The following is a 72,089-nucleotide window of genomic DNA, read 5'->3' as shown; positions in this document are numbered from 1 at the left end:
TTATCAGGACAAAGACATGAATTCAACCACCATGCTATAAATATAGTCACGAACTAGTTTCAACTCCGTCCCCAGTGGTGTCAAAACACCCAGGTGCATGAACAGTGATGTTCATCATTCTGCATCGGTCAAGTGTACAGTAGGACAAACAAAAGGCGTAACATTTACCATTCCAGTCTAGCGATACTGAAGCCGTTAAATCACAACAGCCTGGACTCACACACATACGAACAACTGTCTCACGTAACTAAAGTTTGTTTTTGTAGGAAGAATTAGAATCATAAAGATTCAGCACTTTCCTTTCCCCTGACCTTCCTGTAAAAACAAATGTTCGTTCCGACAAGGTTTTGACCCGAGAAGTTATTTGGCCTTGCAGGAAGATCAAGAGACATGTGAATATTTTGAGCTCTCTTTTCCTTGTATTTCCTGCATGAACAATCCTTGTTACGACAGAAAATTGATCTTAAATTTATTAGTAAATCCGGGCACAGGCAGACAAATTCACGGATGTTGTAAATTAATCTAATTTCATTTGGGTTGCAATTCTGATTTATTTGCAATCTATCTGTTATCTGTAACAGGAGATATGTGATCCGTCTATATTTTTTCGTCTTCATTCTTCTGTTCTTTTATAAAAGAACCAAATCTATTTCAGTTCTACATGATACCCAATACTCTTTTAGAGGGAAACTGCGAGAAGAACCACTGTCTGGCTTTTTTGTATTTAAGAAGCAAATTTTTGAGTCTTCTAATCATCTTTACCTTCTTATTATTCCTTACTTACTTTCAACTACTCTGTCATGATCAGGTGCTTTATTTTAATCTAGAATTTTGCGGAATTCCATATTTTTTATCTATAAGTTACTGTAGAATAGTAATGACACACTTTATTGTAAAATTCTTTACAAAAGATAGTGACACTTTATATGTGATTTTGTTTTGTAAATTCCATTAATCTATCTCATTAATTCCCATGCACGATTTCCTGCTGTCAGTTCGGATAGCATCAGTTGTCTGACATACTATACCCTGTTTGATTGGCCTGTGCAGCTGAGATGTATGGGGCGAGTAGGGTGTGTTTGTTTTGCGGCTGCTTTGCCGGTTGATGATGTAAATCTACAACTTTTCTTATTTTAACGCATATATATTAGTATTTTTAGACAGCCTGCAATATAAGCAGCCAGTTTAAATACGGAATAATTTCCAAAACTAAAGAGGTCAAAATTAGCTGAAAAAGTTTACTATTCTCAAAGAAAGTTAAAGTTTATTATAGCTTTTATAAAACGATGAATGACGTTTGGAGTAAATTAATTATCCACCCACTGTGTACACCCACGTCCGTATGTTGCACTGCATCCACACACGGTGTACACCTTCGTCCACATGTTGCACTGTGATATCTACCCACGGTGTACACCTACGTCCGCATGTTGTGCTACAATACGAGTACATGCCGTACATGCCTGCATTTACTTCAACGACATCATTGGCCGCCAATCAGCAGCCGCGAATCAAACACACCCTACTTACCCCATACATCTCAGCTGCTCAGGTCAATCAAATAGACTATAGTATGCGACAAATTATATAATTTTAGGTAAAATCCACCGACAGGCATATTGTACACAGAAAGTGGTAAGGAGCACTGTCTCATGCTACTGCCCTTTGACAAATCTGAACAGACAATGAAACTAAAGGAGGAATCAAGGATCTGCTTCTGTGGGATTCTAATGCACTGCACAACGCTGTCAAACTGCTTGAGGAACATCACCCAGAGTTACCAAACTACGGTTAAAAAATAATATAAAATAATGTGTGTCTGTGAACCCGGAAATTTGGTATTTTAGCAAAAGTTTCTAGCAACCATTTCAAAACGATGCCAGGCAAACATATCTATTTAACTTAGACCTCTTCTAATGCAAGGGTTATCAGCGGTCTTCTTCACTGTGTGGGACACATGGTGTCCAGGGTGCTGGGTCAGGCCATGAATGTCAAGATGGTTTCAATTACCTTGGAGAAAATTCACAACTAATTTTCCAAGCTATAAGTTTCCATCAAAATTCCCAGTCTGAACTTCCTCAGTTCCCTACTTAAAATTCCCAGGTCACTAATTCTCATATAAACTCCAGGTTGTGTCGGGTCTGCTGGGACAGGCCATGAATGACAGTAGGGTGCGGGAGTTTTGGTGGGCGCGTGTGTGGCTGATTTTCTGGTGGGTGGCTGTGGACATCCTAGCAGCGGCCTACATGAGCAACCTTGTGTCAGTGCTTACCGTGCCTGTCTACCCACACCGTATACAGACGCTGGAGGAACTGGCTGAATCTGACATTATGTAAGAGTAGCATAATTTCTTGTTTTATCCGTTCACTTTTATTTATAATATCTTATTATCATCTTGTACTTTTTGCTAAATTTGTGTCAGTGCTCACCGTGGCCTTCTACCAGCACCATGTACAGACGCGGGAAGAGCTTGCCAGTTCGCATTTTTTATGAGGGTTTATTCTTTCATTTCTTCATCATCTCTCTTTTGATACCTTGCTGCTGGGGAGGGACGCTTTGATGTAAGGGAACCTAAATGGCACCTAAATATGCAGATGGATCCATTGGTTATATAAACGTCCCTCAGCTACTTCCCTGTTTCCCCCAAAGAGGATGCATTGCAGAAGCGCAACTTGAGTCTACAGTCCACTGGGTTTACATATCAGATGAGCCTGGGGTTGCAGCTACTGCTACTACTACTACTACTACCCTTCTTGCATTCGGACGCTGAAGCAACTAAAAAACTCAGATATGATGTGTGAGTAGCGCATCTTATATTCGTTTACCTCTTAATCGTCACATCTTTTAATCAGTTTCTTCTTTGGTTAATCTTATGTCTGTGCTCACCGTCAGACAAAATGTGTGAGCGTAAAGAAAGTTTGTCTTACAGTTTTTCCTGCATTATCATCAGCCAACTTTAAAGACCTACAGCCTGAGATCACGAGAGGGGAGACAAAATGCGAACGAATGATTTTCCTTGATAACCCTTGTGTTTAACTAGGAATAAAGCAAAGTATTTGTCTTCACACTGGCCTGTGTCACCCAGATTCTGTGTGTTTCTCGAGCTAGACTATGGAGGTTTGTTTCCTGGGCCTCATCTACATCCCTTTGAGGTGCAGAAGCTAATTGAGAAGCCTAATATTCTAACCTTCTCCTTCTTCACTCTGGTCTTCCCATATTCAGATGAAATAATTACGATAGAAAAAGGTGGTTTTGTGCTTAACCCGTTCCCGCCCAGTGTCCTCAATATAGGACAAAACGGGGCATTTTCAAAAGTTAATAGAGAAAGAAACCCTTGGGTAGGGACGTATGAGTTTCGCGACTATGAGCCGACAGGCGGAGGACAGTATGCTTAGTAACCATCCAGCATAATCCCTCGCACAGGAACTCTGGGAGCGAATGGTCCCTAAACTTTTATCGATGAGAAAGGACATGTTCACACGGGAGCTTAGAATCTATTCTGATGCAATCTGTCTGTACATCTAGGTTGGAATAAAACTTGTAAGTAGAAAACTCTGCTTCACTGGACTAAATTCTGGACGCTCTTTTTCTTACTGTCAGACAATGAGAAACAGAGTGTGAGATGGAATGTCCTTAATGCGAAGCCAATGAATCAGAGTGTTCTTTGTTTAGTTTTTATCCTCACTGACTCAGCTGAACAATTTGTGCAAAATGTCGTCGATTCTGGCTTCCCTAACACATAACACAGGATCTTACTGTATATCTCTGTCTCCCTAACACATAACACAGGATCTTACTGTATATCTCTGTCTCCCTAACCCAGACCCTGTAAGAAAGACTACAGAGGCTTCATTGACCAAACCCTCAAAGAATCCAGCGACTGTTTATCTCTCCCTGGGATGTATTACTGAAGACTCTTGATATCGATCCACTGTCTTACGATAAATAGCAAGACGGTGAACAATGACTTTTGAATCCTGGTTATGTTGTCTTCGAAACCCAGCCAACCTTCCAGGATTCTGGGAAGTTTCGTAATTCTTCGACCAGAAAATGGAGCAATATTCCTTGGGGCAACTATTTAAAAAATAAAATGTTGGTGTACATTTGCCGCGAAACTCTCTGACATTATGAACGATGACAGTTGATGATGATGGCAGCTAAAACTAAGTAATAAAATGTATGTTGATCTGACTCATGATTTGTAAATCTGCTTTGATTATGACGCCATACAAGGCTTAGTTGAGGCATTACCTAGTGACGATGATTTTCATATGTTGATTCAGATGATTAGATAATTATTTTTGGAACCCCGCGAGCAATATTGTTCACTGCGGATATGACTGGATCCTCCTGGGTGATTCTTCTTATTTTTTATTTTCTTCTCTTGTAATCATCTGTATATGACAGAGGACTTTATTTTCTGGTATCTCCTTACTATTATATTCAATGCGTGGGAGATTTTTCCAACAATAGCTGTCAAATATATTTTTGAATGTAAGTTTCGTCCTCCCTGAAGGCTGAAACGTGGATTTCAGCACTACTTTCAGAGTACTTTGCCGTGAAAGAGTTCGGTAAGTTCTTGATAAATTTCACTGCACATATATATATATAGATTAAGTGTTTGACTTAGCTAGACTTAGCCCAAATTGGTTCGAATCGTATCGTCTTGGCATTTAATAACAGCATGCAAAATTTCAGAATGTTAAATCAATTTGAGGTATGTATATGGACAAAATTTTTGAAATTTTATTTCTTACTCCAAATGGAAAATTTGACTAGATTATGATGGGACTGGGTGCAATGGGAGCCCCCACAAACTGGAAAAAGATACCACCTCTCGCCAGAGAACTTAATGTAAAGTGCAAAAGTGGGGTCAACTTGAATTACTCTGTTATACAATTTTTGTTACTTTACTGGAAATAGGATATTTACTGATTTATCTACATATAATACTTGAGAAAAAATGGCTTCTTTATCAAAATATAAAAGAAACGGAAGGTTGTGTCCATCTCAGTTTAGGGACAACCTACATACGAGCATTATGTTGCCTGAGTATTGATCACTGTCGTGTTTTTAAGTGACGAATGTACATTTGTAAGGAAAAAATGGTAAATGGTTATAATGAAATTGTATCTTACATAGCAAATGAAGGAAATATGGTACTTAAACAATAGAAGATCGTATGAACTCACTGCGCTCATATGGAGGCGCTTTCTCATGGGCAGAGTGGCGTAGTTTGTGTGCCTGCCGCCAGGGGCCCAGGGTGGCGCTGATGATGTGTATACACCACACCTGGGCTGCGTTTCAACAGGCCTTAGCGCCCCAGAGCGGCCCGGGGGTAGTGGGGGTAGCAGTGAAACCACCAAATACTTGGAGCGCGAATTCGCTTTTACACTAGATATCCTTCTTTCAGAATACTTAGCAGTTATGTATTTTTGATCATTACTAACAACTGTATTAATGTTACATGAATATTTGTCAGCAAAATATAATTGTAAATGCATATTGCCGAAATACTTTGGAAATATTTAAGCCGTAATGAAGAACCATTACAAATCCTGCGTTCGCCACAGCTGCTTCCTCTTGTAATTGCCTCCGATTTTGAAGACGAAATGAACCCAGCAGTGCAAGACTATAGTGGAACAAGATGACTTTGGAAGATATGATCATTGTGCAGAGGTGAGGAGGTACTTCATGGAAGTATGATTTTTGCGGGAACGAATGAAAACAAACCCTCAGTCCGTACGCTTTAGATCCGCATGGCCTTTACTTTCATTAAGCCGAAAATCAATACTTAATTGAAATGAAGAGGGCATTGTAACAATTCTTTTCATTTATGACATGTTAGTACTCAAACTCCCTTCACTCTCCCAAATTACACAGAATAATACCCTGGCATTGAGAGTTCTGTTATCCTTTACACGACTGTGATCTAAACCATTTACAGCTGTCAGATGTCGCCAGAGAGACCCACCTCATTAAATAGTTCCAACCGCGACGGAGGCTGCGACAACCCCCCCCCCCTTCACCCCCCACACTTTCGCTCTCGAAAGCTCCGTCACGTTCCGTGGCGCTCCAGCTGTTGAAACGCAGCCCTGATGCTCACGCCTATTGAAATCAGCCGATAAATCCAGAAAATATAGTGTCGTGGTCGACTGTGCAGCTAAAATATATGTGGAAAAATAGATTGTAGCAGAAACAAGACGTTTTCTCAAAGCAAGAGGAATACCACGCCTTTAAAAATTCGGGTCGTTGATCTCGGCCACATAAGATTTCGGCAGTACAATTCTTACTATTACTAAGTGTATAATGGATAGAATCATGTCAGGATTTGCCAAATGAAAGATTACAATCTTTGGAAACTGTATGATAAATTTTTCCAACAACTGAGATTCATAACACTTGATAAAAATGTGCTGAATGCAAAAACACACAGTAAGCTTTAATGGCTTTTAGTAAACTCTATGGAGAACTTTTCAGCGTAAATCTCGTTTAGAGCATCAGTAAGACAACTAATATGATAATAATACTGATATAATGCTTTATGCGCGAGTAATAATCCCGATAGGAATTTTTTTAAAGGAAAGTACACCAAATCTGAGCAGGAAGTGACCCCACGCTATTTAGTGATCCGGCGAACACTGGCAACTTTCAGGAGTTTGTGGGGGCTCCTATTAATTCCGTTTACCTGAAGAGTAGTTCCAAAGTTTCTAGAAAGTGTAACGCCATAATAATTATAAACCTCCTTCTCTTAGCTCTTCTGTGGCAGACAAAAGAGGATTCGATTCTCAAAACCTAAAAAAATCGAAGAGCTCCTACCCCACCCTGAGGCGTTGGATGTGCTCTCTTTTGAGCACCACCTCTCCTCCTCTAAACCTCACCTTCACTTTCTAACTGAGACTCAGCTGTCTAAGGCAACTGACAGCAAACCCTTTTGTGTATCCTCCTACTTTCTCTATTCTCATTTCAAAGCCAAAGGTGGCTGTTTTTTTTTATATATATGCAATGACTTACCTTTTTCTCGTGTATCTGAACTTGATTCTTCTGAATTCTCTACTCTTTGACTTCGGCTTTCCTGTCATTCTCTGACTAAATATATCTGCACTGTTTACTTAACCCCTAATTCTACTGACAATGAAAAATTCTTTGACTATCTTACATCTACGATGGAACACATTCTATCCATTTCTCCTTTCTCTAAAATCTCCCCATTTCTTCTTTCTCTGAAATCTCCACTGTAGATTTCAATGTTCAACACCACCTTTGGCTCTCCTCTCCTTTCACTGATCCACCTGGTGAACAACCCTACATTTTTCTATCCTTAATGACCTGGGGCAGCCTCTACAGCACCCTACCCTTATCTCTGACCGCTTTGGAGAGCACTTCAACATACTTGACCTCCTCCTTACAACTAATCCTTCTGCTTACACTGTTAATCTTTCCTCTCAGTTGGGCTCCTCCGATCACAACCTTATAACCTTAACCTCTCCTATCGCTCCTGTACGGCCTGTAGACCCTCCAAAGAAACGTCGACTGTGGCACTTTGGAGCTGCAGATTAGGAGCCCTCAGGCAGCACTTCTTTTATTTTCCCTGGAATGATTATTGCTTCCATGGCCGTCAGGCATCCGAGTGTGCCTTGCGCATTGCAGAGGTTATTCTGTCGGGCATGGAAGCATACATTCCTTTCTCATATCCTTTGACTAATGCAAGAAAGCCATGGTTTAATCGCGCTTGTTCAAATGCTGTCCGCAACAAGGAGAGGGCTTATAAAAGGTACCAGAACCAAGATCACATCATTTTTATGTTTCTTCCCGGAATCGTGCTAAGTCTGTTCTACGTTCTGCTAAGAATAATTTCATACGTACGAAATGCTTTCAACTCTCCAACTCTAATTTCTTCTGGCACCTTGCCAAAAACCTTTCTAACAACTTTACCTCATCATCCCTCCCTCCTCTTCCCTACTCTGATGGTTCTGTAGCTATTTCTTCTACTGATAAAGCAGATCTCTTTACTCAGACTTTCTCCTCCTATTCCACCTTAGGCGATTCCGGTGCTGTTCCTCCATCACTTCCTCCCGCTGACTTCCTCATGGCTGACATTAAAATTTCTTCATCTGATGTATATTCTGACATCACTGGCCTCAATACTAACAAGGCATATGGGCCTGATGGAGTCCCTCTTGTTGTCCTCAAGAAATGTGCTTCTGTGCTGACACCCTGCCTAGGTAAACTCTTTCGCCTTTGTCTATCAACTTGTACCTTTCCTTCTTGCTGGAAGTTTGCTCTCATTCAGCCAGTCCCAAAGAAGGGTGACCATTCCCAACCCTCTAACTATCGTCCAGTTGCTTTAACATCCTGTATTTCAAAAGTTTTCGAGTCAATTCTTAATAGAAATTTTTTAAAACATCTTTCCTATCACAACCTTCTTTCTGATCGTCAGTATGGGTTCCGTCAGGGACGCTCCACTGGCGATCTTCTCACCTACCTTTCAGACTCTGGACATCCTCCTTTCGGGACTTTGGCGGAAGCTTTGCCATTACATTTGACATCTCAAAGGCTTTCGATCGAGTCTGGCATAAATCTTTAATTTCCACATTGCTCTCTTACGGTTTCTATCCTTCTATCTGTGCCTTCATCTCTAGTTTCCTTTCTGGTCGTTCTATAGCCACTGTTGTAGACGGCAATCGTTCTTCTCCTAGATCTATCAACAGTGGTGTTCCTCAGGGCTCTGTCCTATCACCAACTCTCTTCCTCTATTTCATCAATGACCTTCTAAGCTGTGCATCTAATCTTATCCACTCGTACGCTGATGACTCCACTCTTCACCTTTCCATTCGGTTCCCGCAACGTCCATCTCAGCAGTTACTTCAACAAACAAGGGATGAGGCTATGTTACACCCAATGTCTGACTTGGCTCGTATCTCTGTCTGGGGTAAAAATAAACTAGTTGTTTTTAATGGATCAGAGACTCAGTTCTTACACCTATCAACCCGACAAAATCTTCCACGGAAGTACCCACTACTGTGTAATAATATTCAGCTTAATCCTGCATCATCCATGAACTTGCTTGGGGTTTCATTCACTCGGGACTTCCTTGGAAAGATCATATTACATCTCTTGTGAAATCTGCATCCAAGCATTAGGTATGCTAGGCCGACTCCATTCTTTCTTTACCCTCGCACAGTTGTTGACTTTATACACGAGTTTTATCCGCCCCTGTGTAGAGTACAACTCTCATGTGCGAGAAGGCTTCCCACATACAGCTCTTCTCAACAGGGTGGAGTCAAAGGCTTTTTCTTTTCATTAACTCTCCTCATCTCACTGGCTCCCTTCTACCACTGTCTTTTCGCCCCACTGTTGCATCTTTATCTGTTTTCTATCCCTACTTCAATGGTCACTGCTCCTCTGAACTGTCTGCATCCCTCCACCTCTATGACGGGCAAGTAACACCCGTGTAACAGCAAACTCTCATCCCTTTTCTGTCCAACTCTCTAATGCAAGACTTAATCGTTACTCCCAGTCCTTCATTTATGCACCAGGTCAACTCTGGAACTGTCTCCCTCTCTCTGTATTTCCTGTTAGCTATGATCTCCAGTCTTTCAAACGCAGTGTGTATAGGCATCTCAAAATGATCGGATCTTGAATTTGGCTCTCTCTTGTATTTTGTTTTTTTCTTGGAAAGAACAGTATTGCGCGCTCGTGGCCTTTGGTTCCTTCTTCGCATTAAAAAAACAAAATCGCGTCAACAATCATCTGCCAGCATTGTGTCCTGCTTTCCACAATTTTCATTGCTTCAGACGACAGAGTATTCTACCTTCTCATACTCTTCTGTTGATTGCATTATATCACAGCCGGAAGAGATCAGTGTCATCAAACTTTTCCTCAATTTGTACCTGTCGAATTAGAAATCTCTAATAATCCGATAAAACTACTAGGCCCCTAAATGAACATCACTGAATTTCAAAAAGTCAGTGGTCAGTGTTTCAATAATGTAAAGTGATGGAACACTCTTACTGATCGGAACTGTACTCGGAAGTCAAAAAGCATTAATCTTTCTTCTTTTATTTTCTTCATCTCCTCCTTTTCCTCCTCCTTCTCCTCGTCCTCCTCCTTCTCCTCGTCCTCCTCGTCCTCCTCCTCCTTCTCCTCCTTGTTATTCTTCTCTTTCCAACTCCAGCATGATTGACTTAGGATGGTTCGTTCCCCAGTCCCTCATATAACACGCTACATAATAGCTATTGACATATATACTGTTAATAATTTAATATGTATTATACAGGTTTGAAGAAAGTCGTGGCTAACCTCGAGAGATCTGGAGGAAACAGCAGTGCACATTCTAGCCAGGGAATTTCGCACACAGCATAGTATGACACTGGAGGGGAAGCTCCACAATGGTGGAAAGTCCTTCACACATTCCCTCAGGCGTTATGCAACCAATCATATACAGGGGAAATTGGAGTGACAGTGCAGAAAGGCATCCTTGCCTTATTATATGTTGAGGGTCTAAGCAAGCTGATCCTCTTGCTATATATATGAGAATCCATGGCATAAGTCCCCTCATCGTTACCTACCGAAAAAAAAAAAATCTATTAATTAGCTAATCCAGTGACACTGAGGTCGATTATAGTGTTGATGCACATTATAAACTGGCTTATGGCGAACAATAACTTTGCTCGTTGTTTCACTTATAGAAGGAGTTTAAATCGATACCTAGAGCATGTAAATGCTGTATTGTGGCATTTATAGCAACTGTTGCACCTATTTTTGTTTGTCTGTTATGCATTTTCATTTATTTCTGTATGTATTGATTTTTTCCAATATATTTTCGTTGTGTGTGTTCAGTTTTTCGGTTGTGTCCGAGGTTACATAATTTCTTGCTAAATTCTTTGAGACCATTTTTGAGTGATCAATATGAATTTGCTTTTCTTCACCATTCGATAGTGACTTAATTACTACCTTATTGGTTGTTTTCTTAATTACTCTGTAAGAGCCTTAAAATTTCGGTGATAGTTTATTGTCTCTAGTGTGAATGATACCACAAACGATGTCTCCTATGCTGATAGGTGATTCTCTTGCCTTTTATTAAATGACTTCGTCATTTCTTCCTTGGACATTGATAATTATTTCCTCACCATTTTGTGTACCTCCTGGAAATCACGCAAACGAAGTTTAGGATAATCGTTGTACTAGTATACAGGCAAAGTTTCACCTTCCAGAATCTCATACGGTAATTTTTTGTCTGTCCTGTAGATAATGAAATGAGGTGTGTCTCCTATAGACTTTTTTATTACACAATTAATTGATCCTTCTACTCTGGGAATCCAATCATCCCAGCTTGTATAATTTTCATTGAGAACGTGTCGTAGCACATCCAACACTGTCTTGTTTTGTTTCTTTACCAACCCAGTGGATGCTGGGTGATGGGCTAAGACATTGACCTTTTCTTTATTATATTGTTTACATATTTTTTGTAAGATTTCAGAATTAAATTCACCTCCATCATCACTCATTAATACCTTTGGTGTGGTGAATCTACGTATATTATGGTCTATGATTACCCATGCCACTGTTTCTGTTGTCTTATCGTTAATTGGGACCAAAATCACATATCTTGAGAAATGATCCGATAGAATGAAGAGATTTTGATTATTATTGTAAGATAAGGATAATTAAGTAAGTCACCAGCTACAATGTCCCATGGTTGGTTAGGTACAGGATATTTCCCTATAGGTGCAGGTGTTGACGTGTAGCCTTGTGTCTCGCACATGACTCATACTGTATAAGTCTATGTGACTGTGTATGTCTTTGCGTCATAATGGCCGGTAGTATAGCATCCCGGCTTGTCTGACAGTCCTGTCTTTGCCTGGATGTCCTGCATGTGGACTATCGTCTATTGTCCTTAAAACGTGTGGTTATCCTGGGTTGTCCTGGGTTGAACCTGTATAAGGCATTGTCGGCTATTGTGAATTGTTAGAACGGTATATGTAGCTTGAGTACAGTAATTGTATGTCCTCGCCACTCTCCAACTTGTTCAGTATATAACTTTGGACCATGTTGGATCAAGTCTCTGTGCTTTTGAGATTTCATCATGGATAGGGATGTTTTTCTTTAGACCTAATGTTCCAACACGAATTGTCATCGGGTTCCTAGATAAAGCGTCCCTGGCTAATTTTATTTTGCCTTGGATGTAATGAATTTGTACATTATAGTTTTCAACCGTACATTTCCATCTTGCTCTCTTCCCAGAGAGTTTTTCTTGGATCATGCCCATGAGCGGTTTATGGTCGGTGAAGAAGTGAATTTCGTAACCATATATCACATCTCGAAAGTTCTGTAATGCAGAGACCACTGCAAGTGCATTTTGGTCTGTATTGCAATAATTTTTCTCTGCATCTTTTATTTGCCTGCTAGTGAACGCAATTAGCTGAATTTTTCCACGCGTATCTTCTTGCATCATTGCGGCCCCTAATCCTTTAAGAGATGCATCTGTGCAAATTATAAATGGTTTTGTGAAATTAGGATAGGCCAAGCAAGGTGCACATGTAAGTTTATCTTTTAATTCATGAAATGCTGGTTTTTGTTCCTCTCCCCACTGAAAGACAGTTTGTTTTCTCAGTAGGTGGAATAATGGTTCTGCTATGTGAGAGAATTGTTGTATGGATGATCTGTAATATCCTGCTAGTCCTAAAAATTGTCTTACTTCATCCACATTGGTGGGTTCAGAGAAATCCCTTACGGCTTGTAATTTCTCAGCTGTAGCGTGGATTATCTTCTGTATTGAATTATATTTGCCTAAAGCCAAATTTGCTTTTAGATTACTTTTCAAACCAGCATTGGCTAAGTTGTGTAGGAGCTGGTCTAATTTCTGTAGATGTTCATCTGTTGTGTGTGTTGCAATTATGATGTCGTTCAAGTACACAAAGACAATCATTTCCTAACATCCCTGATAGTACAAAATTCATTAATCGTTGGAATGTCCCTGGAGCTGTCTTTAGTCCCATCGGCATTCTTTTATAGCCTACTGAAAATGCCCTGCATTTGTAGATACAGCAGAGTTTTTGCACAAGACGTCGTCAAGCATGATCTGATAATATCCATTATGCAAATCACTTGTGGAAAATACATTATTTTCTGGTCCAATACTTTGCAAGACGTCACTTAACAACAGCATAGAAAACCGGTCTGGGATGCTGTGTCGGTTTAATTACGGTAATCTACTACCGGACGCATTTTAGCATTTCCTTTGGGCATGAAAAATAATGGGGCATTCCACGGGGAGACTGATGGCTCACTAAGACCCATTTTTAACATTTCATCAACATACTGATTTGCAAGGGTACGTTGTGAGTGTGCTACCCTATATGCTGGTACATATATTGGTTGTGTGTCCTGGTGTAGGTTAATCTTGTGTTTAATCAGGTTAGTACACCCTAATTTTTCTCCATGTAATGCGACTGTCTGTCGGTGTTTTTGTAATAAATCCAGTAGATCATTAAATGTGTTATTTGAGAGGAGCATGTGGAGGCACATGGAGAGACAGACTGACAAATGAGGAAGTGAAGGAGCGTTGTGGTGTGGATGTGGATGCGATAGGAAACGTTAGGAGAAACACACTGAGGTAGTTTGGACATGTAGAGAGGAAGAAGAGTGAGAGACTGACGAAGAGAGTGTATGTTAGTGAGGTGGAGGGGGGAAGAGGGAGTGGGAGGCCAAGGATGAGATGCAGGGATGGAGTGGAGAGGTATGAGAGAGGGGTGTGTGAGCTGGGAGCAGGGCAATGAGATGGCAGGGGATAGGGCGGCATGGAGGTGATTTGTTTGTGGCCACCCCTTACGGGATTAAGGCGTCTGGCAATAGATAGATAGATAGATCATTTTCCACATCAAAATTTCCTGAGTGGATCAAATTCTCCTTTATGCACTCTCTTTCCGTCGATATTTTATCATACTTGACGTTCCACCTATTGTTACTTCATGTATATGGGCAGGACAAGTCTCTGAAGTGTGTTCCCCTTTTGATCTGCACTTCTCCATTCATTTGAGTAATTAGGAACACATGAGTTTCACCATCGTTATTTACCTTACATTAGGCGTTTTCCACCAAAAGTCCTTTCATTTTACATGATTCTTCAAAGACAATGACAGCACCATTCTTCAATTTACTCTTTATGGTGACTTTCATATATGATTTAGGTGGAATAACTACATCATTAGTGAGATGTGCGGGAATTAAAGTTGGAAGTTTACTGTCACCTCGGTCCCTGGGTAAAGGGGATGGTAGGGATGGGAGGGTAGGTATGTACATGTGTACTCTCGTCAGACTTAATCGTTCTGCTAAGGTGTTGAACGTTCCAACTCCCTTCGGTATTCTACAATTGTCGAATGATATCTCTAGTGAAATTTCTGCTATGAATTCGTTGCCATTTTCGTTCCCGTCCATGTGTGGGAGTAATACGATAGTCTTTTTCCCCAAGGTTCTCAAACCCAATAACATGTTAGCTCTTATTGCTAAGTTTTCTACTGTATACAAATTAATGGTGATTGTTCTCTCAGTCTCTGTAAAATTGATATCTAACTGTATCGTGCCCTTTACAGTTATTAGTTTGCCATCTACACCATACACGTCTAAATTAGATTCCTCCAAGAAGGTTACTTTCTTGTTATTTCTAAAAATCCTCTCTAATTCCTCTTGTGCTATTAAATTCACTTGTGAGCCTGAATCCAAGAATATTGAAATCTTTGATCTTCACAGGAAGCAGACACCAAGATATATTCATTTGTGTGCATGGTTCTTATATGCACTCTAGGATTGTTTTTCTTTATGTATGGTCATTTTTTTTTAGTGGCATACCCTTCCAAAACAGATACAAACTTTTCAGCTGTTTTGCAGTGTGATGTCCAGTGCCCTGAGATTTTATGCTTTCCGCAATATGGCTGCATCCATTTCTCTTTATCTCTGTCTTCCTTGTGTTTAATATAGGATTCAGATTTCATGTGACCAGGATTCACACAGAATGTTGTTGTTTGGATATTCGTCTCAGCAGTGCTGAGACACGGGCAAACAGTGAGCCCGTCAGTGGTGCACATGTAGCGTACAAGCTGTATTTAACGAGGAGGGGGGTAGTCCCTAACTGTTTGTAGTAAAATTTTAAAAGGTGTTCTGGCCACAATGCCAGCAGCGTCAGTATAATCGTTGCCCGATTGGGCAAAGCCAGGTGCGGGACGAGATCTGAGATGAGCTGTGGCAGGGCAGTGAAGTATGTAATGGATGAGAGGCGTATCCGACCTCTCTAAGCAATGAGCACACGGATCTGTTGCCGCATTTTTAATCTGCTTATAGCATGGGAATCCCATTCGTAATCTTCTAAGTCGCACTAAAAGATAGTTTGGCAGGCCTGGGGGAGGCACCAAAGGAGAGTATGATGTGGCTGTGGCATACCAAGTCGCAGATGTGGAACCTTCAGCGATGCAAAGCTGGTGCTCCTCCCGAGACAGTCTACCTATTTTTGCAGACAAAGTGCGACGGACATGTGATGGGCCGGGGAGAAGTGGGAATGTGATCTCTGGCAGAGAGCAGGCGAAGCGTGCAGCGACATCAGCTGTTTCGTTCCCAGTGATCCCCACATGTCCTGGGAGCCAATGAAGAGTGATAGTGGCTCCTCTCTGGACAAGGAGGGTTGCAATTGTATGGATGGCCGTTACTCGAGAAATATATTGTCTTGCAGTGAGAATGAGCGCAACCTCTGCAGAGAAGAAAGGGAGTCTGTATGAACAACGATGCGTTGGTAATGATGATGGTGAGCATGTCACAACGCACCCAGAATTGCTGCGAGCTCTGCCTGAAATGCAGATACACCAGGGGAGAGGCGCCATGATTCAACTGTCCTTCCAAGGATGAAAGCGGACCCAGCAGAGCCATCAGGGTGGACCGACCCATCTGTAAAGTAAGTGGCCGAGCCCGGGGAGTGCAGAGCAGCCACCTGACTGAGACCCTCTTGTCGCAGGATGGCAGGGATAGAGGAGCGAGGTTTTGCCTCCGTTGGAGTGAGAATGTGGAATGGAGGTGGCCTCCATGGCGGTGGGTGTTGAAACCCAGGAAATGGGGAATCAGGGCCTTGGCAGAGACAAGGCGCGACTTCCAGGTTGTGGATAAGAGCCGCTGTGGTTCGGGCCCAGTCGCGATGTGGGAGCGGCTCAGGTGGTCGTTGTAGTAGTTGTAGGAGCAGGGCAGAGACTGGCAGTTCTGGTCGGCGCTGCACTAACTGGTGAGTGATAAGCGTCACTCGTAGTGCTATTCGGTGCGCCAGCGACGGCAAACCACTTTCCATCCGTAAGTTAGTGATCTGGGTCCAACATGGAGCACCCAGCATGATTCGTAGAGCATCATTCTGGATGACTTCCAGCGATCTGGAGATTGGCGGTGTGAGGCCAGACAAGCAGATTGCTCCATAGTCCACAAGAGAGCGGATCGCGTGGATGTAAAAAGTGCGGAGGACTGCATATGATGCCTCCAGACTCTGTTTTGAAAGGTGTCGGAGGGCAGCCATGCGAGTTAAGGCACGCTCCCTCAGATATCGGACGTGGCTGCCAAAGGTGAGGCCCCTGTCAAACCAGACCCCCAGATACTGGTGCGAAGTGACCACGGTGAGCTGGTGGCCTCCGAGCAGCACCGGGAAGTCAGGGGGATGGCGGCCAAAGGGCAGACATTTGGTCTTTGTAAGATTTATTTTGAGCCCTAGCTCATTGCATTTTTCATGCAGGCGGGAGAGGGCAGAATATGCCTGCGAAAAACAGTCCCTGTGGGTAAAAATGAGGGCTAGGTCGTCTGCATGGCACAGTAGTGTTATGCCAGGCCCATAGTCAATGGTTAAAAGCCCCTCCATCAAGATGTTAAACAAGAGCGGGCTTAAGACACTTCCCTGAGGGATGCCATTGTCATGGTGAGAAAAAGGGGAGAGATGCCCCTGAAATCGGACCCCCGCTGATCGAGCAGTGAAAAAATCCTTGATCCAGGATAGTAACCTGCCTCCCACACCCCTGGTTGCAAGAGCCGCCAAGATAGCTGTTGGGTTCGCAAGTTCAAACGCCCTCTCAAGGTCGAGGAAGACGGCCATTCCCTTTCCTCCCCTCAGCTCCCCAAGGAATGATGCGAGGCAGTGGGTGGTACTCCTGCCAGGGTGAAAAGCATAAATCCTTGGGTGCAGTGGTCCCAGCCGCCAAGCAAGGCGAGCCCGCACAACCCTCTCAGCCGTCTTGGCAACACAGCTGAGGAGGGAGATGGGGCGCATGGCGGCGGGATTATGAGGTTTCGGAATCGGGTGGATAACAGCCATCTTCCACGACCTCGGAAGACACCCCTCAGACCACGATAGGTTGAGCAGGTCAAGTAGACGTGCTCTACCATAATCTCCGGCATTTGATAGGACAGAGTATGTGAGGCCGTCAAGCCCCGGCGCAGTGTCCTCTCTGCGCTGCAGCGCTTTATGGAGCTCCCCACTGGTGATCAGACAGTCAGCAGGGTCAGGCCTATCACATGCTGCCTGAATTGCTGCAGTGCGAGAGGCGGACAGCTGTTCCTGTAGGGCTCTGACAGACTGCGGGAGATTAGACGAGGCAGAACGGTCAGCGAAGTGCTGAGCAAGACGGCTGGCCTCAGCGGCAGGGTCAGGATGAGATGGAGGACGGGGAGGACGTGGATCGGAGATGGACTTGATTCTTCTCCACATCTCACGGAGAGTGGAGTGAGAATCCAACGTCCGACACCATCCGATCCACGTCTCCTCCTTAAGGCGGCGTTTCTCCGAAGCCACATCACTGCAACCAAGTACTGACGGTGCAGAGATGTACGGCGCCGTCGGTACTGCCTGCGAGCCGCATTGAGTCTCCTGTTCAATTCCTTGACCCTGTCGCAGTAGATCCAGCTGTCTCGGTAGCACCTCGCCGAGCGTCGCTGCATGGGGATGGCAAGAGAGGCAGCTTGCGCAAAAATGCGTGCTACCTGATCTGCCTGGCTATCGAGATCCGAGGCAGGAGGGGATGTCTCGAAGGCCGTTGTGAGAGCAGGAGCGAAGGCAGTCCAGTTCGCCCTGCGTAGGTCCCACCGTGGTGGTGGAGGTGGGGGTGGTGGGAGGGGAGCGAGAGGCAGGTTAACTCCGAGAGCGAAGTGATCACTCGCAAGGTGGGGGTGGAGTGACCACGACGCCAGACCCGCAAGTGGTGTTGAGACAAGGGAGAGATCGAGGCGACCTCCCCCAATATGGGTGGGTTCTGTCACATCACTGAGTAGGGAGACACCACCCATCTCCTCCAGAACCAAAGAGATGTGCCGTCCTGCTTCATTGGACTGAAGAGGTGAAGATAGAAGGGCGTGGTGGGCATTGAAGTCGACCCCTATATACACGGCTCCCCTAGCAGCTTGGGAGAACAAATCTCCCAACTCTAGATTGCCCCTCTGGCTCCGGTATATGTTATATACCGTTAGAGGCGACTCAGCCAGGTGGAGAACCACGCCCTGGACCTCCACATCAGGTCCACAGAAAGGAGGGGACTCACAATCTGTGCACGCAATGTGGTCCTGAACCAGAACGGCACATCCCCGTGTGACACCACGAACGTACGGGAGGAGATGGGTGGTGTAACCCGTGAGACGAAATGTGGAACTGTCTGGGAGCAGGGTCTCCTGCAGTAATATGATATGGGGGCGGTCCCTCTCAGCCGCCTCCTGCAAGAGCGGGAGCTTGCTCCGTGCTCCTAGGCAGTTCCACTGGAGGATTCTGAGGGAGGTGTCGTCCTGCCGTCCGGAGAGAGACATAGACGAACCTCCTCCATCGTCTGGGTTGGGGTTGAGAGTTGTGTCTGGCATTGGGGAGGATCTGTCTGGAGGCCAAGAGCCCTTCGCTCTTCCTCTATGGCTGCTGTGGCTGGTGTGAGCCCCGGAGTCATGTTGTTTGACATGCAAGGGTGAGGCAGATGAAGCTGGGTGGGTAGCGGTTCCTCCATGGTTGTCTGTGTGGGAGATGATGCTGGAGGTGCCAGGGCAGAAGGGCAAGGGTGTTCTTTTGCCTCTACCACTCGGTCTACTATGACGTTGACGGCCTGTACAAGTGGCGCCGTTTCCAGAGGCCTGCCGAGGATCGTCCCCAGCATCTGAGCCAGGCTTCTGGCAATTTCTGTGCCCAGCATTCGCAGTTCCTCTCTGGTGAACACTATGAGAGGAGAGTCCGTGTTGTGAGGCATTGGTGGAGTAGACTCCTCGACTATCTTCTGGACTTTGGGTGGAGGAGGGTGATGGACCTCCGCGGTCGTCATGTGACGAGTGAGAGCAGGTTGGAGTGGCGGAAACGCTCTCTCGTCTAGTACTGGGGGTGCAGTCGCTGCTGGACGACGTTGCTGCGCCCAAATGAAAGTACCCGGAGGTGCCCGATTGTTGTTGCTCTCCTGCTTCTCCCTCACCCAGGCAGCTTGGAATTCTCGGCCATGATCGACCAGAGCAATTCTGGTTGGACAGCTGGGGTGCCACACATGGTGTTTCCCCGAGCAGTTGGGGCAGCGGGTGGAGACAGGCTCCTTGGCCTTGAATTTTACTAGGCATCTCTCCGTTTCGTGTGGGCCACTGCACATCCCACAGATCACAGGCCGGTTGCAATTGGCTCTGTGGTGCCCGTATCGCTGGCACCTGTAGCAGCGGAGTGGCTCGGGGGTGAAGGGGCGGAGGTGGTACTCTCCCCAGTTCCCCAGGTCGATAACAGGGATCAGAGGACCCCGCAGGGTGACAACAACCTGCCGAGTCTCCTCCCTGGTCCGCGCTTTCTGGCAGCGGGTTGCCTCTTTGACCTGAAGGTGCTGGAGGAGTATCTCCACCGGCATCCGCAAAGGACAGCCCATCACGACTGCTTTGGAATTCTGCTGCCCAGGTGTCAGCTCTATTATTTTGACAGGAGAGGCCTCGTCCTGTGCTGTCGCCCTTAACAGATCGTATGCTCCCTCGTCTTTTGGGACCAAGACTGAGCTGCCGTCTTTCCCAATGACATTGGAGCATCGCAGCCCTGGCAGGTGGCGTTCCAGTGTGGCTACAGCATCGTAGCTTGTCGCGTACCCCTCTTGCACAAGCACGCGAAACGCTGGATAGGAAGAGCGAGGTGGAGGGCGCATGGCTACCGACACGGAGGGATGCCTCCGTGGCACCGAAGTCCTGGATGCAGGAGGAGGGGCGTTTCCCTGCGGCACTCGTCGTGGTTTACGCACCACAGGGATGAAACCGTCATCATCAAGAGAGTTGACGGGTGTAGCAGAAGTGGCAGCTCCATCAGGGGGAGTAGCAGTAGTGGGTGCTGCTGCAGTACTCTCTCTCTTGTTTGCAGCCATGGCAGCAGGTGGTGGCACCTTGGCAGTGGTAGGCGCCTGAGGGCACGGGCGCACAGATGTAGTAGCGATTGCATGGGCGCTGTCAAGAGGCTGAGTTTTAGCTCTGGGGACAGGAGGAGCCGAGGAGTCGTCCTCCATTCCTTCATGCACACGTGCAACCTTGGTTGCACGTGCACGTGCCGCAGTGGAAGTGGGGCCTGAAGCAGCTGGCCGTGCACAGGGAGCAGTCCCCTTAAGCATCGGAGAGGGAGGGGAAGCAGAGGCGTCACCAGACGTCGACGAGTGGGAGCTGGCGTCTGAGAGGCGCCGCTCCCGCTTCGCGCCTGGCCTGGAAGCAGGCTGAGTAAGCCCCTTCTTTTCAACCTCAGGGGAAGCTGCTTTTGCAGAGGTCTCGCCAGACGTCGACGAGCGAGAGCTGCCGTCAGAAGGACGGGGCCCTCGCTTCGCGCCTGGCACAGTAGCAGGGCGGGAAGGCCTCTGCTTGGGAGGCAAGCGTACCGGCCCTGTAGGCCTAGGGGACCGGATCCCCTTCATAGTCCCTGGGACTGACAGACACTCACTGACACCACTCACACAGTCACACAAGCAATTACACCAACACTCACTCTTAATACAAAAACAATAAATACAAAAAGTGGCCTAGTTCCCTACAGTGACAGGCAACCTATGCTCCCCGCCCTCTAAAGGGCGACGTGGGAGGCCCTGCCACTGCCCCTTTCGGGACTTCCCTAATCTACCAGAGCCGCCCTCACTGCCTCCTTTAACCAGGCCCTAATGGCCCCCCCTCATGGAAGTGCCCTAACGGCACCCCTTCAGGGTTCGGCGTCGTACTACAGTGAGGGACACTAACGGCAGGCCAAAAAAAAAAAAAAACACACACACACACAGTCACAAACACACACGCACTCCCACTCACACCCAGGCAATCTGAGACGAAGTCGCAGAAAAACCTGGAAAACAGCAAAAAATGTTTCTCAGTGCCAGAGACTAAGTCTCAACACTGCCAAAACTGAGAAAAATGCTCTGAAATCGCCACGAGTAAATGAAACAGAGTTCAGATCTCGGGACAAATCGGCCTGACCTCCTCACTAGACAACGTCTGAGCTCGGAGTCCTCACACAGTAATAACATAGAGTAGACCGATCTCCCGAATGTGACGCACGAGATGACTTTCCATATATATATTTTTTTTTTCTGTGGCACCGTTTCTGCTTGGACTACGTGCAAATTTTGGGGGCTGCCTGTGGCCTGGTGTTTGCGACTGCTGCCTTGATGTCAGATATAGTTCTGTTTGTCTTCTCAGGTCGCGATCGTTTTTGTTCTGTACTTTGTGCTAGATTTATTCGTGACTGTTACTGTCTGTAATTCTCATCCTGCTTGTATTGGATTGTGATACTTCACTCACCCCTGCCTTGCTGCAGTTCATATCTATATCGTTCATAAATTATAATAAACACATTCCTGGGGTATAAGCAACTATTTTTGCTCTATTATGGACCCTATCAGGTAATTTACAAATTTCAGCTGCATAACCAAGGATGTCTATGGCATGTAACCAAGGATGTCTATGGCATGCATTGGTGACATCTTCCCTTCACCTGTTAACCAGTTTGAGTTCTCAATACTGGCTAACAGCGTTCTCTTAATTGTGGACACATCTATTATTTCCCCTTAGACAGGGTTTGTCGTATGTTATCTCATAAGGTCCACGATCTTATGTAATTCTGGAGTTATACGTGGCAAAAAAATTTTACCTAAGGAAAATTTCTTCAGGAATTCTGAGTTAAACTCCTCATATGTCTGAGCTCGTAAAAGCTTATCAGATCTAAGCAGATCAGCAGCTGGGCACCTTTCTTGGTTAATCGTTGATGAAAAAAACAGCTACCTTTTCATTCTCATCTCTTATATGCCATTTAACAAGGAGTTGCTCTCACTCATTTCGAAGTGTCATTATATAAATGCGGTCATTGTCCGTGCCTGAGAATTTTGTAAAGATTTTTATCTTCATTGTACAGAAATACTTGTGGGGAAGTTGAAGCTGAGGTGTTAGTTCCACTCGCCATTGTGTTTATTTGGTCAGATTCACTTGAAGTCTCCTGTTGTTATGAGGAGGAATTGATGCGCATGTATTTCTGGACTTATGTATCCTATTGAATAAGTTTTCATAAGTATGTATGACAGTTTATAATCGTCGCTTTCCACGTCATAGAAAACTGTCCAAGAAGCGTCATTATCCTCATTTCCTTTCACAGAAGTGTTTATTTCTTAATCTTTTGTTCGTAGAGAACTATGTGTGTTCGTTATGTTTTCCTGTCGTTCTACTAACAGTGAATCGTCATTGGGTAATTCAGTGCTGTCTCCTCTGGCAATGCAGTTGGTGTTGTTTTAACCATCCCGTAGTAACACTAATCACTAATTAACAGGCATATTTTGCTAACGAATGTTGTCTTGTTGTACTCATGAAACACATTTAAGCATGTGCTATCAGTATAGATAGCAACAATGATTAGGAATAAATGAATGGTATATATAATTGTTACTGTTGGTACTAATACTTAGTAATGGACTCAGTGTTGATAACTGAAGGTGTGTTTACGTACGTAAGTTTGTATATAAATGAAGTGGTATATGTTACTAGAAAGAGTAAAATGTGGTAAAAGTAAAGAATAAAATGGCCTGTGAAGGGTTGTGAAGATCAGTTGTGTTTTGCAGACTCAGGTCGTAACATCACTCACTGTCCGTTTGCCTTTTTTTTTTTTTTCCTTCTGACCCTGTTATCCTTAATAACCCTATCTTCATTGTTGCTTACTTTGACTGTTGAAAATATGATAATTGTAGTTGTAATTATAAAGGACGTTTTATATCTTTGTGCAAAGTTTTATCACTTTTTATTTGCAATACATTACTGTAGGGTAGTGGTGATAATTCACTTGTGACGTTATAAGCAAAAAAGGGGTTGTATGTTTAAGTTCTCTGGAAGAAACAGAGTAAAAGTATTTTCACCCACTAGTAGGTGCAGGATGATGTGACAGTTACAATGCTGGCGTCACCATCCCCCGCCACCCTCGGAGAGTAGGCCAGCATGCCCTCCAGTACAAGTTTAACTATCATCAGACTACATGCACAGCACACACTACTATACTTCCTTTTCCAAAATTCAAAAGTAATCTTGATGGACTCTGATTGATGTAATCATGGCTTCAACATACATAGTCTCGGAGTCCCCTGGGGTGGCGGACCATAAATGCCCCCACCTTCCGCCCCTCTCCCGGTGACTACCCGAGCTGCCTGGAACCACTGTCTGACTCACGTCTTCAATTCTGCAACATTCGTGGCCTTTCCTCCAACTTTCGCTCTGTCGAGCACCACGTCTCCTCCTCTAAACATCAAATTCTTTTCCTAACTGAGACTCAGCAGTCTGAGGCAACTGACAGCAAACCCTTTTCTATATCCTCCTTCTTTCTTTATACTCATTTCAAAGCCAAAGGTGGCTGTTGTGTATATATATGCAACGACTTATCTTGCTCTAGTGTTCCTGAACTTGATTCTTCTGAATTCTCTACACTCTGGCTTCGGCTTTCTCGTCATTCTCTGACTAAATATATCTGTGCTGTTTACTTATCCCGTTAACTCTACTTTGAAAAATTCCTCAACTATCTTACTTCTACGATGGAACACATTCTATCCATATCCTTTCTCTAAAATCTCCATTCAAGGAGATTTCAATGTTCACCACCACCTTTGGCTCTCCTCTCCTTTCACTGATCCACCTGGTGAACAAGACTACATCTTATCTATCCTTAATGACCTAGAGCAGCTTGTACAACACCCTACGCGTATCCCTGACTGCCTTGGAGAGAGCTCCAACATTCTTGACCTCTTCCTTACAACTAATCCTTCTGCTTACATTGTTAATCTTTTCTCTCCGTTGGGCTCCTCTGATCACAGCCTTATTATCTTAACCTGTCCTATCGCTCCTGTACGGCCTGTGGACCCTCCAAAGAAACGTCATCTGTGGCACTTTGGAGCTGCAGATTGGGAGGCCCTCAGACAGTACTTTTTTATTTTCCCTGGAATGAATATTGTTTCCATGGCCGGGAGCCATCTGAGTGTGCCTTGCGCATTACGGAGGTTATTCTCTTGGGCATGGAAGCATACATTCCTTTCTCATATCCTTTGACTAATTCAAGAAAGCCTTGGTTTAATCACGCATTTTCTAATGCTATCCGCAACAAAGAGAGGGTCTATAAAAGGTACTGGGGAAAACCTACCCCTGAATCACATCTTTTATACGTTTCTGCCCGGAATCGTGCTTAGTCTGTTCTTCTCTCTGCTAAAAATAATTTCATCCGTACTAAATGCTCTCAACTCTCCAACTCGAATTCTTTCCGCTTCTTTTGGCACCTTGCCAAAAACCTTTCTAACAACTTTACCTCATCATCCCTCCCTCCTCTTTTCTACTCTGATGGCTCTGTAGCAATTTCTTCTACTGATGAAGCAGATCTTTTCACTCAGACTTTCTCCTCCTATTCCACCTTAAACGATTCTGGTGCTGTTCCTCCATCACTTCCCCCCCTCTGACTTCCTCATGGCTGACATTAAAATTTCTTCAGCTGATGTATTTTCTGCCATCACAGGCCTCAGTACTAACAAGGCATATGGGCCTGATGGAGTCCCTCCTGTTGTTCTCAAGAACTGTTCTTCTGAGCTTACACCCTCCCTAGGCAAACTTTTTTGCCTTTTTCTATCAATTTGTATCTTTCCTTCTTGCTGGAAGTTTGCTCTTATTCAGCTAGTCCCAAAGAAGGGTGACCATTCCCAACCCTCTAACTATCGTCCAATTGCTTTAACATCCTGTATCTCAGAAGTTTTCGAATCAATTCTTAATAGAAAAATTTTAAAGCATCTTTCCTATCACAACCTTCTTTCTGATCATCAGTATGGGTTCCGTCAGGGACTCTCCACTGGCGATCTCCTCACCTACCTTTCAGACTCCTGGTCATCCTCCTTTCGGGACTTTGGCGAAAGCTTTGCCATTGCATTTGACATCTCAAAGGCTTTCGATCGAGTCTGGCATAAATCTTTAATTTCCACACTGCCCTCTTACGGTTTCTATCCTTCTATCTGTACCTTCATCTCTAGCTTCCTTTCTGATCGTTCTATAGCCGCTGTTGTAGACGGCCATCGTTCTTCTCCTAGATATATCAACAGTGGTGTTCCTCAGGGTTCTGTCCTATCACCAACTCTCTTCCTTTTTTTCATTAATGACCTTCTAAGCTGTACATCTAACCCTATCCACTCATTAGCTGATGACTCCACCCTTCACCTCTCCATTCGGTTCCCGGAACGCCCATCTCAGCAGTTGCTTCAACAAACAAGGGATGAAGCTATGGCACACCTAATGTCTGACTTGGCTCGTATCTCTGACTGGGGTAAAAATAATATGGTTGTTTTTAATGCATCAGAGACTCAGTTCTTACACCTATCATGCCGACAAAATCTTCCACAGGTGTACCCACTAATGTTTAATAATATTCAGCTTAATCCTGCATGTTTGGGGTTTGAATTAACTCGGGACTTATCTTGGAAAGATCATATTGCGTCTCTTGTAAAATCTGCTTCCAAGAGATTAGGTGCGCAAAGCCGACTCCGTTCCTTCTTTACCACGGCACAGTTGTTGACTCTATACACGGGTTTTATCCGCCCCTGTGTGGAGTACAACTCTTATGTGTGGGGAGGTTCTTCACGTACAGCACTTCTCAATAGGATGAAGTCAAAGGCTTTTCGTCTCATTAACTCTCCTCCTCTTAATGACTCCCTACAACCTCTGTCTCTTCGCCGCACTGTTGCATCTTTACCTCCTTTCTATCGCTACTTCAGTGGTCACTGCTTCTCTGAACTGTCTGCTTGCATTCGTCCACCTCTTCGACGGGAGCATAGCATCCGACTAGCAGCAAACTCTCATCTTTTTTGTGTCCCGCTCTCTAATGCAAGAGTTAAGTCCTTCATTTATGCAACAGGTCAACTCTGGAACTGTCTCCCTCTGTCTGTATTTCCTGCTTCCTATGATCTCCAGTCCTTCAAACGCAGTGTGTCCACTGTCCAGGCATCTCAAAATGAACGGATCTTGAATTTGGCTTTCTCATGTATTTTGTTTTTCTCTTGGAAGGAACAGTTTGCGGGCTCGTGGCCTTTGGTTCCTTCTTCTTCGCATAAAAAAAAAAATCGAAGACTTTGCCGTGGTAATGAATCAGCGGTGAGTAACTGTGAGTGTGGTGAGTAAGGTGACCGTGAGTCAGGGCTGGTGAGTGCAGGTTTAGGTTGTTGCTGCGTTCTCTCTCCCGTCACCACTGAATCAGCCCCTCCTCACTCTGCTGCGTTGCTTGTTTGCGCCTACTTCCTATCCCCTATTGTTGATATTATATTGTACGCTTGTGACTACTTGTCCAGCGTTTAACTGCAGTATCTTGCTGTATGATGTGAACTTGTAGCCGATCTTGGTTACCGTATCACCGGATTGTACTTCACTTGTAGAATCGTAGTATCTTGTTTTGATTGTAGAGACGATTCATAAAATGTTTGTTGATTGTTAATAAAGACGTTAATCGGCTTTCATTTATCGCTGTCGTTTATCGTTGTAGGGTGCAGGGTTGTTGGCTGGTGTATCTAAAATCGTAGGACGTTGTATTGCGTGAACTTGCTGTAGTTCTTGTTTTCTGTCTTGTTAATGTAAACTCGACTGTATAATTGTAGACGTGGTTCGTACGATTACTGCCACCAAACTATATTGTAGCTTTGCCGAGCGTTTCCAAAAATGAGTTAGATTGGAGGGATTTTACGAGGAGAGAATGTTCAAGTTGGTCTTGTCGTGGGTCGCAGGAGAAAGATAAAGATGAGTCTGGGGTTTGACTGCAGTTTTATTCTCCAGAGGAAGTTATCTTCAGAAGACCAGTACTGAGACGAGAGCGGTTTTATGCTCACTAACTCCGTACTGCCCTCTGTTCCAGCCTCTCCCACCATGCCTCTTCTCTCTCGTAACCCCTTCTGCCCTGTCTCCAATTTCCCTACTGGTTGGGTCATGCGTGTGGGCACGAATGAAGGAACTTTCCACGAATGTGGAGTTTCCCCTCCAGTGTCATACTGTGCTGTGTGCGAAGTTCCCTAGTTAGAATGTGCATTGCTCTTCCCTCCATATCTCTCGAGCTTAGGCACTACTCTCTTCAAACCTCTATATTACATATTAACAGTATATATGCCACTAGCTGTTATGTAGTGTGTTATGATATTCTAGTGTCCTGACACCAGCATTGTGTTCTGCCTTCCACAATTTACATTGCATCAGACGACAGAGTATTCTACCTTCTCATACTCTTCTGTTGATTGCATTATATCACAGCCGGAAGAGATCAGTGTCATCAAACTTTTCCTCAATTTGTACCTGTCGAATTAGAAATTTCTAATAATCCGAAAAAACTGCTAGGTCCCTAAATGAACATCACTGGATTTCAAAAGTCAGTGATCAGTGTTTCAATAATGTAAAGTGATGGAACACTCTTACTGATCGGAACTGTACTCGGAAGTCAAAAAGCATTAATTTTTCTTCTTTTATCCTCCTCCTCCTCCTCCTCTTTATTCTACTTCCATCCCCAGCATGGTCTAAGGATGGTTCGTTCCCCAATCCCTACTATAACAAATCATCCCCTAGGCTATTATTATTATTATTATTATTATTATTATTATGATTATGATTATTTTCTATATTATTCCAGTCCATGCATGTAGTGCTGCAGCAGATGCTAGTTTTTCAGAAGGGTCGTGGTCACCGCAGGGTAACATTTGTTCACATGTCTGAAATTGGCTATTAGGGTCTAGGGGTCATGAAACTGAATGGTGACATTGTCAGAAGTGTGTGCGATTTGCATAGGGCGCCATTATCCAAGATGGCACCCTATGCTAAATAGAAACCTAGTAGTTTCGGAACTGCACCTCCTAGGAAGACATTTTTGGTGTCAAACCATATGCTTTTGGAGTTAAGGAATCAGGTAATGACATCTGCATATCATTCAGATGAATGCAATACCATTTTTCAAAATAGTGGCACAAAATATCCAATTTTTAAATGAAAATTTGGCTCTTTTTTTTTCAAATCCACAAAATTAAAAAAGATTTATTACTGGTAAAGCTCTGCTGTAATACACATTTTTACAGCTAAAAATTATCTTTAGGATATAGGAATCATGCAGACACAAATTAACTATACACATGTTTCATACACTTTTCATATTCAACCAATTTTCAGAATCTACGCCATACCCGCCTAAACTCCAGTAGGCATATCTTGGGAAGCATCACACCTAGGAAGACAGCCTTGGTGTCAAACCATATGTTTTCAGGGTCATGGAATCTCATAATGATACTTCTGAATCTTGAAAAATGATATTTAACCACGTTCCAAAATAGCTGACCAAAATGGCTGACATTTAGGGATTTTATTGGGAGGTTCTTCTTCACTTCAGTCATTGTTTTCAATTGTGATCTTGGCAGAATATCATAGAAACTCTTCTTTCTACTGTCATTTGAGCCAACTAGTCTTTCAGCAACAAATCTTTCTAACAAACCAGAGCCAGTATCTATTGCATTTAACATTGAGTGCTGGACCTCTGATGTCGCAGCTGCACCTGTGGCAAAGTTAACAAGTTGCGTAGGTGGATTACATACAACAAATCTATGTAGGATCCTTCAAACATCTTAGTAATTTTCTTCACATTACGGTCCCAATGTCTAGCTGCTTCTGCACTAGGTAGTAAGACCGCTTCTCTTTGTTGTTTTCAGAAACATTTTTTGAACTTGTTCAGAGTACTGTGCAGCTACTGACCTGCTCAACACCCATCTAACAAGTGCAGGTCCTCGCAGAGTTAGTTCAATTATTCCACCTGCCCCCTTTAGTGCCTAGTTCTCCATAGCCTCAAACGTGTAATCCATCCACACACAGTTGAACTTTCCCACTGAGAACTTACTAGCAAAGTGTCCATATTTGAAGGCATCAAGTACATCAGGAGGTAGTCGTAGCATTTGCAACACAACAACAGGCATGTATTTAGCATAATTTGAGTAGTTAGTCACAAACAGAAGAGGCAACAAGTGTGCCACTGCTGACTGCTGCGAATCCCATTCACCATGTCTCGTTGCTGAGATGTAGATTTTCAAAGGGCAGATTGGTGAGAAAATCATCCCAGAACTGAAATGTTGGTGATGTCCCTCTGTCATGTTGTTTAAACATGTTAAGTGCTGGTATGATCTCTCTTCCAATTTCTTCAATGAGGGCCACAAGCCCTTTGTGATTGGGTATTTTTTCTGTGGACAAAAATCCATCAAGCTGCTGCAGTAACTCATCCACTTTTTCTGCGGCTGCATTTATGGTCTGTTTACACCACTGGGCAAAGCTATCAATCAGTTTGGTATTTAATGCTTCATCATTTAACTTTAGAGTGCTCGGTCAAAATCTTTGCCAATAAGAATTCTGTGGATGGTTTCAGCGGCAAAATACACACCAGAATCCTATAGATGTTACTTCAACCAAGCATCACCATAGAGATGTCCAGTAGCTGAAATTATGCTGATTAGTAAGTGCATGTCACCATCACAGGGTATGACTCCAGCCTGTTCATTTGGCCTGGCCCAGGTGACTTCCAATGCTTTCATTAACAATTCCATAATTATCAAAGAAGACAGGAGCATGAGTCTGTCCAAGATTGTTCATAGACTCCTTAATAAGCATCAGGGTTGTGTATATTGTCTGATGGTCAGTTGACTTAGCCATCATAATGGGGTTGAAAGAAACTACAGAAAGAACTGGATTATCATCTGTCTCCAGAGCTGCGTGGAAAAGGCCCCATGGAGGAATATCACGTTCTTCTTGTCTTTTGTGTAGTTTGCCAGATCTTGCAATGTTATAGACAATTTCAGTAATCTCCATTTTCTTGAAGTCATCGTTATCTTTTAGTACTTGAATCTCATTGGATGATGCAGGTGGTTGAAACTCTGGTTCAGGTCTCGATGATGGTTTCTGGTAAGGTAGACGATTGGAAAGGGCACCTGCATGGATAGCATCCAGGTTCAAGCTTCGTCATGATGCTTGTGGAATCCACTGACAAAGATGGTTTGGCTCTCTCTTTCTTTAGATGAAAATACTGGTCATTGCATGTGTTGTCCACTTACCATCAACTGTTCTTTCATTATGGTCTCAGTTATCTGCTGCTGCAACTATAATATTCCCTCCACATGTTCTAGGGGTAATCTCTGGGGGTTTATATGAACCAATAGATGTTGTTCCCTGTGCTGCATTAACCTGCTCAGCTACTGATGTCAAGAACTGACGAAGTACAATGTACGAAATACAGTATCCCACTGAATGCATAACGTCAACAAGCTTTCAACTTCCAGATTCATGATAGAAGTATACTGCTAAACTGAAATGCTTAGGGTATTCAATTGATGCTGATTCTGCAATTATATCTGAAGCTATATTGAGGCAGGATTGGGTCATTGCATGAACATCAGTTGCATTGTCATACAGTTTCTTGTTTGTGAGCCAACAAATCGTTTTGTATAATAGTGGATCAGTCCAATTTTTCATTTCTTCAGTAGATGCTTCTCCAGCAGAGTGGTACTCGGCATCTACTGTAGGTCTTTCATCTGTGAAATTTGTCTTTGCAAAATGCCCACAGCCTGTTGAATTATACTTCCCTCTGAGACTTTGTCAAACATTTGTTCCCTGTCCTCCTCGGGATCTCCAACCTCCTTCAGCATCGCGGAGAATTCATGAGCTTTTCTAAGTGCAACACCGACAGAGATACTTTTTGAAAAATGGTATTGCATTCATCTGAATGATATGCAGATGTCATTACCTGATTCCTTAACTCCAGAAGCATATGGTTTGACACCAAAAATGTCTTCCTAGGAGGTGCAGTTCCGAAGCTACTAGGTTTCTAATTAGCATAGGGTGCCATCTTGGATAATGGCGCCCTATGCAAATCACACACACTTCTGACAATGTCATTCAGTTTCATGACCCCTAGACCCTAATAATCAATTTTAGACATGTGAACAAATGGTACCCTGCGGTGACCACATACTCGAAAGCTAGAGCTCGTTTGGGGGTCCTGCAAAATGGTGGATTACGGAAGGTTCGTGTTCCATGCCCTTCTATAATGAACCATCCCTTAGGTTATTATTATTATTATTATTATTATTATTATTATTATTCCAGCCCCAGCATGATGGATTATGGAGGGTTCGTGCCCCAAGCTCTCCTACAATCAGCCAACCCTGTGTACCTCACTCTTGGGCGTCGGATGTATCTCGAAACCCCCACCGATTCTAACGACTATGACATCCACCTCCTGACGCAGGTTATGAACGGCACACACGGATTTATCGACTCTATAGATTTCGTGATCCACTTTCAAATAAAAAATGACCTTGTTGGTACCACGTATATTATGGATGAGAAGGTAAGGGTCTGACTGAAAATGTAAGCCAATGTCAAATACTTATAAGCTTAAATAAATAAAATCCCTCTTAGACTTTTCAGGCCAGACAAATAAAACCAGAGAGCCGATTACTCACTCCTGGGTGGCATTAAGAAAGCAAACCATAAACTCCAAACAGCCTACTACTTGAACCTTTTGGGGCTAAATCGGGTTCAAGCCTATAAACCCACTAGACTGCAAGACTTCTTTTAGTTGAATTCATGGTTTCAGTAACTTAGTAATAATTAAAATAATAAAAAATGATGCCATCCACTTCCACCTGAAGATTGGGTGCGGAAAATATTACTTCTACAGTATTGACATTTTCCACGTTTATCTTTCTTTAACACAACAGTTTTATTCACCTTGAGACCAACACACACACACACACACACACACACACGCACATTTACTACTGTCGCGAGTCGGTGCGATTAAGTATCTGAATAAACTCGTGACATTAACTTTGGTGGGAAACCGCGAATTCTAGTGGAATCCCAGTATTTATGGCTCAGTTTAACCGCCACGTATTCACCCACTCGGGAGTGTTTTTCAGAAAAATTTTTCACTGTGTCATAAGTGATTGTCTTTGTGCGAGACATTAGCACTTCCGCTGAGTGATTTATTACAGGCGTGTTTCACTCATTCTAGCTGTTAGCAAGTGCGGCTCGACACTCGCCTCTTTCTCATGATTTGAACTCAGTCAAGGTTTGAGTGCTGCAGAAGCAGGTAGTGTGTGTGGCAGCGTCCTTCCTCAGTAACGACACCTAGTTCCCACCGCCGCCGTTTTCCCACCTAGCGTGATTGGCGAGAGGCTCAGCGTGTGCAGTGTCCTTCCTCAGTAACGACACCCAGTCATCCGCTTTGTCCACTTTTCTGACCAGTATTTCTTTTCGTTTTTTCCCTAGGTTTAAGAGTTTAGCTTCTGAGTGAGCGAGTGAGTGCGATCTCCTTATTTTGAATTCATTTTGAAATGTAATGTAAATTTATTTTATTGTAATCAAATCATGGCAACATCAGTCTGTTTGTGTGTTATGCACCTACTAATGATGCACTCGATGAAAGGAAAGACACATTTTATGAAAAGTTGCAAGAAGGAGTAGGAAGGGTACCTAGACATGATGTTTTGATCTGCGTTGGAGACTTTAATGCAGTAATGGGCTGTTCAAATGAGGGATTTGAGGCATGTATGGGTAAGATGGGAGTTGGTAGTAGGATGAGTGAAAACGGAGTGAGGTTTGGAAGCTTCTGTCTAGCAAATGACTTAGTCATCGGGGGCACACTCTTTCAGCATTGCAATATACACAAGACAACTTGGGTGTCGCCGTGTGGAAAATATAAAAATCAGATTGATCACATCGCTATCAGTAGGAGGCATAGAAGTTCTCTGCTAGATGTTCATGTTAAACGGGCAGCGGATATTGGTAGTGACCATCAACTCAGCATTGCAATATGTAGGTTTAAACTTAAAAATCAGAAGAAGGAAAAATCTGGTGTTGGTAGATACGATATTGTTAAGCTTAGAAGGGAGGAGAAGAAAAGGAGGAATTCAGATTAGAATGCAGAAATAGGTTTTTGGTGTTGGAAACGTTGGAAGAGGGGGAGAGAAGTGTAGATGAGATGTGGGAGGATGTGAACAAAGTTTTGCATGAGACTGCTGAATGTACGATTGGAAGGAGACATAGATTCAGGAGAAAGAAATGGATATCAGAGGAAACGTGGGATATGATAAAAAAGAGAGGTGAGGCTAAATTGAGGAGTGAGATGCAATGCGTTGATGAACGAGAGATTGAATTAGCAAGAGCTGCGTACTGGAGTTTGAATTCAGAAGTAAGAAGGTTAGCTAGGAGAGATAAAAGAAGATGTGTGGATGAAAAGGTTGCAGAGACTGAAATCTTAATAAACAAAAATGATGGACAGAGTCAAAGAATGGCATATGAATCGATTAGAGAACTGAGTGGTAATGCAGGTAAACGCAAGGAAATACCAGTTAGAGACAGGGAAGGAAATTTATTGACCAAAGATGGAGATATTAAAAACAGATGGAAAGAGCATTTTGAGACAGTTCTTAATAGACCAATACCACCAGAAGAGGATATATCGTCAGCTCAGGAAGATTTAAATATAGAAACAGGAGAGTTGAGGCTTGCAGAAGTGGAGAAAGCAGTAAAACAGTTAAAGAATAATAAGGCACCAGGGGAGGATGGTTTATTTCCGGAAATGTTTAAAGTGGAGGGGGATAGATTAATAATGATCTTGACCAAGCTATTCAATAAGATATGGGTGACGGGGTTACCACCATCAGTTTGGAAGAATGGTGTAATAGTTAAAGTTCCGAAGAAGGGAAACCTTAGTGAATGTGGTAATTGGAGGGGAATCTCTTTGTCACCGATAGCTTTGAAAGTTTTCAGTAGAGTGTTGTTAAATAGGTTGGAGCCGGTGGTTGAGGGTATTCTGAGGGATGAACAGGCTGGTTTTAGAAAGGGACGTGCTTGCAATGATCAGATCTTTATAGTTAGGCATTTGATGCAGCAAGTTAATGAAATGAGTACCGTTAAGTCTTTGTTTTGTTGATTTTGAAAAGGCTTTTGATAGTGTTTCGAGAGAGACTATGGGGAAGATCATGAGACATTATGGAATACCAGAGGAGTTTGTGAGGGTCATTATGAACATGCATGAGGACACATTTTGTAAAGTGATGGTTGATGGTTGTCTGAGTGATTCGTTTGAAGTCAAGTCCGGAGTAATTCAAGGTGGTGTTCTATCGCCTTTACTATTTATATTGGTCATTGATTACATTATGAAACGCGTTGGAACAGAAACCGGTGCAGGTATACTTTGGGGAGAGAAGAGGAAACTTTTGGATTTAGATTATGCAGATGATATAGTTTTGATTTGTGATGGGCCAGAAGAGATGCAGAGAGTGTTGGACTGTTTGGTGAGTGAAGGTCGCAAGGTGGGTTTGGTTATTAATTGTGGAAAAACTGAAATAATCAATATGAATATGGAAAATGCGCAGGAATGTGTAATTGGAGGTATGGTTGTAAAGCAAGTTGATAGGTTTAAATATTTAGGTACTTATTTAGCCAAGGATGGTTCTTTGAACTTTGAATTCGAGGAAAGGTTAAAGAAGGCTAATCAGGCAATGGGAATGCTTAAAAATATTTGGAATAATAACAATTTCTCTGTGCATACAAAAATCAAACTTTATAAGGTAATGGTTAGGAGTATCTTAATTTATGGACACGAGTCTTGGTACAGCACAGTGACTATGGAAAATAAATTCTTGGTGTTTGAAAGAAAAGCACTTAGAAGAATATTAGGAGTTAAGTGGTGGGAAAGGATACCAAATAGTAGAATTAGAGAAATAACGGGAGTGCAGCCGATCGATGAATATGTTAGATTCTCACGATGGAAGTGGCTAGGACATGTGGATAGGAGACAGGGAATAGTACAAGGTACACCAGGGTGGGTGGCACTTGGTAGGAGAGGTAGAGGAAGGCCAAAAGAGACGTGGGTGAGGACAATGAGACGGGAAGCTGGAGATGAGTGTTGGGGAGATCTTGAGGAGTTAGCACAAGATAGGATGTGGTGGTGTGAGTTCATCGAGGCCCTATGCATCCCCGAGGGTGCCACAGGAAATGATTGATTGATTGTAATCAATAAATTAACAGTTCTTTTTCTTGAGCTTAATGTACTGTAAACTCGTGTTTTATTTTCCATATTAAGCTTATTCACTTATAGCTCCTAGTTTGTATAAACGTTTTGCTATTCGTAACTGGTACTTAGGCCAGTCCTTTTGTATTAAGCTTAAAATCCGTTGTGCAACCAGCAGTTAATGCATCAGCAAGAATCTGTTATCATTAATAGCATTAGTTATTGATTGTCAGGTGTGGAGTCACTTTCTCCAGAGGCTAACAGTAATAATAAACAGCATTTGTGAGTAATTAGTCTCTGACGTGTACTGTTGAGAAAGTTTATAAATTCTAGTCCTTAGAGAACTGGCGAAGTAAGCCGGCATAAAGTAATCATTGCTTGATTTTCACAAGACAATTCATTGTCCTGCTCCAAATATTATTGAATATTCTTTAATATTGCTTATTCATGAAAAACCCCGTGACATTTGGCGACCTCATTCCAGGATATTAACTCCTACCTCTAAAGTTATTCACGAGATAATACTCACTCACTCATACGTAGATATTTATCATTAAAGTCTATAGGCACTATCTTACTGGTGATTATCGATTCAGTTCTATTAATTTACGTAATAGTTTTCACAGTCAGTTGTTTGTTTAATTTTCTTTCTTTACCAGTTTAATTAGATAAAACTGGTCACCACTAACCTGTGCCTATATTCTTTATTCTAGATTATTGGCATCTTTCTCTGAAAAAATTGCAGTCAGTACCGAGTCAATAGTTTACTTAGACTGAGTTAGCATCATGTCTACCAGCGTCTATGTACAGGAAGCTAAAGATATGGGGCTTACAGACCCAACTGAAGCAAAGAATTATGTCCTCGGCTTAGTCACGAGCAGCAATGCGAGAGTGATGCTCGTGAAGAGCATGGAATCCAACGCGAACACGAGCGAGAACAACGCGAACACGAGCGAGAACAACGCGAACACGAGCGAGAACAACGCGAACAAGAGCGAGAACAGTGCGAACACGAACAAAAACAATGTGAACTCGAGTTAGAACATGAGCGAGAACAGCGTGAGGAACGCGAGAGAGAACGTCAACACAAGTTAGAACAACGTGAGAGAGAACGTGAGTAGAGCGTGAACAACGAGACACAGAACGAGAACACGAACGTGCCGAGCGAGAAGCACGCGAAAAACATGAACTTGAAGTGCTGAAGCTCAAGCGAGATTCCTTGGCTTCAGACACATCTGGTGCAGCTGGCCCAAGCTCCACGAGCGCTCTCCCTGCACATGTTCTGGAGACCCCACACATCAAGCTTCCCCCATACAGGGAAGGTAAGCAAATCGAGCCATACATAGCACATTTTGAAGACATGGCTCAACTTTACCAGCTGGATGATGCAGCTAAGCGGCTTCAGTTTCTTAGTCTGTTTGAGGGCCCTGCCCTTGATATTCTCCACAGAATTCGTGGAGACAATCTCACGTATGAGATGATGAAGGCCGCAGTTGTCAAAGCGTACAGTCTTACAGTTGACGACGCTAAGAGTCAGTTCATGAGGGCGCGTTTACAGGAAAAAAGAGACTGCCGTTCATCTTCTTGACCGGCTTACTGCTTACTTAGATGAGTTGATGGAGAAAGATGAAACTCCTTCCACGCATGAAGGGAGAATTGACCTCATGCTGTGCACAAAGCTGGAAAAGTCGTTGCCTACTGAACTTATGGCTCAGCTTAAGATCTGCCACGTAAGAGATGCCAGCCAAATGGTGAAGAAGGCTAATGCATTTTTCACTGCATAGGGGTATCAAACTCGCAAGAAGCATAGCTGGAACAGGAAATCTGATAAATCTGGGAAACAGTCTCAGACTGAACCCCAGCAACAAGGCCGTTTTCAGAATAATGGCCAAGGTCCTAAACCGCAGAGGAGGGACCAGGGGCAAAACACTCAGAAACCTGAGTGGAAGCGGTACAACAAGTACTCTAACCAGCAGCAGTATCAGCCACGCAACCGACCGCTGGGACTATCCTTTTCAGCACCAGCTCAAGTGAATAGTAGGCAGGAGGCGAACGCAGCCTTCATTCCTCAGCAGCAGCACGGTGGTCACGTCCCTACCAGTACGGGTACTTCCCCACAGTTCACTGGTCCCACAGCAACAGTGAACCCCTCCTCCACAGATGGCCAATGCTCCATCTCCCCAGGCAGTGAGTACGACCCCTCAAGTTTCTAGTTCACAGGGCACCATGTTTGCCGCATCATTTATTCAGCAGCCTAATCAGTGGCTAGCTGCTTCCTCCACAGGCACTCCCACAGGCGACAGTGCTTTCCTTGTTCAGCCAGGGTTTGTGGGATCCATTCCTGTGAAGGTCCTGAGAGACAATGGTTCCTCAGGTTGCTCTGTCAGGCAGAGTCTAGTTCGGCCTGAGCAGTACACAGGTTGACAGATCCAAGCTAACCTTATTGACGGATCAGTGAGATTGTTCCCTGAGGCACGTATCCAGGTGGCATCTCCATTTTACACAGGTACGACAGTCGCAGTTGTCATGCCAGAACCTTTATTTGACCTTATCATAGGCAATATTCCCGGTGCCAAGGATAGTTGCACTGAGGATGACGCTACTCAGACTTCGGCTACAGTAACACAAGCCATAGCTGAGGCTCCAAACTGTGTCACCCCGGTGACCACTGAATCGCCGCAAGATCTGATGTGTGGCCAAGTTGTTGTTCAAGAACAGCATTCTGACCCAACACTTGCTGTCGTGCGAATGAAACAAAAGGGTAGAGTGATAAAGTATTCACGGAGAGGTCGAGCAAAGTTCCTTCGTAAACAAGGACGGCTCTACCGTGAGTCACAAACACCCGAGGGCGAGGTTCGACTGCAGTTTGTCATTGCTGCCAAGTACCGCCAAGCAGTGTTAGAATGGGGTCATTGTTCAGCCTCAGGAGGTCACATGGGCAAAAGGAAGACCCAGGGCCGTATCCAAGCTGACTTTTTCTGGCCAAGGATGGGACGAGAGATAGATAGTTTTGTGCATTCCTGCAATGTGTGTCCACGTACCACTAATCAGGGACATGTCCTTCCTGCGCCGTTTGAAACCACACCCGTAATCTCTGAGTCAGTTGAGAGACAGGGTAGTGGTGAAGTAGGTGCAGACCTGATGTCTCGCCTGCTAATTGCTGACTCACACGGGTAACTGTTATATGCTGGGTTCCGTAAGATAGGCGTTCTCAAAGATTTGAGTAATCCAAGGACCAGCCTGGTTCCCGGTTAAAAGTGTAGACCTGATGGCTCACCCGTTGGCCCCACAGGACACAGTATGTCCAGGGCCTGTACATACATGTATACCATAAGTTAAGGGGGAAGTTCGAGAACCCCGCAGAGACAGTCCAAGGCTGTGTATGAATTACCTTGTGGAACGTCTCGAGCTGTGGGCCTCTCTGCGGATTCCAGGAGAATGCACAATATCCACATGAGTGTTCACACCCACGGTGGGTGTTAAAATGTGACCTGCCCGAGATTGCGTCAGGATTCTCAGCTTCCTGTCATTAATTGTAAGTGTAGTGTTAGGTTAACCAGTAAACTGCCTGTTCTAAGAGATTTGAGCAATTCAAGAACTGACACGTTTCCTGGTTAATAATGTTAGGTTAACTAGTAAACTGCCCATTCTAAGAGATTTGAGCAATTCAAGAACTGGCACGTTTCCTAGTTAATAAGCGTTAACCAGTAAACTATAAGGGTCCTGAGAGATTTGTGGATCTTAAGACTACGTTTCCTGGTTAATAATGACATAAGTACTGATTGCTAGGCAGACAGAGAGAAATGACACTTTTGATGCTTTTGATTCCTTTCATAGGTGCAGGTGGAGGGTGCAGCATTGTCATGCAGATCAGCTGGTCGTCCCTGTCGCATGCTGCCTCCCCTTCTCTTCTGCCTCGTTGTCATTATTTACTCTTAATTTGCATTATGTAATTTTACACTTAAGCACAGTTACACCACAACTGTCACACCAACACCGTGAATTACATACATTACGCTACATAACAATTACTTGTTAACGTAAATGTAGCGAACTTTTCGCTCAGTTTGACCTGAATACAGGATTTTTCACCGTTGTCACGGAGTTTTTCCCTCAAGCTTGTTTCTATTAATGTAAATACGAGTTTTTTTTTCGCTCACTGGTGACTGTGACTTTCTCCTGTAGCTGGATAGCACACACACACCACAGTGTGAATCTTGTGTGACTGATTTAGGATTTATATGAATGTATATTGAATTTTTTTTTTCTGAAGAAAAAAAAAATTTGATTTTCATGGGGCGTAATGTCACGAGTCGGCGCGATTAAGTATTTGAATAAACTCGTGATATTAACTTTGGTGGGAAACCGCGAATTCTAGTGGAATCCCAGTATTTATCGCTCAGTTTAACCGCCATGTATTCACCCAATCGGGAGTGTTTTTCAGAACAATTTTTCACTGTGTCATAAGTGATTGTCTTTGTGTGAGACATTAGCACTTCCACTGAGTGATTTATTATGGGTGTGTTTCGCTCATTCTAGCCGTTAGCAAGTGCGGCTCAACACTTGCCTCTTTCTCACGATTTGAACTCAGTCAAGGTTTGAGCACCGTGGAAGCAGGTAGTGTGTGTGGCAGCGTCCTTCCTCAGTTATGACGCCTAGTTCCCACTGCCGCCATATTCCCACCTAGCGTGATTGGCGAGAGGCTCAGCGTGTGCAGTGTCCTTCCTCAGTAACGACACCCAAGCATCCGCTTTGTCCACTTTTCTGACCAGTATTTCTTTTCGTTTTTTCCCTAGGTTTAAGAGTTTAGCATCTGAGTGAGCGAGTGAGTGCGATCTCCTTATTTTGAATTCATTTTGAAATGTAACATAAAGTTATTTTATTGTAATCAATAAATTAACTTTTTTTTCTTGAGCTTAATGTAATGTAAACTCGTGTTTTATTTTCCATATTAAGCTTATTTCACTTATAGCTTCTAGTTTGCATAAACGCTTTGCTATTCATAACTGGTACTTAGGCCAGTCCTTTCATATTTAGCTTAAAATCCGTTGTGCAACCAGCAGTTAATGCATCAGCAAGAATCTGTTATCATTAATAGCATTATTTATTGATTGTCAGGGGTGGAGTCACTTTCTCCAGAGGCCAACAGTACTAATAAACAGCATTTCTGAGTAAAGTCTCTGCCGTGTACTGTTGAGAAAGTTTATAAATTCTCGTCCTTAGAGAATCGGCGAAGTAAGCTGGCATAAAGTAATCATTGCTTGATTTTCACAAGACAGTTCATTGCCCTGCTCCAAATATTATTGAATAATATTCTTTAATATTGCATACTTTTTAAAAACCCGGTGACAACTACGATGACGCCTAACATTAGGTTCTTGTTAACAACTGACGATTTTTATTCAGCACAGGAGAAACCCATGGTAGTTTGAGAGAGAGAGAGAGAGAGAGAGAGAGAGAGAGAGAGAGAGAGAGAGAGAGAGAGAGAGAGAGATTAAGGAGACGGTAACCAGAGACGATTATAATTAAAACTGCCTGTATATACCATGCTCTGTAGACGGTATCACTGATCACTGATAAAAGATAACTGATAGACTGAGTCAGGCAAATGAAGTCAGCATTTGTTTTCTCATTTTCTTTGTTGTGAAAAAGGTTTTTCTGCTTTCATTACGATCGCAACATATTCACCCTACGTTTCTTTAAGCCCTGTGACAATATTGGAACTGGGTAACAAGTTTCAGTCCTACAAAAAACTAGCTAGATAAGTGGAGGTGCTAGACTCCATCTGTGTGTATGTGTGTGTGTCTGTGTGTGTGTGTGTAAAAACTGGTAAAACTCTCTCTCTCTCATCAAACCACTACCCACCCTCACAGCTGTACAAAGACTACATGACATGGCTTCTACCCCGCAACACAGCCTTCACCTCTCTCATATCCAATAGCCTTCAGCGCATCGTGGAGACAGGCACTCTGGGAAAAATATATGAGACGCACGTCAGAAATATCGCCGAACCCACCACGCAAGTAAGCTGTGATGCACAGCTCTATTTTCACCTTCAACTGTGCAGATTAGGCCTTCATCATTTTCGTCGTAGTAGTGCATTTCAACACACTACAAAGCCAGCCAGGAGACAGGACGTGTGTGCTGGGCAATGCCCAGGTCCTGTCCTGCCCCCTTACTGTTTTTTAACCAGCCCATACCCCACTGACCTGGCTAATGTATGGCCCGGCCTGAATTATATGTGCAGGAAATCTTTAAACAAACGAACAAACGAACGAAGTGCAGTTCAGACAGTCACCAAAAAAGTAGCGGCGCAGTTCAGACCATTGTTATTCTCATCACCGTAGCAGCGCAGGTTAGACAACTATTATCATCACCGTAGCATAACAAATCAGACATCATCATATCATGATCATTGTAGTAGTACAAATCTGCTATTATTATCACAGCAGCATCACTGATCAGAGATTATCATCACCGTATCAGCACAAATTAGCGATTATTATAATTACCGTAGCAGCAGAAGTTGATTATTATTATCACCACAGTAGCAACGCAAAATAGACATTATCATGCTTATCAAAATCCTGGTAGTATATTAGTGGAGTGTGAGGCATCGTCTTCCTTTACGTCGACTAATCAGGTGAAATCAGTATCATCAAAATCAACTATAACTTGACCTGAAGATAATCTGACAAAGATAGAAAAAAAAAAATCATAGGGCTGACGAAACATATTCCCAGTATTATATCATTAGGTCTAAACGAATGCAAAGCATCAGAAATATATTTTTTCATCAGGAGGTGACGATATACACAAAAATGAGAACTCAGACTATTCTTGTTCTGTATAGGTTTATGAGACGGATGTGCTAAACCTGGAACATCTACAGGGAGCCTTCATAGCACTGGGGCTGGGAGTTGGTCTGGCTGCCATTACCCTGGTGTTGGAGTGTATTGTGAACAGACAGTAAGTTACTTCCTTCCACCGACAACAACGTCAACACCACCACCATAATACAGCATAACCATCAACATAACCTGGAGCATCTACAGGGAGCATTCATAGCATTGGGTTGAGTGTTGTTGTGGCTGCCTTTTTACCCTGATGGTTGAGAGCATTGTGAAGAGTCAATAGTCACTCACCACCAAGAGCACCATCAGCATCACTACATAACAATATCAACACCACCACCATACGTCCTGAAGTATTTAACAGGGCGTCTTCATAGTACTGTGTCTGGGTGATATTATAACTGCCTTTACTCAGTTGTTGGAGTGTATTGTTAGGAGCCAGTAAGTTGCTCACCACCATCACTAACAGCAATATCATCACCACACAACAACACACACCCTGGAACAACAGAGTGCCTTCATAGTACTAGGTCTGGGTGTTGTCCTTACTACCCTTATCGCACTGCTAAAGAGTATTGTTAAAAGGGACCGAAGCTTTCCCATCACCACCATTTAACATCATTGACCAACATCCAATCTACCATCACCACTCAGCCTCCATCCAGCCATCACAGAACCGAATAACCAATACTACCTGCATTGCATACGTATCATCAGGTGCCGGAGAGAGACGCCTTCAAGTGATGGCACCAGTGTGGCCGGATGGTTTCGCTGCCTGGTTATACAAACGTCCCTCAGGTCCCTCTCTCACCCAAAAGGAGGATGGTGGGCTGCAGGATAGGGGCAGCTGCTGCCTATAGTCCTTTTTCAAAATTAAAATAATACTGGAGCTACTACTACTACTACTACTAATCATTATCTCTCGACAGCTATCATCACCACTACTACCACAACACAGCACACGCTATATCTACATGAAGCCAACACCATTACTACACAACGAACACCACCTTCACATCACCACCACCTTCACATCACCACCACCACCACCAACAACAACAACAACAACAACAACAACAATAAGGATCAAATACAATAACCTTTACTTGACTGAACTTTATGTAGGAATAACCATATAAGTACCAGTGTGGGAAAGTTTTATGTATATTTTTTGTTTTGGAATAAAGCATTATATGGATCCGCTGTTGTTATCATTTGACAGAGGCCTTGGTATGTAAAGGTAACAAGGATGTGAGAAGGCTGGAAAATACAATATTCTGCTTTACACTAATCTATCTATCTATCTATCTATAGCCCGACGCCCTAATCCCGCAAAGGGTGGCCGCAGACAAAACGCCTCCAAGTCACTCTGTCACCCACCATTTGACTCCCCTCCCCCCAACTCACCCCCCCTCCCTCATATACCTCTCAACTCCATCCCTCCACCTCATCCTCGGTCTACCCCTCCCTCTCCCTCCCTCCACCTCACCTACATACACCCTCTTAGTCAGTCTTTCATTACACTAATAACTAGGACAAATAGAACCGAGTACAGCCTGAAGAGAGGCTGCTAGAGATCGAGCAGGTGAAAAGCCGCCATAAGGCAACCAAGACTGACCCATGCGAGCGTGATGGAACCTTTATAAAAGAAATGAAACGCAACCGGGCTAATGTATGGCCCAGCCTTTACTATACGTGAAGGATATCTGAAAATGAACGATCGCAACGATCATACTGATTCATAACAAATGACCTTCTTGGTTAGGGGAACAAGTACAGCAAATAACCACATGAAAAAGTCAAAACAGACATTAACCCTTTCAATCTTATAAATATTTCTCCACTTTTTTCTTACTAATGACAAACGATTTTGCTCGACTTTAAGAGAGACTTTTTAAACTGATGGATATAGATACAGCCTTGATTAACTGCTGCAGTGCTAGAGTTGGATAAAACTGTTGATTGAAAACGTCAGAAAATAGCAAGTATAAATTGAAAAATGCGACATCCGAGCAAGGGGTCTAATAGACAGCATTTTGTAGAACTGATAACAGAGAAGCACTGACGATATCAGAACAGAAACCCGGGGATGGAGTCAGCAGATGAGGCAGACAGAGGATTGACTGGAAGGTGGGTATGCTGAAAAGAGAAACAGGGCAGCAACCAATAAGTGAAAATTAAACAACCTGAGGGAGAACAACTGGACAACATCGGTTGGCGAGGTGGGCTCGAGACAAAAATTTCTGCGAGTGCTTCACGTTACGATGTTATTTAATCTGTCGTTAATATAATTACATTCATCCTGTCAACCATCGTGACCGGAAGAACTGAAATTTACTGCCACCCACACAGCAGTGGGTCGGTGTGTGTGGATCCGACAGGAGAAACGTTATAATTACGTGACGGCCACACAACTTTTCGACCTGAAGTGACAAGGTGGGTTCGAGCCCCACATAGATAAGACTGCTTTACGATATGAAGTTATTATAACCTGTTGTTTATATACTCAGTATTGGCTGACGCTGAGACATATCAGGGAAAAGGTTCAGTAGGTATATTTTAGAATTCGAAACAGATAATTTTGATTCTGTAAATATTTCTAGAGATTTTTTTTTACTAAACTTGGAAATGATGTGCTACAAGGAAGAGGTCAGTGAAGGCTGTATTTAAACCCCCACAGTTCGAAAAGTCTCCCCGATTCAGAATAAAATCGTCTGAATTTACAAAAAAAAAAAAAAAAAAAAGTCATCGAATTTAAGAGGTTAAGAAGATGGTACCGGTCCCAGTCCACGAGACCAAGAGAGTAAGCCAACGATGTGGGGACTTTTATAAGTGTATCTAGAGATGTAACAACTACTTCTTAGCGATTTATTCTATTTACGTACATATTACTAAGGCGAACTATGTTGAAATTAAAAGGATATAAGTATCATTACAGATAATGTTCGTGTAATCTTTTTTTTTTTTTTTTTTTTTTTTTTTTGTTCTTCCTTCAGTACCATCTCATATATGGGGTTGATGTGTCTGACCTGTCTCAGTCACACAGATAGATCCAAGACTACAGTATACTGGTTTGATCTGCCATTTTAGTTTTGGCAGGTTAATGTCTTGTAAGCAAAATTAATCGCTGAGGAAGTGGTGCTACGAAGCCTTCTATGCCACCTACAGTACAGTATATAGTACCTACCATGAGGTCTAGTGCATTGCCTTGGTTTACAATTACAGGGAGGGAAAAGACATAGGTCAATGGGAAATTCTTAAACAACGATGTACCGAAGAACTGAAAAAAAAAAAAAAAAAAAGGACACATCAGATAGTATTATATTATTCTTCTATATATTGCTTTAATGATACACGATATCATGAAAAAATCTATATGACAAAAATACAACTCCAATGAAACCCATGATTAAAAAAGATGGATTTAACAAACTATTTAACATTGTAAGGAATAGAAGTTAAATAAAACAGCTGTACAGTCTATGTTCTTTCTATTCAAACTTATGAATCGGAAACATAAAATTATCATAATCCCTGGAAGGGAAAATGAGTGCTATAAGTGGAATGGAAATGACCGCGTTAGACGTTGATGTTCATACGCTTTTTTCCTATGACGGGCTTCACCTGCCCATTTCCACTCTGACATTCAGGTGGATAAATCTATAACAGATGTTGATGCTGAACAGAGAGAGAGAGAGAGAGAGAGAGAGAGAGAGAGAGAGAGAGAGAGAGAGAGAGAGACCTTCATGGGGGAAGTGACTAAAGTTGAGGCTACAGAGGGTATAATCAGTGTTCGATATGGGGGGGGGGGTTGAACCCCTCAAATTCAAAGAAGACCCGTGGATGTAGACTATGCTGGTGGACCCACCGTGGATGATATAAATGACCCACTTAAAACAGATGTCTCGATTATTGTGACAAGTGATGTATTTGTTTTACGCACGAAGACAAAAGTCGTGTCGCGGTTTTGTTCGAAGATAAACATTATGAAAGCTCTACCAGTTACTGTACACATTCGTGGTTGGATAGTCTGACTTCCTCAAGCTCCATATCTGCTGGTGGTGGAATGAAGGTATAAATGAACCCAGGAAATTCCGAAGCCTTAACATGGACTTGCGAGAATTACAGAGTCCGAATTTCGGATGAGAGACGAAATGCTAATGGATAGGCTATGATCACCACAACGTTTCATCTTATGCCTTAACACAAAACATCAAGCAGACCTACTGTACCTTGATATGGAGAGGGAAAGCAACATCCATCCATCAATTTGGGAGATGAGAGGTGGCATGAGCGATCTCCCTTTATTTACGGGAAGCGTCCTGAACACACAGCTCAAACATTTGATATAAGCATAACCATAGAAAGATGGATTAGGTGAATTCAGGAGGAAGGCACAAAAGAGAACCGTCATCGTTCACGTCGTCTGCGTGTTACCACACCATTATAGGACCAGGAAATAATCACAACGCTGGGAGCAGCACCTGCAATCAGTACTTGCGCCTTAACAAACGAACTGCACCTACAGTGAAGCACACAAACACTTGTGCGTAGACTTTGGTCGTCTTGTTTTTGTGTTCGAACTCGTCTGTGAGATTCAGTTCGCCAGCCATTAAAAAAAGAAAAAAAGATCGATAATACAATAATTCTGTTCTCAGGTATTTCATAACACAGACAGATTTGTTTTACATCACTGTTGAATAATGTCAGTCCCAGGTCATAATTATTAACATGATTACCTGATTTACAGTCAACAAAGATGGAGAACTGACTTTCGAACACTTTTTTTTAGCTAATTGAACTGTGACGTTGCGGATGTAGTATTAAAAAAGTGATGAAAAACGCTTCATGTATACTAAATAAAAACAGCAGAGAGCTACGTTGCTTTCGTGTAGAGACAAAAACTATGCTGGCATCCACAGCTCGGTCTCCTGGAGCAAATGGTAACTCAAGACAGTGCTACCAACCGTCCGTTCAACACAAAGCAGACCGCACCAAAACTATAGTCTTGCAGCAGATATTTACACAAATTTTAGGACACGATTTTTGTCTTTGTGCATAATCATTCAGAAAGAACGTAGAAATACATCTTTTATTAATTTTATTTAGAAAGTTTCGAGATATGGATGTTTACCTCCTGCCTAGTAACAATGTTCAGCACACTGTGAAGTAGGCTCAAGTTGCTATGTTCGTTATATTGTCCCAGTGTGCATCAAGTGATTCTTTTTTGTCACCCTAGTTTCATCCTGTGGTGCGGCTTTATTGTATGGAAGTGAAATATGCAAAATTTAATAAAAGATTTTTTTTTTTTTCTTGTGTGGAATATTCTTTTTACGAGCAACCGATTCAGTGGAGACTTTAAAGAAACACACCAGAGATATATAGTTTTTAAAAAGTCCATCACACTGAGCACCATGCATCCTGAGCTGTTGTATACTGTTCTGGTCCACCGCTCTATGCATATAACCCAAAACTGTTTTTATATCAATTAACATAGGGGGTTTACAGAACCCAGCAATAAAAGACTCAGTAGGCTCAGCTCCCCCTTTCCCATGCCAGAAGAATCGCCATTTTTGAAGGTGGACCCCTCACTCCCCACCCCATTTTCGAACACTGGCTTTAATCACTGCATTGAACAAACACAAACCTTCACGTTAATATAACAGATGGACAGCCAAGGTAAATCAGTGACAACCCAGAGAAAGAACAGAGGCAGCGACCGAGAACACCCTGGAGATGTGAACTTTGGAGATTTACTTGGCTGGCTGGAACAGCCTATCAGACAATAGGTCAGAATGGAAAAATATGTGAAAGGCATTTCTTCTGCTGCAGACTGCCAAGGCAGTTGTTGACGATGATGATGATAATAATGAAGATTCAATTTTGGAACAAAATAACAGATATAGCCATTCAGCAGTTTTTAGTTTATCATAAAAACAGCGTAAGAATATAGTTTTCTTTATTTGTTACGATGGAATGTTCGCGCTCTTTGATTAACATATGACTAACTCTTACAAAGAAAAGAAGCACAGCTAATTTTTTTTTCTCTCTCTCTCTATAAATTGGGGGTCTTTAAACCTCTGGCAGCGAAAACTAATTATAATTTCAGTTAATGTCAGCTAGGTATACAACTGCGCCCAAAGCTGGTATGGAAGTGAGCCCGGTGCACTGCAGGCTGAAGCTTCTGTACTACAGCCCATTACCCTCCTTTAGGAATAACGAGCAGAGGGACGTTTGCATAACAGGGCAGTGGAGCTGCCCAGTTATATCGGTGCCATCACATGACGGCGTCCGCTATTTAGGTTAAAGATTAAGCCTTGCTAGAACTTTACTGTCACATTAGGTCATCTCTGTCTACTGTACAAGTCCTTCAATTTTGATGGCTCCAGCTTTAATCCTTCATGGGAAATTGGATGATATCCGGAATATCCCGAATAGTACGATTTTTTTTTTTTTTTCCCTTGGGCGATCTCAGGCCATAATCAACTGATTAGAATAATACTTTTTTTTTTTTTTTTCCGCACTGCTGCCGCCCGAAGGCTATATTGTAGAAGAATCTGATCTCCTTAGCTCGAACGGTTCTTGCGATAGCGTGGTTGACTAACTTTTCTCCGTTCCGGATAATATCCGGAGATCAGGTTGTTGAGTTACCACAATATTTGGCCAAAAGAAGCTAAGAGGAGTCCGAGTAAGCTGACAAAGAGTGAAGGCTCTAGGCAAAATTTGCAAAATATTTCATAAGAAGTAAGAACTGGAACACGGTAAAGTTGTCAAAGGACGTTTTTATTTATAAAAAAAAAAAAAAATACCCACAGCATTTGTCTACTAAAAGCCGAGATCAAGGTCGGTGATCTTATGCATGTCACGTCAGGCCATCACGGTCTAAAAGTCCACCATGTTTGGCGACTCTGGCTTTAATTTTTAAAACTTAGGTTACAACCATAATAACCAGAAAAGTCCCATTTTGTCCCCCCAGACGATCTCGAAAAATCAATCAGCTGATTGGAGCCATACACCATTCCTCACTGCATCCTCCTTAAGGCTATACTGTAGTAAAATTTCAGCTTCCTAGCTTAAGCGGTTCTTGAGACAGCGTGACTGAATCATTTTCTCGGGTTAAAGAGAATGTGGGGTGATTAGTTTGACGGATTACTACAATATTCGGCCAAGAGAAGAGGACAGCGGTACTACTAACTAAGGTGACTAAGTTTGTAGGATTTACGCCAAACAGCCTTTGAAGTATCGCAAATTTAAAATAAGTAAGAATATTAATAATATTGAGAATAATAGAAAACTTCCTAAAGGGATGTGAAATGTAAAATAATAATAATAATAATGATAATAATAATAATATAATAATAATATAATAATAAATTGAGAATACCATAAATTTGACCATGGGCAGCTTTGATAAAGAAATACTTCCACGGCCATTGCATACTAGAAGCCATGCAATATAAGGACCTTGAGGTCAAGATCACTGATTTGTGCATGTCACCTTAGGTTATCACAGTCTATATGTCCACCAAGTTTGGTGATGCATGTTTTAATCCTTCATGAAAAAGTTGGTGACATCCGGGATACCGGAAAAGTCCCAGAATTTTACCCGAGGCAATCTCAGAGAATATTCACCCGATTGGAACCACACTCCTTTCTGCACTGTATCCTCCTCACGACTGTATTCTAGTAAAATTTCGGTTTCCTAGATTAAGCGGTTCTTAAGATAGCGTGGCTGACTCCCTGTTCTGTGTTCTGGATAATATCGAGAGATGCGGTTAACAGACTGCGATCATAATTGGCTAAAAGATTCGGACAACTGACCCATTACGTTGACCAAGTTTGAAGACCAAATAGCCTTTAAAATATCGTAATTTTATTATTAACTATACTGATAATATTGACAAGAATAATAAAACTTCCCACAGGGATGTGGATAGTTTAATAACAATCAACATACCATTAGATAACTTTATTAACAGGGACGCTCACAGAAGTTTTTGTGGCGGACGCACATGTTGTAAGGGGGCCCAGTTTTCAGGACGGGGGTGGCGAGCAAAGCGAGCCTATTCAGCTGTGTATTTTATTTTATTTTTTTAAGTTTTGATTAATTTAAAGTGCATTTTTAAGCTATCTATTGAGGTAAATTTAAGTATAAAATTAGAGTTTACTTTGCAGATATATGTATTATATCTAAAATTTTCAGTATCCATGTAGCTGAATGATACAATAAGTTGTTTTTGAGTCACTGTACTCAAGGTTTCTATTCTTTATTTGGTAAGTACATCTACAAGCACAAATCATTTGGCCAAGTTATAAAGATAACAGGGATTATACTATAGAAAGCTGAAGTATAAGCATGGGACTGAGTGCATTTGGTAAACAAAACTCTGTTATGAAAAACACGTCACCCCTTTCATTAAAAAGGAAAATATACAAACAGAGTGTTGTCCCTGTACTAATTTCTGTAACAAATTTAAGGTATAACAAAGTGGCTAGACCGTCAATTTGGACAGATCAAAGACAAATGGATATGGTAATGTTATGCATAACTTGGTGAAACAAATAACGAGCCTCTTACATAAGAAAATAAAGAATAGTAAAATACATTCTCATTATTATATGCAAAAGAAGAAATGGGTCTGAACGAGTCATATCTAGAAGAGGTGATAACAGACTGACAGCTAAAGCAACAGAATATGAGCCTTGAGATGGAACTAGAGGAAGAGTAGACACAAGGACAGACTAGGAATATATGGAGGGATGATATCCAAAGCTTGTATGGATGGGCTAACATCTAAATGGTCAGAGAGGAAATGTTTGGGAGAGGCCTTTGTCCTACAATGGACTAACTCAGGATGATGATGATACTGATGATATGTACATTTAAACGCAGATGAAAGGACACACTTAGCTTTCTTTGAAATTTAGGAGACAGGCTAGCGATCTGTCTTTGTTTCATCTGCTTTGAAATGTACAAACTGATAATGACACCAAGGGTCAAATGCTAATGGAATACGTATGTGTCCACTATTGTCAAAGGACTGCAAACTTGGTCATAGTCTGCAGCAATGTCCTAGTGAATATGCAGCAGTGCAAGAGCACTTACTGTTTCAGAAGCCTTGGCGGAACGTGAATATTACTTAAGCCTTTTTAGTGTAGGCCTACTAAAACTTCACTCAGCAGAGGAAGTTGTAGCAGGCATTGTAAAGAAAATTGTGAAAATGCTGCGCAGGTTTAGATAAGGGTGCGAGTTTGGATAAATGAGCCAGTTGTGTAGCCGAATTAGGAAATTATCCAAAGCCCAGCACACATAAAAAAACACAGCATCAGTTCTTCCTGGGGAAATCAATAGTACTTTTGAATATTGCCTAATTGCCTCAATGCAACCAACTCACATCCATTCCACAGAGGTGAACGGTATTCCATCAGCCATCTGAGAAAGCAGATGACCTTTATAAATTATGGTTAACTGCTCGTCAGTGAAAAATTCTTGGACTCTGCATAGGAGTCCAGTCTTTTAAAGGCTTCTTTGGCAATGGATCTAACACAGGGTGTCCAGCTTATGTTAGTATTTAGTGTCACACTGAGAATGTCAATACTAGAGGAAGTGGGAATATTTACATTATTAGAAATTATGTGGGAGTCGGAAGGATTCTGTCGGTTAGAAAACTGAATTATTAGAAAATTCTCATGAACAGGACATAGTATAATTAACCTAACAGTACATAATCAACTACAGGCTATGGTATAAGGAGCAAATTATGACATAAATCTTCATATAGGTAAAACTTATACAGGTGTCGTCATTCAAATATATCATTTTTACTAATGCCAAGAACACATATGATTAGGCAGTCTCATAAAAAGCCTAAGTGTGGAGCCTGTACAGTGTAGCGCCGAAAATCCGAAATGGCACTTATCCCTCATGTTCAAAGAATATTCATATCTTCTGTTACTGTGGTATTTCACTATGGTTTTGTTTTCCTACCTTTAGTAACAGGCTATCCATCCAGGCTTAGCTATGCAGCCCTTAGCCAAATGAATTGGCTGAATTGACGGCTGCTGCAATTTCTCAATACCTAGAAATGTAATTATGCATTCTTATGGAGGCTGGAGGCATAAAAAATGCAAAAACAAATTCCTAAGAGATATATGTTATAAAACAAAGAAATAGATTACCGCCTTCTTCGCTTCTTCTCCGATTGTAAACAATGAACGTTCTATAGCATTCGAGAATCGAAAGGAATAAAATTATAATAAAAATCGATTGTCTTGTGTGTCTGTTTAATAGGAAATAACCAGTAATAAAGCCATTGTTTTATCAAATAATCATTCGGGTGACCAGTTATCCAAAATATCTTGATACACTGAAATACAGTATTAGACTTTGTATAAAACAAGATTATGGTAACTAAAGAAAACCATCCCTAACGTAAGGACGAGGGTAACTATTTAATTTTCTATGAAATACTCTATTCCATTGTGTGTTCTTTTATTACTTACATAATGATAAAGTTATCAAATTCTTTTAATAATGATTGAGTATATGTTTATGTAATATATTTGATTATATTTTATATTTATTATTGTTCAATATGAGGTTCACTTATGTAAAGTTGAGCAGATTTCCCTAACAGGGCCCCATGGGGGCCCCTTCTTGCCTGGGGGCCATTCAGTGGACGCACGTGCGTCCAGTGCGTCTGCCTGGAGGCCCCCCTGCCACTAACCTCTGACATTTAAGACAGGTTCTGGCCGATGCTAAGATCCGACGAAGAAAGTGCTCGCGTTATAAATGTCGTTATGCATTAGGCTATTGTGCAAACGTTATTCAAGTCAGCAAACAGCCTAACGTATATCACCACGCTCCTGACGCTTTCCTGGAATCTGAACTTTAGTTATTTCAGTCCGGGGTGACTTATCATCTTGTTAGTTTCAGACCCACTCGCAGGGCGGTATCACCCAGTGTGTGTCCCTAACAGTGCTACTCACTCGCTCACTGTACATTTTAAAGGATTAAATCTAGCATATTCAAAACCTAGAGTTTCATGGGTGTCACTTATGCTGGCAAGGGGGATGAGAGGTGGAGGTATTGGCTGTAGGCATCTTAGGCTTGTGTCTGGAGCGTGTGGTGTGTATGTGGTATTTGTCCATAGATAAAGGATACCTCTTGGAATGCTTTGGGGTTGTGGATGCAGCTGGGTTGGGTGCCGCACGTGTCCTTTGTTTTGTTCTTTAACCTGTATCAGATTTTTCACCTTTGCAGCTTATTACGCGTAGCTCAGTGAAAGAGTAAGGCAAAACTATTTCTCTATGTCCTTTCCCTGCCACATCGTGATTAGCTTCATATTCTAGAGTTAATCAGTTATTACATCTTAATGCGAGAGGATAATGCAACGATGCGACATCCTTGCCACAGAACTTCTTTGTGACTAGCATCATAATCTAGTTCTGTTCTGCTGTTACAACTCATCATTCAGAACTGAGAAATGAAATTTTATGCCTCTCTCTCTCTCTCTCTCTCTCTCTCTGTTTATTCTTGCCACTACCTGACGAGTGTAATCAACCCAGGAAAGCCACTCATACTGAAGGGGTTTACGAAAGCAATATCTAACCTTTCTTGTTCGAAAGCCTTAACCAAGCTGAGTAAAACTGTGTGGAGATATCGTGAATAAAATGACAGCTGCGTCATGGCAGTGAGAAAATGACATCATCAGGTACTGATAAGAGATGATTCCTAAAACACCAAAAGTTAGTTATGGAAAGAACTTCATCAAGGAAATTCACTTATCCTAAATTCAGTGAAGGAAGGAAGGCAGGAATAATCAAGAACTAGCACCAAGGCATAATATGGCTATATGGCACTAAGGTAGAAGGGAGCGGGGTAAATAGTTACCTGGATATTAAATGTAAGATATGAAGAGCAATAAGAAATGTGCCAATATTAGACCTAGAAACATTGGGAAAGTTACCTAGAAATCAGTAAGTTGTGGGGGCCGACGTAGTGAGGAAAGGAAGGGGAACGCTGAGAGACGTCATGGAGTGCAGAGAAACAATCAAGAAAAAGGTGATGGATAGTCATAGGGCAGTTACAGTGTGAGCAGACGGACTGAGGGTCATAGCTCACATAATGAGTGAGGCGGGTATGGCCCAAGCGAAGACGAGCAAGGATTGTCGACGATTTGGGTGGGTTGATGTGTGCCAGGGAAGAACAGAAGGTTTAACACTGAAGTCTGTTGTGAACCTGTTGGTGTCACTAAGATTGCCAGCTATAACGGAAGAGACGGGTAAGAGGAAGGAAAGGGGTAGAGGGAGGGCCTAGAGGAGAAAGCAGCAGAGCGTGCCAATCAGTCAACCTGCTCATTACCTGTAATCCCAAGACGACCAGGTACCCAGCAGAAGCGAACTTCTTTCTTTTCTTTTCTTTTTTTCGAACAGAAAGGCGGAACAGCCACTTCTGACTCCGGGTCATTAGAGAATAAGAGGAAGGCGTGGTGTGTAAGGAACTGAGCTCACTGAGAGAATCGGAGAAGAAAACATAAAAGAAACAAAGAAGCGAATTTAGAGCTAAAAGAATAGCATGCAGTTCTGTAGTAAGGATACTTGCAGTGGAGGGAAGTGTACTTTGGAAGGAGGAGTCAGGGAACACAACAACAAACCCAACATCATGACAAAATTTAGAGCCGTCAGCAAAGATATGTGTGGCAGAAGAGTGACACGACATAATATTCTAGGAAAGGGGAGCGAAGGGTATCTGGGGGAAGAAGAGACTTAGAAAACGGGAGGAAAGAAGGGCAGACCACAGCAGAAGCCAAGGTGGGAAGGAAACTGGACGTAGTGGAAGAACTGTAGGAAATACAAAATCAATAGACTGAAGAGGGATGGGGACCGGAGGGGGGAATGGAAGGAGGCGATGGAAGACTGAGTGAAAAGAGAGTAGGAGAATGCTGGGAGGACGGAGTAACTTAGGTGTAGGAAACTGAAGGAGACGTGTAAAGAATCTAATAGCGCGAAAAGAACGACAATAAGAGAGGGGGAAAATGCCTGATTCAGATGAACGACTTGTAGCGGGAGTCGATCGAAAAGCACCAGTAACTAAACGAAGACCAGTATGATGAACGGAATCTAGCTATTAAAGAGAGTGAGTGGAGGCAGAAGAAAACCCTTGGCAACCACAATCGAGTTTGGAAAGAACACAGAAAGTGACGACGAAAAGAAAAGTGGTAGATGACCGGTAGGGCAGAGGGATGTTCCGTAAGTACAGAAAAAATGCGGTATGGTTGTCGAATGAGTAAACGTTACGGCGCTGGCCTTGGAGGTAGGAAAACAAAAACCAAGAGTAGTAGCCCATGTGAAGGAGCATCAGTGGCGGAAAGAAGGAGAGATTGGAGACGAGGCAGATCTGAATCTGCATCGTAAATAGCTACATCATCAACATACATAGTGGTAGGTGAGGGCGTCCATCATCCACCCCCTTAGTGTAGTGACACCCTGTTTTGGGGGTAGCTCTACATTGAGGGGCAAGCCAAATGTTTTCCTGTAAACCAAGAAAGCATTTACAACGCTGGGTGGTAACCTTATAACCAATCAACACGTGTTCCCTACGTTACAACAAGTGGGTTGGCGGAGGGTTAGTGCTCCTCTCCGGAAACCAGCTAACTAAAAATATGAACAAGAAGCCTCGGATCAGGACTGACCAAAAGTTGACAACTAAGGACCGAACAAAGGACTTAATATAGATAGGTACTTGGAATGTAAGGGGTGCAAATGATGAGGTGAAAGAGAGAGAGATTGTCCAGGTGTTTGAGGGTGCGAAAGTAGATGTATGTGGATTAACTGAAACTAATTGGGGAGGTGGGAATGTGAGAGAATGGGAGTATGGATGAGGTATATGCGCGGGAGTAGGTGAGAATGAGAGGACAAAAGAAGGAGTGTGTACTGTTGTGAGTAACAGGTGGAAGGAGAATATAAGAAAGTATGGATCAGTTGGTTCTAGGATTGTGTGGGTGAGAGTGAAAGTTGGACTACAAATGTGGGCGACTGTGTGCGTGTATGCGCCAACGCAAGATTGTGCAAGTAGAGTGAGAGAAGAGTTCTGGACAAATGTGGAACCGTACTTGGAAAAGTCTGAAAGGAATGAGAGTGTTTTTGATTGGAAATATGAATGGAAAAGTAGGAAATGAGAAGGTAGATGGAGTAGTTGGTGAGTGGGGTGTGACTGCAGAGATGGATGAGACTGTCAGTGCTTTAGTGGACATTTGTGCCGGGAGGGGCTTGGTGAGAGCTAATACCCTCTTCAGGCACAAAATGATCAATAGGTACACATGGCGAATGATGAGAGGGGTGGATGGTGAAATGAATGAACGGAAGGCAATGATTGATTATGTGTACGTGGATGAAAGGATGGGAATGTGTGTAATGGATGCAAGAGTATATAAAGGCTGGGGGAGTGGACTTTCGGACAACCACTTGGTGGAGGTCAAAATCACAGTCCGAAACAAAATGGAGAAATAGGAGAAAGGAGGAAAGGATGAAGTAGTTCTTACAAGAAGGGTAGAAAAGTTACAAGAGGAGGGAAAAATGGCAGAATATAAGGGGGAAGTGGAGGAGCGATTGGGTAAATACAGATTGGAGCAGATGGGAGACGTGGAAGGTGTGTGCAAGATATGCACAGAAGTAATCTGTGCAGCATGAGAGGTGGTGTGTGGGGTGAAGAGAAGACGAAAGGGGATGCAGGGAACAGCATGGTGGACTAAAGAGATGAGAGAGGCTGTGGGACAAAAGAAGAAAGCATAAAGTGAGTGGATGAGAAACAGGGGCATTGAAGAAATTGAGCATTGGAAGACAGGGTTATATGTAGAGAGGAAGAGAGAGGTGAAAAGATTAGTAAGAGAGAGAGAGAGTAAAAAGAAAGTGGATGAGGAATTTGGAAGGAACTTGAGTGTAAAGTGGAGGAAATGTAAGAAAATGTTCTGGAAAGAGGTAAAGAGAGTTAGACAGGGTGCCAAAGAAGTTAGCTGGGGAGTGAAAGATAAAAATGGTAGATTACTAGTGGAGATGGAAGAATAAGTGAGCAGATGGAGAGAACACTTTAATGAATTGTTGAATATAGAGAATGAAAGTAATGCAAGTACAAGTGGCTTGAGAATGGCTGGGAGAAGAAGGGGTGTGAGAAGAAAGGAAGAAATCAGTAGGATGGAAGTTGTGGAAGCAATGAAGGAAGTTAAAATGGGGAAAGCCCCAGGAATTAATGGAGTGTGTGGTGAAATGCTGAAGGATGGGGGAGAGATAGTAATAGAATGGATGTGGAAGATGTGCAGATTGGCCTGGGAGGAAGGTAGCGTCCCAGAGGATTGGAAGTCAGGTATAATTATTCCCCTATATAAAGGAAAAGGGATATAGAAGTGTGTGGTAATCATAGGGGCATTTGCCTTCTTAATGTAATAGGAAAAGTATATGGTAGGATACTCATTATCAGAGTTAGGGAAATAACTGAGGATTTAGTTGGAAAAGAACAGGGAGGTTTTAGGAAGGGAAGAGGTTGTGTAGATCAGATAATCATTCTTAGATCTTTAGTGGAAAAGAGTCTAGAGAAGGGAAAGAAGTTGTATGCAGCCTTCATGGATTTGAGAAAGCATATGACAGGGTGAACTGACAAGGACTGTGGAAAGTATTAAGAATATATGGAGTAGATGGGAAGCTGTTGAATGTTGTGAAGAGTATGTATGATGGCGCTAAGGCTGCAGTGCGTGTGGATAGTGAACTGAGTGAATTTTTCTGTTTGAAAGCTGGATTGAAACAAGGATGTGTCATGTCCCCATGGTTGTTCAATCTGTGCATGGATGGGGTTATAAAAGATATACAAGGTAGGGCAGTGGATGTTTGAGCGGCCCTAGTGAGAGAGGGCAGTGTTTGGAAACTCCCTGTACTGTTGTTTGCAGATGATACTGTGTTGTTAAGTGAAGACGAAGGGGAGCTGCGAAACTTGGTGGATGAGTTTGGGAAAGTATGTAAGAAACGGAATCTAAAAATGAATGTAGGGAAGAGTAAAGTGATGGTCTCCGAGAGAAGTAAAGTCAGTGAATGTACAGTGAGATTGCATGGATGGGAAGGAAATGGAGAATATGAGTGCGTTTAAGTACTTGGGTAGTGTAATGAGTAAGGATGAAAGTTTAGAGGGTGAAGTGCTTGAAAGGATGCAGCAGGGAAGAAAGGTTCCTGGTTCCTTGAATGCAGTGATAAGACATTGGGATGTGAGCATGAACTTGAAAAAGCTACTACATGACAGTATTGTGATACTAACTCTATCATATGGAAGTGAAGCTTGGACCTTGTTGGAGGGACAGAAGTCAAGAGTGAGAGCAATGGAAATGAGTTTTTTGAGAGGAGCCTGTGGGGTCACATGGAGAGACAGACTGACAAATGTGGAAGTGAAAGAGTGTTGTGGTGTTGATGCGGATGTGATTGGAAGCGTTAGGAGAAACACATTATGGTGGTTTGGCCATGTGGAAAGGATGGAAAGTGAGAGACTGGCGGAGAGAATGTATGTGAGTGAGGTGGAGGAGGGGAGAGGGACGGGGAGGCCAAGGATGAGATGAAGGGATGGGGTGGAGAGGTATATGAGAGAGGGGTGTGTGAGCTAGGAGCAGGGCAGTGAAATGGCGGGGGACAGAGCGACATGAAGACAATTTGTTTATGGCCACCCTTTACGGGATTGAGGCGTCTGGCAATAGATAGATAGATAGATAGATAGATCAACATAGGGCTAGACCAAAACAAAAAAGGGTAGAGAGGAGACAATGGCATTTATAGCTATAAGAAAAAGGGTAGTAATGAGGACTCAGCCTTGGGGGACACATTCATGCTGGGGATAGGCGCGGGAAAGGTGGTCTCTTATATGGCCAGGAGAGGTTCGAAGGGAAAGAAATTTGTGAAGAAAAATACCTATGTTACCATGTAGACCAAGGGAACGAGGAAAACGAAGAATATGATACCTCCATGCTGTATTGTACAGAAGGCCTATTAAAAAAAAAAAAAAAAAAAAAAGATGGCAATGGCAGACTGATGGACTGGAAAAACATAGCGGATGAAATATTCGAGTTTGAGGAGAGGATCTAAGGCTTATTCTAAGGTGCTGCATGCTTTGCGATACCCAAACCGTAAGGCGTAAAGAAGACTGCAGGATTCAAGGTGCCACATGAGTCCAGTATGACCATCTGTTCAAGCAGTTTACATAAACAGCTAGTCAAGGCTATGGGACGGTAATCTTGAAGATGGTGACAAGGTTTATCACGTTTTAAGAAACGGGAGGATGATTCTATACGCCAATCGGAAGGAAAGAAACCTTCAGTCCAAAATTTATTATAGAGGGACAGAAGAAATGGGATGGCTTGTGGAAAGAGATGTTTTAGCATTGTAATGGACATCATCAATTCCTTCACTTGTATTATTACAGGATTTAAGTGAAGACGACAGTTCACAAAGAGAGAAGGGAACGTTAAGAACTCCCTCAGTTGATAACGTACTAGTAATTGATGCAGATTCAGAACCAGATTTAAGGCAATGAAATTCTAGAAAGAACTTAGACCCATTACTGATAAGACTAAAATAATTGCCCAAAGCATCCGCTGCTAAGGAAATGTCAGCCACAGACTGGCCATCAGTATGAAGAACCGGAGCTTGGGGTGGGATATGTTTGCCTGATATTCTACGACGTCGGGGCCAAATTGCTGCGACAGGTGTATTTACAGCAACAGAAGAAACACTGTCTATCCAACTAGAACGTTTAGCCTGACAGATGGTACGACAGAAGGCTGCGGAAGCTCGGCGAGCAATGAGGAGACTACGAATTCTATCGGGGGTGGAGTGTTTCAAATGGAAACTTTTCCAGGAGTCCACCAGGGAACACGTTTGGCAGTAGACGGTCGTATATCACAGAGAATGAAGGTGAGAGCAACACTTTAAACCAGAACAAGGGAGAAAAATAACGTATCTTGCTGAGACGAAAAAAGGAAGGGAGAAGAGGGGGCACTGTAAGGGAAGAAAATAACTCCCCGTCAGCAGCATGGAATTGCCAAGGGGGGGGGGGGACAGTAAGAGACAAGAACGAGTTTGACGGGGAAGTGATCACTAGAAAGATTGTCTTCTAATACCGACCAATGAAACTGAGAGAAACTGAAGGTGAGCAAAAGGATAGATCCAAACACGAGATGAAATGAGTACGGAAATCAAAGTGAGTAGGGGTACCAGTGTTAAGGATAAGAAGATCTTGAGAAGAAGAAACTGTTCTAATAAGCGTCCTCTAGTGGTGATCACAGTCATCCCACAGGGGATGCCGGCAATTGAAATAATCGAGAAGAAGAATCGGAGAAGGAAGGGAATGAAGGAACGAGACAAAGTTAGGAAAATCAAGAGGGGCAAAAGGAGAGAAATATAGAAAGCAAACACTGAAACACTGGTGGAGAAAGACACGAGCAGAAGTTTGAGGGATAGAAGAAGAAGAAGAAAAAAAAAAAGAGGTTAAAAGGGGACAATACTGCGGATAAGGAGGGTAGCGTCATATGAATGAAGGGATCCAAGCAAAGTATAGCCAGGAGCAGGAACCGGGGAAATGTGAATAAAGGTTGCTTGAAGAGGGATAAGAAAAGGATTATGGACGGAAATAAGAAAACGAAGGTCCTTACGGTGGGTATGGAAGCCTCTAATATTCTACTAAAGAAGTGCCATGACCATGGAGAATCAAGTGTGGGAGGAGTGCAGAGATTGTTTATATACGGCATTGAGAGAAAGAGAGAGAGTATCCAAGAGGCAGAAGGTAAATCAAGAATAGAAGAGATCTGGGAGAGTAGGGAGGGCGTAGTGATCATTGAGGAGATGGGTGGCTGGATAGAAGATGAGTTGGAAACAAAGGAAAGAAAAGGAGGCGAATGAGAGGTAGAAGGAATGGGAGGGGAAGGTTCAGGAGAGATAGGAGGAATGGGAGTAGGAGGGAGCAGGGAAGAGGGAGGGGGAGTAATTCTGCAGTGACAAGGGTAGGTGAGGAGAGGAACAGTGAAGATAAATGACGATGCTTGTCAGGGATTATACTTCCATAGGACAGGACAAAGGTTGAGTGTGAGCCGGGCACATATTATGGAGTTGCTGTTTAGAGGTGGGGGAACATTGGATACGCTGGGCAGTAGAGGAAGGGGGAGAAAGACCAGGAATATGAGATGGAGAGGATACAACAGCACGTTTACGTTTGTCAGCTAGGGAAGAAGAAGGTGAGGGAGGAGAAGAATGGGAGCATACTGTGTGGAAAGCAGGTGGGGTAGAGGGGGCAGAACTAACACGAGAGGGCAAGAAGGAAGAGGAATCAGGAGGAGGGGCAAGAGTAGCAAATAAATTTGACAGATACTATCGCGAGAAAAACTTCGCCGACATTCCTCACCTGCACTATGTTTCAGACCCCAACACACATATCTCTCTCCACGCCAGGCTGGAGAAGAGAGAAAGTGGCAGAGGGGGGAGGGGAAGGGGGTGGTAGTGGAAAGAGACGGCTTCTCTTGAAATGATATAACAGACGGGAAAACACAAACAGAACCTTACAGGTAGGGAAGACAATATCCAGTGTTTTGACGTGAGAAATATGGCTAAGACAATAATAAGAGTTATTTGGAGAGAGAGAGAGAGAGAGAGAGAGAGAGAGAGAGACTTACTAGGTAGGTTGACAATTGGTACTAAGATTATGGTTGGAGGAAAGGTAGGAAGAGAAGACACAGTAATTGTGAGAAAAGGAAAAAACGATTTAGAATCATGTATACACAGCGAATAAATCAGTTAACAGTTGTAAATATACGGATACTTGTGATCATATATGGCAAGGAGAAACTGTCTTTACGTTAACTTATATAGATATTCAGCATCCGACTACTGGAAAAATAATGCATGGGATAGCTATTATATCAAGAGGGGTTTCACCCGGAGAGACGGCGGCACTTCTGTAATGTGGTAACCACCTACATATACCACAGTCTTAAGTGAGGAACCGAATATTGAACGAGGCCGTTCACCGCTTCACAAGCCTCACTAAAACCGAGGTCATATATTACAGGGTAAGGTCTTGCTCTTCAATTTACTATCGTCACTGTATGGAGTAAGGTTTTGGGCGCTCTGTGGTCACAGGTTTGGTGATTACCTAATACAATAACATTTTGTCCTTCCATAATCTGCAGTGATTTGCCTTACGTAATATCATACCTCAACTTGTTATGTTTGTAATACATTATAGTGTAATAATTACATTTAGTCATAGTAAAACAGCACCCATATAGTTTACATCCAGTCTCATACCGATATCTTCGCCTTATCAGATAGCATGGCTGAGTACCGTCAGAATTCTCCCACTGTAACTTCAGACAGTGGACGGATTACTGGAACGTGGGAGGCTGTATGACTGCACAGGAAATTTCAAGTGAAACTGGTCTACACAGGTCCACCATTTAAAGGTGGATCGCATGGTGGCAATAAGAATGGTCATCAAGGACAATACCTCGTAGTGTCTGACCAAGGGTAACAACGTGAGAACAGGACGAGGTTGTCATAGAGACAGACGGCAGCGCCCACTCACACCAGCAGCTCAGATTAGGCGCAGCCTTCACTTGAGCTGCAGTGATTCTTCAGCAAGACGACACCTGCACGAAGCAGACATTTCAATGTCCCAGCACATAGTGCAAACAGCACGTAGTTGTCTTGTAGCCACAGCCCTTTGGGAATGGATGAGTGCATCTGGTCTAGGTTAGTTGATACAGAGTGAGGGTAGACCAACTGATGACAAATATATCCGTATATTAGAGAAGTTCTGCTACCCAGCATGTGAGTGATGGCCAGTCCTGGTCCTCAGACAATCACTGTTGTCCATGATATGAGTCCAGCCCATATGAATCAGTGTGTGAGTGTGGACCCAAGCACATCCTGAGATAACTTCCTGAATTGGCCTCCTAAGAGATGCGATTTAAACCCCACTGGGCATATATAGGCTATTATGGTGAGGGACTAGGATGTTGGACAGGAGTGCACTACAGCTGCAATTGTGCACCATGCACGCAGAAAATGTGGGAGAGCATCTGCCGCTGCCCAGATATTTGTTCCAATCTTGTAGAATCCACGAGGAAGAGGTTAAATAATGTCAATGATGCTGAGGGAGTTCGACATCTTACTTAGCCTGTATATAATGGTATGATATACTTTTACACACAATTTGTTTTCCTTATTAATGCATACTGTTATAATAAACTGCTGCCGCCACATGTGTTTTTATAACACCCATAATACAGTATGAACTTGATGAGAATAAAGAATGGTGTATGTACAGATTAATAATTCTCATATCCTTATCCTAACTAGTGTGGGATATTATATATACTGCACGTGATGGAAGATTGGAGGGTGAAGTGCTTGAAAGAGTACAACAAGGACGAAAGGTTGCTGGTTCCTTGAAAGCAGTGATAAGGAACAGGGAAGTGAGCATGGAAATGAAAAAGATACTACATGACAATACTGTGGAAGTGAAGCTTGGACCTTGTTGGAGGGATAAGTCAAGAGTGAGAGCAATGGAAATGAGTTATTTGAGAGGAGCATGTGGAGTCACATGGAGAGACAGACTGACAAATGAGGATGTGAAGTAGCGTTGTGGTGTGAATGTGGATGTGATAGGAAGCGTTAGGAGAAGCACACTGAGAGTGAGAGACTGACGAGGAGAGTGTATGTGAGTTAGGTGGAGGGGAAGAGGGGGAGGGGGAGGCCAAGGATGAGATGGAGGGATTGAGTGGAGAAGTATATGAGGGACGGGGGTGTGAGCTGGGAGCAGGGCAGTGAAATGGCGAGGGACAGGGCAACGTGGAGGCGATTTGTCTGTGGCCACCCCATATGGAATTAAGGCATCTGGCAATAGATAGATAGACAGACGTATGTAATAATATAAGTTGTGTATTCAACTAGTTGGCTACCCTGCCAAAAGGCAGAGCTGCCGCTTCAAGCTGGCATCAGTCAGGACCCACCACTTGTGCTGTAAGGACTCTCTGTGTTGTTGTGGAGCATTACTCCATTTCACTTTTGTGTTGTGCAATTGTACTCATATTGGGCAATAAATGAACCTACGTTGAACTTAGTGTTTCTGTGACCCTGCTAAGGTGAAGGTAGTCCTAGGTCCCTGAGAATAAGACATACAGTGCAGTGAGTTACCAAGAGAACAACGTGCAAGTGCGTCCGCCATTAACGACCAGTATTATCTCCCTTTCACTGCTAATGATGTGGACAACACCCTTCATCGACTTTCTGTGTGTCTAGTGCAGCATTTATTGCTTCATGTGTGTACTGCAGTGCTGTAGTGCCAAGTGTAGTGGAGTGTAGTGGTGTTTTACGGTGGTCAGGATCCAAGCGTGAGCAAGCACACCACCACCACCTCCCACATGCACACATGAACACATAAACTTTTGACTGAAGAAAAGGTTTCTTATTTGTGGGTTTTCATCTATCTGTTTTGCTTCAATCTGAGCCATTGAGGCATTGACAGAGGAGCAGACCATGCACACAATCAGGCCTGCTGGGCAAAAGAAACCTACAATGGTAACAGAGGCAGACCAGCCCCCTTCCGTGTCACCACAGGAGGAGAAGGACCCCCTCCTCCATTTTCAAGGCGCCTCCCCTCCACAGTCAACAATGGATATTACAGCTCTTCTGTGTTGGATGGAAGACCGGGAGGAGCGAAGGGCAGCACAGCAGCGAGCAAGTCGCACAGAGGAGGAGGAACACCATCGCACAGCCGACGAAGCTGCATGCTTTCAAGCCCTCATTTCACAGCTGTGTCCCCCCACACCAGCTCCTATCCACCCTCATTGCCCACAACCAGCCATCCCACCTTACTCAGTCGCACCCCATGCCCACATCTACCCAAGGTGATTGTCAACTCACCACCAGCACTCTCTCCAGATGTATCTTTTCAAAACTTCAGAGAATGGAGATGCAGATTTTTTTTTTTTTTTTTTATGCGAGGAAGAAGGAACCAAAGGCCATCAGCCCGCAAACAGTTCCCTCCAAGAGAAAAACAAAATACAAGAGAGAGCCAAATTCAAGATCCGATCATTTTGAGATGCCTGGACACACTGCGTTTGAAAGACTGGAGATCATAGGCAGCAGGAAATACAGACAGAGGGAGACAGTTCCAGAGTTGACCTGTTGCATAAATGAAAGACTGGGAGTAATGGTTAATTCTTGCATTAGAGAGTTGGACAGAAAAAGGATGAGAGTCTGCTGCCAGACGGGTGCTACGCGCCCGTCGTAGAGGTGGAGGAATGCAAGCAGACAGTTCAGAGGAGCAGTGACCATTAAAGTAGCGATAGAAAAGAGATAAAGATGCAACAGTGCGGCGAAGAGACAGAGGTTGAAGAGAGTCAGTAAGAGGAGGAGAGTTAATGAGACGAAAAGCCTTTGACTCCACCCTATTGAGAAGAGCTGTATGAGGGGAGCCTCCCCACACATGAGAGTTGTACTCCACACAGGGGCGGATAAAACCCCTGTATAGAGTCAACAATTGCGCAGGGGTAAAGAAAGAGCGGAGTCGGCTTAGCACACCCAATCTCTTGGAAGCAGATTTTACAAGAGATGTAATATGATCTTTCCAAGATAAGTCCCGAGTAAATGAAACCCCAAGCATGTTCAAGGATGATGTAGGATTAAGCTGAATATTATTAAACATTAGTGGTTATACCTGTGGAAGATTTTGTCGGGTTGAAAGGTGTAAGAACTGAGTCTTAGATGCATTAAAGACAACCATATTATTTTTACCCCAGTCAGAGATATGAGCCAAGTCAGACATTAGGTGTGCCATAGCCTCATCCCTTGTTTGTTGAAGTAACTGTTGAGATGGGCGTTGCGGGAACCGAATGGAAAGGTGAAGGGTGGAGTCATCAGCATATGAGTGGATAGGGTTAGATGTACTGTACAGCTTAGAAGATCATTGATGAATAAAAGGAAGAGAGTTGGTGATAGGACAGAGCCCTGAGGAACACCACTGTTGATAGATCTAGGAGAAGAACGATGGCCGTCTATAACAGCGGCTATAGAACGACCAGAAAGGAAGCTAGCGATGAAGGCACAGATAGAAGGATAGAAACCGTAGGAGGGCAGTTTGGAAATTAAAGATTTATGCCAGACTCGATCGAAAGCCTTTGAGATGTCAAGTGCAATGGCAAAGCTTTCGCCAAAGTCCCGAAAGGAGGATGACCAGGAGTCTGAAAGGTAGGTGAGAAGATCGCCAGTGGAGCGTCCCTGACGGAACCCATACTGACGATCGGAAAGAAGGTTGTGATAGGAAAGATGCCTTAAAATTTTTCTATTAAGAATTGACTCGAAAACTTTTGAAATACAGGACGTTAAAGCAATTGGACGATAGTTGGAGGGTTGGGAGTGGTCACCCTTCTTTGGGACTGGCTGAATGAGAGCAAACTTCCAGCAAGAAGGAAAGGTACAAGTTGACAGACAAAGACGAAAGAGTTTGCCTAGGCAGGGTGTAAGCACAGAAGCACAGTTCTTGAGAACAACAGGAGGGACCCCATCAGGCCCATATGCCTTGTTAGTACTGAGGCCAGTGATGGCAGAAAATACATCAACTGAAGAAATTTTAATGTCAGCCATGAGGAAGTCAGAGGGGGGAAGTGATGGAGGAACAGCACCGGAATCGTCTAAGGTAGAATTGGAGGAGAAAGTCTGTGCGAAGAGATCTGCTTTATCAGTAGAAGAAATAGCTACAGAACCATCAGAGTAGAAAAGAGGAGGGAAGGATGATGAAGTAAAGTTGTTAGAAAGATTTTTGGCAAGATGCCAGAAGGAGCGGGAAGAATTCAAGTTGGAGAGTTGAGAGCATTTAGTATGGATGAAATTATTTTTAGTAGAGCGAAGAACAGACTTAGCACGATTCCGGGCAGAAACGTAAAGATGATGTGATTCAGGGGTGGGTTGGCTCCGGTACCTTTTGTAGGCCCTCTCCTTGTTGCGGACAGCATTAGAACAAGCGTGATTAAACCATGGCTTTCTTGCATTAGTCAAAGGATATGAGAAAGGAATGTATGCTTCCATGCCCGAGAGAATAACCTCCGTAATGCGCAAGGCACACTCAGATGGCTCACTGCCATGGAAGCAATAATCATTCCAGGGAAAATCAAAGAAGTACTGCCTGAGGGCCTCCCAGTCTGTGGCTCCAAAATGCCACAGACGACGTTTCTCTGGAGGGTCCACAGGCCGTACCGGAGTGATAGGACAGGTTAAGGTAATAAGGTTGTGATCGGAGGAGCCCAACGGAGAGAAAAGATTAACAGAGTAAGCAGAAGGATTAGTTGTGAGGAAGAGGTCAAGTATGTTGGAGCTCTCTCCAAGGCGGTCAGGGATACGGGTAGGGTGCTGTACAAGCTGCTCTAGGTCATTAAGGATAGAAAAGATGTAGGCTTGTTCACCAGGTGGATCCGTGAAAGGAGAGGAGAGCCAAAGGTGGTGGTGAACATTGAAATCTCCAAGAATGGAGATTTCAGAGAAAGGAGAAATGGATAGAATGTGTTCCATCGTAGAAGTAAGATAGTCGAAGAATTTTTGATAGTCAGTAGAATTAGGGGATAAGTAAACAGCACAGATATATTTAGTCAGAGAATGACAGGAAAGCCGAAGCCAGAGTGTGGAGAATTCAGAAGAATCAAGTTCAGGAACACGAGAGCAAGATAAGTCGTTGCGTATATATACACAACAGCCACCTTTGGCTTTGAAATGAGTATAGAGAAAGTAGGAGGATATAGGAAAGGGTTTGCTGTCAGTTGCCTCAGACAGCTGAGTCTCCGTTAGAAAAAGAAGGTGAGGTTTAGAGGAGGAGAGGTGGTGCTGAACAGAGCGAAAGTTAGAGGAAAGGCCGCGAATGTTGCAGAAATGAAGAAGAAGAGAGTCAGACAGTGGTTCCAGGCATCTTGAGTCGTCACCGGGAGAGGGGCAGATGGGTGGACTACTCTTCGATGTTTGACCTCCCAAGCTTGCCACACAGGAAACAACTGATCCAGTTATGTATTCGCCTCTCCTGAGACCCAACACATGTTGAAGCGCAAGCTACAGGTGTCTCCAGATGACATACTCCCTGTTAATGAGGTGCTGGACAAGCTGGAGGAGCATGTCAAGGACAAGACACTTGAGGAGCTACTTCGGCATAAACGTTTCGGTTGCAGACAGATGGCAGGTGAACCTACAGTATTAACCACTTTGTACTCGGTGACGTGTTTTGAGTCATAAGGGTCTCTCCTTCAACATACACGGTGATGTGTTTAGCATCTTTAAAGCAAAAAAAAAAAAAATCGCCAAGAATTGAGTTTTCAGTCGATCTGCTTCATTTTTGGAGGTGTTATAGGTTGCCCTGCTCTCGTCAAAAGTAATGAGTTGGCAACTGTGGGTCATGAGACGCATGGCAGTGCAGACAGGTTTATTAGTTCCACACCGGGTGTCAGTGGGGAAGGTGCTGCACAGTCATGTCTTTAAACCTCCTCTATTACCCCCGTTCAGGGTGCGCATCATTTTTCACTATACCAATAGTACTCTTGTCTACGTTTTGGGCATTATTGTGATTAGATTTGTTGTTTGCAATAGGAAATTAGGTGTTTGTGAATCGTTCCTGGCCGTTATCAGCCGCTGGCCCAACAAAGATTGTGCTACTGCTTTTCACCATGGCCCCACAACTACACTGCCTCTACCCTGCACTAAATATGAGTATTCAACCATAAAAACAGTGACAGTGAATCAGCTATAGTGTGCAATAGCTAGTGAGCAAGGACATGGTGAAATGTGCAGCAGCTGTAGGAGGAGGTAGGAAACCGCCATACGACACGGCATTGTCATGAACGGAATACTTGCCAAGGTGTTGATGAAATCATTGTTTTATTATTGATATATGTGGGATAGTGTTATAGGGCAATAAATAGGGGTACAGTGCAAAGAGTGTACGTGATAAAATATTGGCTAGAGCATGTGCTGATGTCATCAGGGGAAAAAATAGAGGTGTAGGGATATTTCATTTTATTATATTTATTCCATATGCTTGTTGTGTGAAGTACAGTAAGCATGAGTGTTATGGTGATATGTTTATCGTATGCTTGTGTGGAACAACGTAAACACTTCATCACGTCTATCTAACGCCTTAATCCCATACGGGGTGGCCACAAACAAATCGCCTCCACGTCGCCCTGTCCCCCGCCATTTCACTGCCCTTCTCCCAGCTCACACCCCCTTCCCTCATACAGCTCTCCACTCCATCCCTCCATCTCATCCTTGGCCTCCCCCTCCCTCTCTCCCCATCCACCGAACTCACATACACTCTCCTCGTCAGTCACTCGGTCTCCATCCTCTCCATATAGCCAAACCACCTCACTGTGTTGCTCTTAACGCTTTCTGTCACGTCCACATCCACACCACAATGCTCCTTGACATCCTTATTTTGTCAGTCTGTCTCTCCATGTTACTCCACATGTTCCTCTCAAATAACTCATTTCCACTGCTCTCACTCTTGACTTCTGTCCTTCCAACAAGGTCCAAGCTTCACTTCCATACGTTAGAGTTGGTATCACAATACTGTCACGTAGTAACTTTTTCACTTCCATGCTCACTTCCCTGTTTCTTATCACTGCTTTCAAGGAACCAGAAAATATCGTCTGTGACCTACAGAGCACGTTGTTTCTCATAAATTGCTAGATTTGGTTATGTGTAATGTGAAAGGAAAATGAGAGTGAACCACGAGCTCGTTAGAAAAACATCGTCTCCTACACCTGAGTTAGTGCAAATGTAGGGAAATCCAATGTAATATACAGAACACGTGCATGTTCTTTTAGTGGTAAAATATACTGTGTTTCTCATAAATTGATAGATTTGGTTATGTGTATTGTGAAAAGAAAATGGAAGAATGAGCCACGTGATCGTAAGAAAAATATCGTCTCGTACACCTGACTTTGTGCAAAGGTAGTGAAATCCAATGTGACGAACAGAGCACATGCATGTACTTCAGTGGTGAAGTGTTTTTCAAACAGTGATAGATTTCGTGATATCTCATGTGAAAAGAAAAAAAAACACATAAACAGTGTAGCATGTTCTCATAAGAAAAATATCGTCTCCTACACCTGCGTTAGCACAAAGGTAGCGAAATCCAACATGACACACAGAACACGTGCATGTGCTTTCTAGTGATGATATATACTGTGTTTCTCATAAAGTGATTGATTTGGTTATGTCTCATATGAAAAACCACATAAACTGAAATACCCGTGCGGCGGGGTGATCCGGACACCACCACCCCAGGAGGAGAGTATGGGGGGGCGATACCCACCCCACTAGGAGATGACAGGGAGGCTGGCTCACCTGTCATGCCTTCCAGGCGAAAGAGTCCTATGTCCCTCATGCCCTGACGCCCCTCTTCTCCACAGCCAGACCACCTGGCAGCGTGCAGGAAAGCACACTTCACTCCGGCAGGGGGAAAGCTCGCCAGAATCGGGGTGGGACTTGTATTGACAAGATCCCAAGCAGACCCTCGGACACCGAGTCCCCTGGATCGGCCTCCTTTTTGATAGAGGACTCAGGAGAAGGCTCAAGGGCTGCTATCCCCACTAAGGAGCAGCGGAAGTGACATCGCAGTCTACCAGTGCTGTCTCCAGGACAGGAGTCCCAGACCCAAAGGCCAGAGAGCAGCCTCCGTCAGAGCTGTGGCAGTAACCGGGCGTATCCATCGGGCGCCTTCTCCCTGCCCCCAAAACAATGGCTGGAGAGTAGCCTCCATCGGAGCTGTGGCCATAGCCAGGCGTAACCATTGGGTGCCTTCTCCCTACCCCCAAAACCTCGGTGGGAGAGCAGCCTCCATTGGAGCTGTGGCAATAGCCGGGCGTATTTTTCAGGCACCCTCTCCCTGCCACCAGAACAACGGCCGGAGTGCTGCATCCATCAGAGCTGTGGTGATAGCCGGATATATCCATTGGGTGCCTACTCCCCGCCGTCATGGTCTGTAGCATCCAGAGGGCCGGCCCCTGGCTGCGCCCCCTCAGACCATACCCAGACTCCTGTAGAGGAAGGTGCCTCCTGCCCTGACCACCATCTTGGGGGTGAAGTGAGGTGCCCCTCTCCCAGCCCCTCGACACGATAGGGCAACTCCTGCTCTTTTTAAGGGACCCCACCAGAGACCAGAGCAGGCGTGACTTCCCCGAGGGCCGGTGTCCTGTCTTTGCAGCCCACGGCGTTGCCGGACTCTCCCTGGGAAAAAGGCCGTAGCTCACCCCTGTCAGCCCCCTCTCGATGGCGAGACCACAGCCCCCGGAGTCGGCAGGCCTCTCCCGGTGCCTGTTGCAGCAGTCAAGGCTCTCCCAATGATGGCGGCCACAGTCCCTCCCTGATGGCTGCCCCTACAGGACGCAGCAGCGGCTCACCCAGGACGCCGCCCTCTCCACACCCGACCCCAACCCCGGGCCTCCCCTGATCCTCCTCCAGGACCCCAATGATGACTAAGGGCCAGCGCACCTCCTGGCCCTCTTCAGCCCTAGCCCGGAGAGCCTGACCTCCTGCCGGGCTGTAGCGGCTAGGGAGCCGCCAACTACACCACCTGCCCACTCCTCGAGGACTAGTGGTGACCCCACGGACGACCTGCCCCT

This window comes from Coenobita brevimanus, chromosome 44, assembly GCF_032717465.1.
Source record: "Coenobita brevimanus isolate Jiangsu-jjx chromosome 44, ASM3271746v2, whole genome shotgun sequence".
In the NCBI taxonomy this organism is placed as follows: domain Eukaryota; kingdom Metazoa; phylum Arthropoda; class Malacostraca; order Decapoda; family Coenobitidae; genus Coenobita; species Coenobita brevimanus.
Note: the sequence above shows the minus strand (reverse complement) of the source record.